At 49.9% G+C, this 69,477-nt stretch overlaps 3 protein-coding genes and 1 pseudogene across 5 annotated transcripts; 2 read left to right on the top strand and 2 right to left on the bottom strand.

Moving 5' to 3' along the window:
• LOC149991224 (uncharacterized) overlaps positions 1 to 3,848 on the bottom strand; it is a 6,463-nt pseudogene extending 2,615 nt beyond the window's left edge.
• An 8,867-nt stretch (positions 3,849 to 12,715) lies between these two features.
• HAUS7 (HAUS augmin like complex subunit 7) lies at positions 12,716 to 38,397 on the top strand. 3 transcript variants are annotated; one of them, XM_090265075.1, is made up of 10 exons: positions 12,718 to 13,059; positions 14,117 to 14,232; positions 18,483 to 18,550; positions 20,806 to 20,867; positions 30,272 to 30,363; positions 30,965 to 31,120; positions 31,219 to 31,309; positions 31,801 to 32,007; positions 33,183 to 33,297; positions 38,188 to 38,397. In XM_090265075.1, the coding sequence occupies exons 1-10, from the start codon at positions 12,961 to 12,963 to the stop codon at positions 38,256 to 38,258; spliced, it is 1,077 nt and encodes a 358-aa protein (XP_090121201.1). In that variant the 5' UTR covers positions 12,718 to 12,960; the 3' UTR covers positions 38,259 to 38,397. The 3 variants fall into 3 exon arrangements, with proteins under 3 accessions (XP_090121203.1, XP_090121201.1, XP_090121200.1); XM_090265074.1 differs by having other exon boundaries at positions 12,719 to 13,059; positions 31,798 to 32,007; XM_090265077.1 differs by lacking the exon at positions 33,183 to 33,297 and having other exon boundaries at positions 12,716 to 13,059; positions 31,798 to 32,007; positions 38,188 to 38,280.
• A 1,896-nt stretch (positions 38,398 to 40,293) lies between these two features.
• On the top strand, positions 40,294 to 41,986 carry TREX2 (three prime repair exonuclease 2). The gene is made up of 2 exons (XM_090265078.1): positions 40,294 to 40,374; positions 40,982 to 41,986. Exon 2 carries the CDS (start codon positions 41,016 to 41,018, stop codon positions 41,724 to 41,726), a length of 711 nt encoding a protein of 236 aa, XP_090121204.1. The 5' UTR covers positions 40,294 to 40,374; positions 40,982 to 41,015; the 3' UTR covers positions 41,727 to 41,986.
• A 16,376-nt stretch (positions 41,987 to 58,362) lies between these two features.
• Positions 58,363 to 62,862, bottom strand: ZFP92 (ZFP92 zinc finger protein). The gene is made up of 4 exons (XM_090265079.1): positions 62,816 to 62,862; positions 62,462 to 62,588; positions 61,318 to 61,422; positions 58,363 to 60,988 (listed from the first exon to the last, which is right to left on the bottom strand). The coding sequence occupies exons 1-4, from the start codon at positions 62,846 to 62,848 to the stop codon at positions 59,685 to 59,687; spliced, it is 1,569 nt and encodes a 522-aa protein (XP_090121205.1). The 5' UTR covers positions 62,849 to 62,862; the 3' UTR covers positions 58,363 to 59,684.
• Positions 62,863 to 69,477: the final 6,615 nt, after the last annotated feature.

The following is a 69,477-nucleotide window of genomic DNA, read 5'->3' as shown; positions in this document are numbered from 1 at the left end:
GGCGAAGGGGAGGTTTTTGGCACTGAAGCCTTGTGAGTTTATAGTCAAACCACCCCCCCCCCATGGGACGCTCTACTAACCAGTGGCAGATGCTCTGGTCATATGACCACAATATTGCTGCTCCTAGCTCACCTGCATGGAGGTTGGCAGGCCAGCTAGGATAGTCTGCAGCCAGTTCTGGTCCAGCCTCAGGTATAGGAAGCTGCACAGGGGCTGGAAGGCCAGGGGAGAGATGTTCCCATCATGCAGCTTGTTCCCTTCCACCTCCAGCATCAGCAGCTGCCTGAGACATGCAGGATGGGTGAACAGAGGGGCACCTGAGCCAGCCATAGAGCTCTGAAGGCCCACAGGGAGCTGCCTGCTGTAGCTCCCTTAGAGGCCAGGGTCACTTCCTCAGGATGATGCTCCCTCCTCTGCCCTACAGCCAGGCTGCCATGGGCAGACCCTCGCCTTGCCTGCAATTTTCCAAGGCCTCCCTGGCTGCCCAGTCATGACTGCTTTGGTCCCTGCTCCCAGGGCCTGCCCACGCCCCAGAAGCTGCTGTGCTTTAGGCCCTGTAGGAGGTTGTAATTGAGTTTGAGCTCCTGCAAGGAGGTGGGCAAGGCTGGCACTGTGGACAGCAAATTTCCATCCACGTTCAGCTGCTTTAACCTTGTAGATTCTGAAAGTGGGTGGGGGAGGAGAAGACGGGGTTAGGTTCTGGAGTGTTGTGTGGGCCAGGGCCAGGCCTTCTGGGTGCAGCTTTGGGCTTATTACATTCAGGGCCCCCCCCCCCTAGTGTGTTGTGTCATGACTTCCTAGTTCCCACTTAGACCAGGTCTGTCTGGGGGTTTCTAGACACACACACCTTTAGTTTCTCTCAGAAGGGCCACTCCCTCATGGAGCCCCAAAATCTGTGCTGCTCTTCATACTCCCAGCTATAGACTGTATCACTCCAAATCATCCAAGCCCAATATGCTGGGTACTCTGGGCCTTATCTTCCAGGCAGGGTGGGGTGAGGAGCAATGGATGCCTGGGGCCATTTTGCACTGGCTCAGACCCTCTGGGAGAATAGGTGGTGGGGCTGCTGCACACCTTAAAGGCATGGGGGTGCAGGCCTTGAGCATCCCGCTTGTTCTTGCTTAGGTCCAGCCACTGCAGGTTGCGCAGCCTCAGGAATGCATTGACCGGGATCTTGGCAACTTCATCATCTGTGCACACACACGTATGGGGCCACCGTAGTCCAGGTCTCCTTGACCGCCTCCCCTCTGCCACTCTGTACCTCCCCTATTCAGGCCGGAGGCAGCAATGACACACTCCGCGAAGGAGCTGACTGACTCTTCTGGCTGCCTCAGGTCAGGGTATCTTCTCACTCCCAACCTGGACCCACGGAAAGGTGAACCATTTCCAGGGCACAGTGGGGCGGTAGCCACAGTGGCCGATGACCCTGGGTGTGTGGCCTTACTCTTGCTGCAGGGATCGATGTGAGGAAGAAGGCCACCCACTGGCCAGGTAGAGTGTGGCCAGGCTAGGGTCAGTCAGAGCAGAGATGTGTTTCATCTTGACATTGCCACAGGCAATGGCCACCTGGGCCAGGGGGCATAGGCTGGCAGAGAGGGCATAGCTTGCTCTGTAGTGCCTGGGTCTGTAAGCCCACAGTCTGTGGTCTCTGAGGTGCTGCTGCCACCGTGACCTTGACTGCGGTCCGTTTTTTGACACCAGCCTCCTGACCAGGTTGGCAGGGGGCTCCTGGAAGACAAGATGCAGCCCTAGCCTAAGTCACACAGCAACAGGGGCCTGCCAAGGGTCAGGGCCTTGCCTGGGTCCCCTAGACTCACCAGCAACTTGGCCTCCTGGGCTAGAACAGCAGGCCACTGGGCCCCCTTCCCTGGGCACCAAGGGCAAAGGCCCAGATGGGGGCTCTGGGGGTGGGCAAGGGGACCTGCCTTGGAGATCTCCCCTCCTACCCCACACATAAGGGTGCTAGGCTTGGGCACATTGAGAGCTGGGGTGGGGTCTCAGTGGCTGGTGATGCTGGTGTCATTGGTGGAGATTTGACCAAGGCTTTGCCTCTTCAGATGCATGTACAACCTGATCACCCTCACAGGATCCATCTGGGGGCTGCCTCTCCTGGCTAGTCTTACCTTTAAGGTGCCTCATGGACTTCAGGCCCCTTCTTCTGACTTCCCAGATTCCTGCCTTCCTGCCCTGGCCTTCCTCAGCAGCCACTGTCCCCTCTTGTGCTCAGGAGGCCCTGCTGATCTGCAGGGATCTGAGTTTGGCAGCCTGGGGCCTCCTTGCCTCAGCCCCCATTGTTGCTGTGGCCTGGGGTGGGGCCTGCTCAGGGCTAGGCCCCTTGTGACTCTGCTATTGCTTCCAGGATGCTTGGGGTGACTCTTTCCTCTGGGCCAGCCTTGGTCTGGCATGGGCCTTCTAGCCTAGGACCAGGGGCTGGGCTGGGTTTCTATGGCCACCCTCCTCAGAGGCGGGCTGTGCCTGTGGCCAGTATAGCTGCCTGTCCTCAGGCTTGTCCTAGTCACCGTTCCAAGGGGTGGGTTGCACTTGATCTGCAGAAGAAGCCAGTTGTGCTGGGGTTGGCCAGGACCCCTTTGTGGCTGACAGGCAGCACCTCCTTCTCCTTAGTGGGAGGTCATCTGCAGGCTGGACACCATCTCTCTTTCCCTTTGTCCAGACCTCACTTCTGCCTTTCTTGTCTCTCTTTAGGAGCTCTCATCCTTCTGTCACAGATCCCCACGGCCACCAAGTATCAGAGATTTCCTGGTCTCCTCCCTACCTTTTCATGACCCCAGAGTAGGGGACCACTAGCACCAGAGTCATCCTGCCTACCTTTCAGAACTGAGGCAGCTTTTTACTGCTGGAGACACTCCAGTCTGTTGGGACAAGGCATAGGTAGGCCCCTGGGGTGGGCCCAGGAGAGCTTCAGTGGCCCTACGCAGAGGGGCTGGGGCTCCTCCTATACCGCTGGGTCCCTGTGGGTGTTTTCTGGGAAGGGGGGTGAGGATAGCCTCTGGAGAACTAAAGGGGTCACCTGGTAGTTTGCTTTCAGAGGTGGGAGCCCCAGTGCCTGCTGGGAGAGGGGGTTGTTGGGGGGCAAGGCAAGCCCAGAGGCCACCTGAAGGGGCCATCAGCCATAGCAAAGGAGGGGCAAATAGCTCCCAGGCCTCCCCTCCACTGCATGGTAGCCCCCCTTAACCAGTACTGACCATAAGCCTCCCTTTCAGGTCTATACCTTGGCCCCTCCTGCCCCACCCCCAAACCTGGGGGTGAGCTGCCAACCAGCGGCATATGAGATCAGGGCCACACTGTAGCCAGTTTCCTGGGGCCCTTGTGCCACCCCACCCCAGCCCTGGGCCCTCCACTTGACTCCCCAACCAGCAAATGCAGATCCATCCTACCAGCCCCAGCTGTAGCAGCCTCTCCTGGAGGGGGAATCTCTTACTTCCCCTGCTCCCACCCTAGGCAATGGGCACCAGACTTCTTAGAGTCTACAACCCCCCTCCTTGCCCTCCAGGGAGGGTTCTCTGAGGCCCATGGGCCCCACTCCAGCACCCAACACGGATACCAGTGGATTGCCTCAGGTGACCAGCTTTTTCTCTCTATGTTCAAGCCCCAGGGGTGTTCCACTAGTGGGGTAGGGTGCTGTCCTCCTGTCAGCCTCTTCCTGCTGGTGCCACCTACTCACAATTGAGAGACCCAGGGAGGATAGGCAACAGCGGCTGCAGGGTGGGCAAGCCCCTGGCGGTTGGTGGGGCTATGGGCTCTCTCAGACTTAGGCTCTGCTTGGCCAAGGCCCCTCCAGGGCAGCACCCCACCCAAAAAGCCAAGACAGGGAGCAGCATGCTCTTCATGGCCACTGTGTACTGGCCATGCTGGTCACCTGGGTTAAGACAATGAATAGCTGAGAGAGGTGGGAGTGGCTGTCAGGGCAGGCTGGGACACACTCACCATGGCACTTGACAGTCCTGCTCCCTGAGGTCTTGGCCCTAGCTGCAGTGCTTGAAGCCTCCCCCACCCACCCTGGCCCTCCTTTAGAAAACCTCCCTCCAAACAAAAACCTCTCCAGACCTTGCTCCCCACTTCCCCCAACATCCCCTGCTACCACCTGAGGAGAAAGAGAGATTGATTTTTTTCCTGGGCTTGAGCACTCATGCTCTTTTTCTGTAAGGCCTGCATTTATTCTCCACTGGCCCAAGCCCAGTGGCCCCCATGAATGGGGCTTCTGTTTCCACACATAGCGGGCCTGTGAGGCTGACCACAGAGCAGGCCGCCCACTCGAGACTGCCAGGCTCTACCTCCATTGCTTGCAAAGGAGAGGGGCTGGGCCTTGCAAGCAGCAAGCCCTAGGGCCTCTTGGGTCCTTGGGAGAGGGGGAAAGTGTCAGGGCTACCTGGGCAATGGTGGCTCTGGCACCTTTGGAAACCTGTGAGCTTCCGCCACAGGTGCCAATGCTGAAGATTCCCAATTCCAGGGAAACTAAAGACATGGGCAGAACTAGGGTGGCAAGTTGGACATGGCCCTTGGGGTCCCAGGGCCACATGGACATGGACCTGCCTCAGGACAGTGCTGGAGTATGCAGCTCAGCTCCTGGTCCTTGTACCAGCTCCCTGCCTAGCTCTGGGCACTGTTCTTCCCTCCAGGCATCCACATCCTCCTCCATCAAATGGAGAGGCTTACATGTTCAGTGACCACCACCCCAACTGTGCTCCCACCTCCGCATTGGAGCGTGTGGGGACCAGGGGCTGCTGGGCTCTTCAGGGACCCCTGGCCTGGGTGGCCTGACAGTGGCCTGTGCAAGGCAATCTCACAGGTAACCCCAGACTTCTTGGCCAAGAATCTCAGATCCCAGTGTAACCACTGTTATCAGGCACTCCTTAGATGCCCCCATGCCTCATGCATGACCTCTGGGTCAGAGGGACACCTGCCAGTCAGGATAGGACAAGGTGGAAAGGAGGCCAGGCCTAAAGGCAGGGGCAAGAAGGTGGAGGGAAAAGCAACAAAAGGGTATCTGACCACAGGCTCTGGGGCAGCCCTCAGCAGGCCCCAGCCCCAAGCCCAACCATGGAAGCCAAGGGTGGAGAGGGGAGAGACAAGAGACTGGGCTCACCACGAGGCTCTTCAAGGCCAGCTTTGAGGAAGCTTTTCCTACAGCTATGTCCAGTGTTGACTTATGTTTGGAAGCGTTTTTTAAAAATGAGTTAATTGTAGGCAAGGCTTAGGTGGAGGAGAGGGGAGGGGAGGGGAGGAGCAGGGCTGGGAAGGGCTGTAAGGAAGAAGCTTCCCATCACCACGTGGGGTTCAAGGTCTCCTTTTGGGGCCATATGGGAGTGTGTGAGACCTGGGAGGGGTTGGCGGATGGTCAGGCTGAGGAGCTCCTGGCAAGTGGGTCTTCAGTGAGCTCCTCAGCATCTGCCCACTTGGGTCTGGGTAGCAGCTTGCAGGGTGCAGCAGGGACACCCCATCCTTTGTCCAGTCCAGGGCTCTGGTTCACAGCCTAAATTTGGGGCCATGCTACACACAGACCAGAGCCAGGGACTGTCTGGGGAGTGAGAGTGAGCAAGCACCTTGGGAGCCAAGGATGAAGCCATTGTCTGCCTGTGTGCCCGTGGGTAACACAGGATGTCCTAAGCTGGCGGTCTGTTGAAGCTGGGGGAAGGGAGCACTTAGGCATGGGAAGCCCGCAATGTGACTCAGAGACTAAGTGAGTTTTGCTCAGGGATCTTGGAAGACTGAGCACTCCCTCCCAACCCTCCTCAACCACCTCCAGTACAAGAGGGGGTTGGGCTCACCCAGGTCAGAGGCTAGGTCTCTTGCCCTCCACTGAGGTGGGAGGGCCCTTGGAGACAACTGTGGTGGGAGTCTGGACTCTGGCCCTCCCCCTGCCTGGGGAAGGATTCTGGAATCCTGTCCCCCAACCCATTCCCCCTGTTCGCTGCTCCCTAGGCACTGACTAAACATCCTGCCATCTGGTTCCCATTAGCTGGACTTGGAGTGAGGGGAAGCCTGTTCCCAGGTTTCTTTGGCACAGTGGCCTGGAGAAGGGAGGGACCCTTGCTCTTACCCACCTAGGCAGGAAGGGGCGCGGCCTGGCCACTCACTTCCTCAGCTCCTGTGGAGTCTTGTCCTAGATGTCCTTCCCCCACTGGGGGCCCAGTGGACACCTGGCCACCTACTCTGTCCAGTCTTGGGGTTCCCAGTCATCATGGGGACCTTGAAGAAACCCCACAGAGCACAGCTAGCCTGAGGGATCTTGGCAGAATCAGAGGGGCCCTCCCACGCCCGCCGCTCCTGCACACAAAGCTCACTCATGGACTTGGGCTGAGGCAGGCAGGGCCCCTGGCCAGCACTACCCTGAGCCTGGTGTCTGGAGCACAGGGTGGGATAGTGTCGGTATTTTCCAGGAACCAGGGATGCAGCCTGGGGTTGCTGGAAAGATTTTTGGGCTCCCAGCCTTCCCTGGACAGACAGGCCTTTTGATGTCTAGAGCAAGCCTCCCCACTCAAGGCCTCAGTCTCCTCATCTCAATGCTGTGGACATGGGATCCTTAGAAAGTTCTAGAATCTGAGAGCTGGAAGGAGCCTAGAGAAGCTGCATTAGCTGATCAAGGTTGCTTCTAGATGCACAATCCCAGAATTCTAAGGGCAAAGAAGAGACTTCTGTCCCTTTTTCTCCTGCCATTCCCTTTCATGTAACCCACTGTCCACACATGTATGCACACCCAGCACAAGTTGGGACTCAGAATGGCATCTCAGAGGATGCCAAAGCGAGGCTCTTCATCTCTCAAGGCTTCTTAGTTGAGACCCCTCCATCCACCAAAGGAGGATGGGAGGGAGGATAAATTCTTCACTCACCGAACGTTTGTGAGCCCCTGCTGCAGGACAGGCACTGTGTGTGGTATAATAGTAAACCATATGGTCAGCTCCCTTGCACTCACAGAGCTGGCAGTCTAGTGGAGACCACAGGGACCCCATCAGAAGTAAATGGGCCGGCCATAGTGATTGGAAGGTGGAACATTTTTGACAGGGGACCAGATGAGCACTGTGAGAAAGTGACATTTGGATGGAGATGTGAGTAAAAGGAGCTCCAGTAAAGAATCTTCCAAAAAGGGAGGGACAGCCAGTGTAAAGGCCTTGAGGTAGGAAAGTTTTTGGCCCACTGTGAGAACCAGCAAGGGACCAGTGTGGGAGCATGCTGAGTGAGGGTGATGTTGGTGAAGGGCAATTAGGGCTAGCTTGACAGTGTGTCTAAGGGTAGCAGGCCAATTTTGCCTTTGACCTTGAAGGAAACAGGAATCCATTATAGACTTCTGACCAAAAACTCACATGATCTGACTTACATTATAAAAATGACCTCTGGGGCTGCAGGGTAGAACACAGACTTGTTAGGGGCACAAGAGCAGAAGATAGGAGCCAGTATGGAGGCAGCTGTACTCTTCAAGGGAGAGATGATCATGGCTGGGCCAGGGTGGAGGCCGCAGGTGGAGGAAGTGGGTAGAGTCAGAATTGTGGGCCGAGTGAGCCTTGGGTAAGAGTTGGGAAGTCCAGCTCCCCACCTGTCAGGTGTGAGGTTAGTGATTAGACAGCTTAGCAGTGACATCGAGAAGATAGTTCCATGAATGAATTTGGAGTTTAGGGCTAAAATCTGGGCTGCTTGTCCTGCCCTTCAATTATCTGTCATTTGACAAGTGCATCAAACCCCGTATTGGGTGCCAGGCCTTCTGCCAGGGCCTAGGGCAGAACAGTGGCTCTGCAGCCAAAGACACCTTTGCGGTGACCCCCAGAGCATGGGAACAGGCCTGATTATGAGCCTTCTACATTGTATGAGTAACACCAAAAGCAGTGTATGCATGCGCTCATGTGCACTTGGATGCTGGGTCTAGCCATGGGGCGCATGTTCACACATCTATGGTATATAAATCAATGTACAGGGGCCCTTTCCCTCTTCAAGCTTTAAGAAGAAAAAAAAAGTCAAACTTTCCATGCCCTCTTCCTGTTGCCAGAAGTTTCTTCCCAAGAGAAAACTCATCTTGTTTTAATGCCATTGAAACTTCAGAGGATCTGGTCCTAATTAAACGACTTTTCTTGCAGATGCTTTGTGAGCACCAAATACATCAGCCGATACAGACTCATGTGTTGTGCTTCCTTGCCTGAGACCTGGTGTTCCTGAGTGAGGAATTGAGAGACAAAAGAACAGACACAGACAGAGAGAGGAGGAGGGAAGGGGTACACAGAACCCCAAATGAGACAATGACAGCTGGAGATGGGATGGCAGGTAGTAAGGAGCACTAGTGGTCAGGGAGAGAGATGTGGGACTCCCTGGGGAGGGTGACAGTGAAAGGTGGAAGGAGAGGGCAGAGTGCAGCAAGGGTGGCTTTGGGGAAAAAAAGGGCCCAGGAAGGGGATGTGGCTGGGTTGAAGGAATAGGGTCATGATGGAGATGGAGGCACATGGGGAATCACTTTGCCAACTCCCTCCCTGTCCGCAATTCTATTTGGCCCCTGCCAATAATGTGAGGCCTGCCTGACTCCCTGTGGAAACCCTCCTTGCCCCTCCAGGTGGGCATTGAGGGGCCTCAGCCAGAAGACAGAGGCTGAGCAAAAATGGGGCTCCTGCTGGGCTGAGGGCAAGGGAGACAGAAGGAGGTTGAGCAACCCCTCTCCCTCCCAGCCCTCCCTAGTGGGCACGTACATGTTCCTGTCCTGGCGCTCGAGTCTCCAGCTCCAGACACATGTGACTCAACCCTGCCGGCCTTGCCAAGCCGTCTAGACCCGAGTGTCTCCCTGCAGAGGGGGCCATCCCGCCTGCCATTTCCTCTCCCGCCTGAGGGAGGCTAAGCCCCGCCTCACACACGTGCTACTCTCCCACTCCTCACTGCACCTCCCAAGGCTGCCTGGACTGCTGCAAACGAGGAGGGAGGGGGCACAAGTTGGGAACCCAAAAGCCCCCATCCCCCACGTCCGCACTCAACCATGTGTGTGGCCTGGAGCAAGAGGACAAATGAAGACGCCAGCCCTGGCTTCTCCCCTCGTCCATATGTGTCCCACCCCTGGCTCCACTGGGGCCAGGAGCTCACTTGTGGGTACACCCCGTGCACACAACCTGGCTCTATCCACACCCCCACAAACACTTTGGACCTCAAGCAAGAGTCACCCTTGCAGGGGAGAGGCCCTAGGAGTGGGCTGGGATTTGATCTGCGTCCTGGGCAGAAGAAATGTGCTCTTGCAGGAGCTTGCATTCTGGGAGTGGGTGGCAGCTAGGAAGTGGGGGTGGGGCTCTAAAGCAGGAAGCCCCGGGCAGGATCAGGTTTCACTGTGTGAGGTCAGCACTGTCTAGGTATCCCGTGGACAGGGAATCACTTGACCCTCTCAAGGGCTGGCTTTCCAGCTGCCCTTGCCTGGGGTTGTCATAGTCCCCACCCCTGCATAGGGACCAGAAGTGATAGCACCTCCATCCTCATGTGCCAATAGACTCAGTGTGGACACAGGCCTAGAACGAGAGCATTCTAGAATTGGCAGTCATCAGTCAGCTCCTAGGTTGAGTCTCATCCATTGAGCGCTAGAAACAGAAAACACTAGACTCCCCCAAATCTACACTCAAGGCAGGCCCACATCTGTCAGGCCCATAGTGGCATATCTGGAATCCTCCAGATTTATACCATTCCAATACCTTGTTCTTGGTCAGGCCAGTCACCAGGGAATTAGGGGTAGGTAAATGACAGCCACCTGCAAGCAAGTCAGCATCATTCTTACCCTGGGAACCCTTTGGCTTATTGCCCATGTCAAAGTTTGGGGTTCCTGCAGCCTTGAGGCTATTCCCCATCTCACATGCAAAGGCCTCTCACTTTCATGTTCATCCCTCATTCCAGAACTGAATTCTTCCCCTGAAATAGCACACACACACACACACACGCGCGCGCGCTTGCCTTTTCTTCAAGAGCCTGCCTTTGGTGCTCACCAGGGGACATGGTGAGAAGTCCTTTGATATCCTTTTCTTACCAGAGAATCTCAGGAGTGAGATAGGTTGGAGGAAGCCTCTGTCCCTCAAAGGCTCCCCCTTTTGTGGGGCAGGAGTTGATGCAGCCTGTGGGACAAGGCCTTCATTCCTGTTGGATACAGCAGATGCCAATGTCTTCTCATCCTTGCTGGAGAGGTAAACCTCTGAACTTCAGATTTGAATGGTGACGTCTGTTAGGGGGCACTTGATTAAGATTTGTCCTGTACCCTGGGGTCTGCTGCTCAAGGCACTTGGAACAGTGGGGTTGAGATGGTCTCTGGGCCTTTCCTCTTGCCTGATGCCCTGCATGGCTGCCACTGGCAGCCTGCTGCTCTAGGGCAGGGAGGCCATTGGGTAAAGCTGCTTGGTTGGCTATACATTTCTGTGCCTGCTGCACAGAGTGAGGTGCTTCATGTGGCTGCTGCCTTGGCCTTCACTGCCGGCGAGTCTATCTGTGGCTCAGTGGGGCCAGTGCCTCTCAACTGGTCTCATTTTCCAACCTGTTTTCCAAGCACTGACATATGGCTGAGGCCCTGCTGGGATCCATGGCTAAGTTTCCCCCATGATCAGGAGGTTGGCTCTTGCTGCATGCAGTGCCTGGATTTTCCCAGGACCCATCAGTCTCCACTGATCCTCCCCACGCCTTTGCACAACTCAACACCCACCCACCTCCAGATAGATGGGTCCTTCAGCCCCATTTTCAGCCCCTGACCTGCATAGGGCTCCCTCAAAGAACCCAGGGGCTCTGGGAAGGAATGCCCCTTATAAGCTGTCCACTCCTTCACTGTCACAACCCATGCCTCTATATTCCTACTTGCCTCCCTGGGCTTACATACCTCCCAAGACAGGGAGCTCCCTCCCTTTTCAGGCAGCAAGCTAGTGTTTAGATAGTGCCCTCTGGGAGAAGTACTTCCTTATATTGAGCTTGGGTCCACATTTCCAGAAGCTTATACTACTCAGCCCTTTCTTCCCACTCTTCTTGAGAGGCCCAGTAGTCTCTGTTCCCATCCCGGTCTCCAGCTTTTCCAGTGGAGGGTGCCTAGAAGATGCTATGATTAGGGGGTGGTGTGAGCAGGGAGTCTATGGCTTGCTGCTGCATCCTCAATCTCCATGGGCTGAGGGCTGGCCAGCAGGTCCTCCATGTAGGAGAATGGACCCCATGATCCCTCAAGATGGTCTTCTCCCCTCAAGGCTCTGCCAGTCCCTCTTCATCTCACCCTGTGCCATAGACAGAGCTGCTGAGTTGGAAAAGGTCTGCTTAGAGTACTGGCTCCATCAGACTGGGTGGAGAAGGGGAATTTTCTTCCAGAATACACAGGGGCTGGTTTCTTCCTGATCCTTAGGAGCAGAGGATATGGGGAGGGTGAGGGAGGCCACCACACTGCCGTGGTTTCTCCCGCCAAATTCCCCAGTCCTAGGAAAGATCCACAGGAAAAACCCACAAAAATTTGAACGTCTGAGCTGGGGTTGTGATTGAAATGAAATTTTTGAAAAAGAAAGAAAAACAAAAGGAGAAATTGGAAAAGAGAAAAAAAGATTAAAAAACAAAAACAAAAACCCGAAGCCCCTATAGTCCTCAGCTTCCGGAAGGAACCAAGGCAGCAAGCACATGGGAGGGGAAGGGTGTCTTAAGATACTTTGCATGTCATTGGGTCCCTGGGCCCCTGGGCCCCTGGGCCAGGGCTGTTTGTTTACCTCAAGTTCTGGGGCTCTGTGTCCTCAGAATAGCTTGGAATTACAAACCATTCAGTAGGGCATCAGGCCGTACCCCAGAAGGCCAGGCTGGAGTCCCTTTCTGTTAGCCCAGATTCCTGCCCACACCTTCCCTCAGACAGAGCTGAGCCCTCTCCTGTCACTCAGCTGAGCCCTCTCCTGTCACTCAGCTGACTGCAGTTGCTTCTTGCCAGGTCTCTAGGTCTCTCTGCCTGTAGACTTGCCCCCTGGCCCCACCCTCCAGGAGATGGCAGGGTGAGGCACAGAGGAGGGACAGACCCTAAAGTTGATGGAGGAAGGCTGGCAGTGGCCGCCTGCTACTGCTTCCCCACTCCCTGGGCACCAGCCTTATTCCAGCTCCTTCCCACCTAATCTGATTATTAGGTCCTGGGGATGTGGGATTTCACTGAGCTGGGGTCTTTGGAAGTCTGGGAGAAGGAATGGCTGACAAATTTCATTCCAGACTCACTGAGTTTGAAGGGCCTGATATATGCAAAGAACTTGTAAGTGGACAGGGCAGAAAGGAGCCACAGAACCTTCCACAAAGGACAAAGACTGGTTGGGGGAGGAGGAGGGGAAGGTAGAAGAGCCCAAAATAATAATAGTGAACTTTTATTTTTACATAGTGCTTTTTATGTTCCAGGCACTGTCCTAGGTATTTCATAGGAATTATTACCTCATTTCATCCTCCTCATAGGCAAGGGCTCTCATTATCCCCATTAGGTGAGGGCAAGGAGGCACAGAGAAGTTAGGTAACCCTCCCCAAATCACACGGCTAGTGACTGGTGGAGTCGGATTCGAACGCAAGAAAATCCCCTTTAATTACAGTTGTGAGAGTGTGAAACAGGAGACACAGCCTCGCGCTGAGAGATCGGACACATGTCCCAATTCGATCCAGTTCCCATAGCTCCCCTTCGTCCTCCCAGGGAGAAACCAACCAAGGAGCGCCCTCTCCTGGATGAGCCTCTCCCTGATGCGTACTTGATTGGGTTGCCAGCCGGGGTGACGAGAGCGAGGTGGGCGACGGAGAGCTCGCCCCGGCTCCGCCCGCTGGTCCGCCCTGCCTGCTCCAAGCCGTTTTCCTCATGGATGTTGCCTAGGAGAGAGAGGATCCCCCGACCCAATAGGAAGAGTCCCGCCTCCGTCCCCACTTCAGCTCAGGCAGGTGGGAGGCAGGAGTGCGGGCTAGCGCGTGATTGGCAGCTGGGCTGGCCTGTGAGCCGAAGGCGTGGGTAGGACGTGGCTCGGAGCGTGAAACATGGCGGGGCTGGGTGCTGGCGGAGGCTACTGCTGCTACGGGGATGAGAGCAACGACTGCGTGTTCAAGGCGGCCGTGGCGGTGTTTGCGAAGCTGAAGGTGCTGCGAACTCTGGGAGCCTCCCGGGGCGGCGGGGCAGAGCAGCGGGCGGGCAGGGCCACTAGCGGAAGTCGGCGGCGCCATGCAAATTGCCCCTATCTCGACTCCCGATTGCGCCCTGTGTCCCGCTGCAGGGACGCCTTGTCGGACGTCCGTATCTGCTCTTTGGGAGGCCCCGGGTTTTTGCTCTTACTATCACCACGGCCAGTGTGTAGTAGTTCTGGCCGGCGCTGCGAGTGTGCTGCACCATAACTTCTCTCGCCCAAAACTTTGCAAGACCTGGCTGGGCGCGCGAAGCAAGTGCAGAGACTCGGAGAGCACAGACCCTTGGTTTCAAGGAGTTCGCGGGGTTCAGGAAAGACAAGCGGGCAGAGTCCGTGCCCCAGCGTAACAGGCCAGTGGTGGCAGTAGTGAGGAAGCGCGCCCCACATGGTTAAGTAGTTGTCCCAGGTTCCGCTCTCCCGCACGCCCCGCCCCCACCCCGCCCCCTACCTCCCTTCCCTCCCGCCCCGCCCCGCCCCTCCCTTCCCCTTCCCTCCCCTCCCCTTTCCCCTTCCCCTCCCCTTCACTCCCCTCCCCTACCTTCTCCCCTTCCCCTTCCAGCCTCTCCCCCTACTCTCCTCTCCCCATCCCTTCTCCCTTCCCTTCCAGGAGCAGTCCATTTGGCCCCCATCCTGCTCCCTGTCCCTTTAGTCCTATAGCCAGGAGCCTGCATTTGGCTTCTGATAATTGAGCTAGAGCTCCTAGTTGCTACTAGGTCAAATTGCAATGAGAGCCCAGAGTGGGGGTATTTTAAGGAGGTGGGGTGGCAGGCTGTCATAGATGGGGCTCAGAATGAGGGAAATTTACCCCTGGGCAAGGTGGAGGGGAGTACACTGAGGGCTGCAGGGCGCACACGGTGGGAGTGAGCAGTGTGCCAGTGGGCAGTTGTAAGTGCCCTCTTAACAGGCCTCGTGTGTGTCTGGTGGCACTAGACGTGTGAAAGAGCACTAAGAGCATGAGTGCAGATGTGCATTGCAGTCCTTCATTGATTCTGGCTTTCCCTTTCTTTGCTTAGGTCCTCAACTGCCCCTTCCTCAACGGTCTTTATATCTCAGAACCAAAGACCATTCAGGAATTGCTGTGTAGTCCCTCGAAGTACCGCTTGGAAATCCTGGAGTGGATGTGTATACGGTAATGGAGTTGTTTCTTCCTCCATCATTTTGGGGGCATACTTGGTGCCGTTCAACCCACCTGGGCAAGATGGGGTTTGTTCTGTTTATAAGTAGCTGTCCTCCAAGAGGGCTCTATACCTTACCCCATATAACTGTGACAGCAGCTGCTGAAGTAAGAAGTGCCAGCTATGGACCATGGTCAAATTTGTGGTAAAAGTACCCCTTAGCATTGCTTTGGGGAGTCTGTTTACCACCTGGTTGAATAGACTCATCTTGGCTACTGAGATTTTTTTTTTTCAGAGCTAGCACGAGCCTGATAAATGATCTACCTTAGTCCTTTTGTTTTCAGACTGGTAAGCTGAGGGTCAGAGTGAAGTTGTAACTGTCTCGGGTTGTAACTGTCTTGGGTGTTGCCACTGGGAGTGACAAGCAGAGCCAAGACTCTAGTCCTTCAGGTCAAGGTGCAGCCTGGTATATGTGCTTGGCACTGTGTAAGGGAAGCAAAACCTGCCCAGATGGCAAGGGGAAAGATCCAGAAAGTCCACAGAATGTCTGTTTCTTGGGAGCAGCAGCCCCTAAGCTGAGCATTGGTCTGAAGGCTCTGGTGGGGAAGACAAGCCCTGTGCTTTTGGTCGTGAGCCCCAGGGCTCTCACTGGAGTACCAGTGCTTGGTCAGTACAGGAGTCTTTCATGAGCCCAGGCCTGCCCCTCTTCACGCTGGCCTGTCTGCCCTTGTAGCTGAGGAAGACACCTGGGCAGGATCCTGGCAGTGGAGTATCAAGGGTCTAGCCTGCGCCCAGTTGGTGTACCTTCTGGGCATATTAGCAGACCTGGCCCTGAGCTGGCTGTCCTAGGGACGGCTGGGAGGAAGGAGGAGGTGTTTTCATGTTTAAGCCTCTCCTGCTGCCCTTTTTCACATTCTACCACAGGCCTTGGCATACCAGCATTCTTATAACATTTTGCTCTGACTGATCTTGTTTTCCCTCCTGGAGATGCCCTTCAGGTCTTTTTGCATGTTGCACATACTCCGATGCAGCCTTCAGAGACCCAGGTCACACATCCTATCTCCTTTTAAAAAGTCTCCAGTCCCAGGGCAAAATGTATTCCTCCTTTCCCTGGATACCCAAAACCTTTGAGCACACTCCTGCCAGAGTCCTCAGCCTGTTGGTTTTGTCTTTGTTCTTTCTGGCTCTCCAAAGCACTGGGAGCTGCTCGAGGGTAGGGTTTCCCCACCAGTCCCAGGCTGCAGCAGTGCTGTACTGACAAGCAGGCCCAAGGATACATGCACACCTGTGCCATTCCAGGCACCTCAGACATGGAAGGGTGCCCTCAGGAGCTGGGGCTTTAGTGGCCACAAAAGGCTCAGGCCCAAATCCCAGTGTTGGACACACCTCTGCAGTCTGAGTGCTGTGGATATTGGCAGGGAGGAGGTGGCATTTGATCTGGGATGGAACAAGTAACGGTAAGTGCTTTTTTTGACAGAACCAGGAAGTCAAGATGTGCGGGAGAGAGCCAGGCAGCAGTGGCCTGAATGGCAGCCCAGGGCATCTCATGTGGAGCCTTACAAGCCACAGGAGGCCTTTGAACTTTGTGCTCTGGGTAGGAAGAGCATGGGACCAGGGAAGTGCCAGACAAATTAGCACTTTGGCAGGGTGACATACGGGTTCCATGGCAGATGGATTTGGAGGGGAGAGGCCAGAGGCAGGGAGACTAATATGGAAGGTGTAGCAACAGTCCTAGGGAAAGATGGCAGGATCCTGGTTCAGAATGGTAGATGGCTCATCTGACAGCCATTGCCAACCCTGGAGGGACCAGCATCTTGGCCAGAATCCTGGGAAAAGAAAGAGTACCAGAGATAGCCTGGGCTAGTGCAGAGGTCTTGAGCTCACTCCCAGGAGGAGGAGGAGGCCGCCAAAGCTATGGCTTGGAGAGGCTCTTGTGGGAGGGAGCCCAGATCTGCCTGGCCAGATGAAAGCTGGGGACTAGGCTGCCCTGCTGGCCAGAGAGGCATGAGAGGGGGGGTGCAGTCTACAGCTGCATTCTTTAAATGTTTTTAGTACTTTTTTAAATACAAGAAACTGAATCCCTTTTATGATCCCAAGCTGGCAAGAGTGTCGTGGTTTTTTTTAAGGGCCTGAAAAGAGGATTGGACAGAGTTCAGTTTTCCCTCAAGTTCATGTTGGCTTTCTTTGCACGTGACTTCACCATCTCAGCCCTCGTCTAGGGCCACCTAGTTCACCACTCTCTCCAAAACCTGGAAGCTGCACCCAGCATTGACTGGGGAGTTCAGTGTGGTGGCTCTTGGTGGCCTATATGCCGAGCTGGCCCTCAGTGCAGGAGGGGAGCAGAGCCACAGGGCCCCTGGGTAGCTGGGTTCAAGGAACATTGGCTTCCTTGGCTACCAAAGAGTTGTACTTGCTTTCAAGGCTTTGAATGCTGTTAGTTTCTGTCCCATTCCCCACTGCTCCAGAAAAACCAACTTTAATGAAAGCCCTTTCTGCGTGAGGTCACGTAGGCTTTTGTGGATTTGTTCTTCAGCGTGTTGAAGTGGTTTTCTGTGGTTCAACCTGATGGATCTCTGAGTGCTCTCCACTGCCTGGTGCCTTGTGAGTTGGGAACATTGCCCGGCAAGCAGGCCCAGGGGCCAGCTTTCTAGCATTTCATATTGTGGGCCTCTTTCTTCTCCTGCCCTTTCTGCCCCTAACCTCTTTGGCAGAATGGGGATGGGGTGGGGTGGGGTTGCCTTGATGAGTCATGAAGACAGGTGGTGAAGCTGAGCAGCTGAGGCTGCTGGGTCCAGCCCCCTCTCTAATTGCATTTCTGCAGTGAGGTGCTGGACTTAGGCCTGGGATGGCTCCACTAGCTCCCAGGACCCCAGCATGGTTAGGGCAAGTGGCATGGGACACAGGTGTTAGGAGACATGGCCCCCGGGAAGGAGCAGTGAGCCCTCTTATGGAACAGCCACTGAGCCTTCTCACCATGCTGAGTTGCAGGTCCCTTGGGACCTCAATGGTGGCATTCCAAAACCACCATCCTGTGGAAAGATCCTCTTGTCTTTATGTAGGGAGGGCCCGCCATGGCAGCCAGTTCCTGGGGCTCCCTGGCAAACAGGCATGGGCCTCAGCAGCTGGAGCTCAGACTGTGCCCCCTAACAGAGGAGACCCAGCGGGAGGCCTGAGCTGTGTGTGACTTGTGATATCTGCTAGGGTACTGCAACCCTTACTGTCTTAGCATACAGTCTGTATCTGGAAAGGGTTCTGCCCATCAGCTCAGCATCTTAAGGCAAGATGCTTATGAGTGGCCACTATTTCATTTATGTGTGGTGCCATCAAGTCCGAGGATTCATGAAGCCAAGGAGGGGCAGTTGAGATTGCTGTCTCCCCACTAAGGAGGCTGGGGCTATGACCCCAGAACCCATAACACTGGGAACTCCCAAATGGCTTAAAGCTGTGACCTGGAGTAGCTTAACTCCCCACTGATTTTTGCTTTTGAAAAAATAGAAAATGTTCCTCTGCTAAAACAGCTAAGTGTGGACATTTACTGATGGCAGATTATTCCGTGGCAAGAGGCCACAGTCACTTGTTTGTTAATGCTCACTGGCCACCATTTCTTTGCTGCCTGCTATGTTAGGCCCCAGAAATACTGGATGGAAAGCCAGCTGCTGGCCTTGGCGAGCCTGAAGTCTGGGGGGCGAGAGCCCAGTGAAGGATAGTGCTTAGACCCTGCTGTGATGGAGGGATGCCAAGGTGGCTTCCCGGGGGCAGGTGGTGACATCAACCATGGGCTTCGAGGGATGAGATTTGCTGACTTGGTGTACTCCGGCAGGGAGGCTGAGAAGAGCAGACACTGTGAAGAGAGGAGCAGGGGAGTGACCTGCAAGAATATCCGGAACTGGAAGTGCTGTCCTGCGACATCCTCCAAACAAACCTATGCCATGATAAAGAAAAAGCTGGTCCCTTGTTTCCTTCTGAGAATTTTGTTTTGTCCTCTTGGGCAGTCATTTTATTTTATTTTTTTATTGTGAGAATTTTAACTTTATTTTTCAAATTCATATATCTGAGGTAAACTTTCAGAAATATTTATAATTAACTGATAATTTATGGAGTTGAAATTCACATCACATAAAATTATCCAATTTAAAGTGAACAACATCTCAATGGCTTTTAGCACATGCACAAGAAATTCACTTTTTAGATTTCGGATAAGGAGGGGCTAGGAGGTGCCTTTGTAGCCTGATCAGCCCTGACTGGTTTTGCTCTTTCCCTGCAGGGCCTGTCCCTCCTGGTCAGACAGATTCAGCTTGCTGAAGAGGGCCTCAGCTGAGGTGAAGATCCAAGGTGGGTCTGTGTTAGGGGAGTTTGGAGTTGAGTGGTGGATTCTGGGCTATTCTGGCCTCCTTAGTGAATTGAGAATTTCCCATTGGAATGCTGTTTTCTTCTGGGTGGTGCACACCCTGTGGCTATTGCTAGAACCTTCTAGAACCAGGTTCCCTCCCCCTACGGACGTGAGTAGGAGAGCTACTGTCGTAGGGGCTTGTGAATAAGAACAAGAGCTTGTCTCCTTGCCATCTCATCCCATGGAGTGCTGTGGGCATAGACAGTGGTCCTTGCGGATGCCTGTGGTGGTTCTGTCCCTGTGTTACTGGTGTGTGGGTATGCACACTACACCTGGTGTTTCAGGAGCACACCAGGCTGCTCTCCATGAGAGCTTGTCTTATAACTGCTTCTTTTCAATTCTTTCTTGGCAGAAACTGTCTTTAACCCAGTAATGGACAGTGTTAGGTAAAGGGGAACAAATGGCAGTCCTTAAGATGGTGGCTAACTCTTCACCTTCATAATGGTATCTCCAAAAGTTGAAATTTCCATGGGCCTGCATTTGGCCCAACCACCCCAGGATGGAGTAAACTGGACCCTGGAGTCCTGATCCATTCCACAACTGGCACTGCCAAACTAATTATCTGAGGACAATTATCCCTGAGGCCCAGATAGGCCAGAAGAATGGGGCTTTGTGTGTTGGAGCCTGCAGGGCTGGCCTGTGGGCTGGCCTTCTACTGAGTGCTATGTCCGATACTTCCAGTACTTTCCTACTGATAGGACCATGTCCAAGCCGGGTAAGCCTGGCCATCAGACAGCACCTGAATTCTTTAGCACACATGCATACACAGATGCTGATCCTGGCCCTCAGCCCAGCCACAGCCTTGACCTTGCCATCCCAGCCTCAGTTTCCTCTTCGGTAAAGTGCGGGTGATAACCTCAGCCTTGCCCATCTTGTGGGAGTGTGCTGACTGTCAAAGCAGGTGGTAGGCAAGAGTGCTTGTCAAGGAGTGTAAGTGGGAGAAACTGGGACAAAAGGGATTAGAATCATGAATTCATCTGACAGGTATTTATGGAGTGCCTACTATGCACCCTTCACTGTTTAGGTGCTGGCAGTATGGCCAGACCTTGTGGGTCATGTAAGGACATTGGTTTTTACTCCCAGGAAGGTTGCAGCCTGACTTTGGGTTTCTCAGGGTCCCTTGGGCCACTGGGCTGAGAATAGGGGGCCTGGGCAGACGCAGGGAGACCATTGAGAGGGTTTTGCAGTAAACCAGGCTAGAAATGGGTGTGAGAGTGGGAGAGGGGTGCTGTCCAGATCCTGGATTTATAGTGAAAGGCAGGTCAGCCAGACTCCCTGGGGTTTGGATGTGGGCTAAGCAAGAGGAGGACACAAAGATTTGGGGTTAAGGGCTGTGGGCGGAACAGATGTCCTTGTGGGTATAGCCGGCATTTGTACAACGTTCCAGGATTACTAATGCTTTCATATAGAGGCACTGCTTGCTTCTTGTGTCAAACCTTGCAAAGCAGATGGCAGGGTTCTGCCTGTTCTGCCACTGAGGCACTTGAGGGTAGGAGATGGGCTTTGCCTGTGAGGGTAAGGACATTGCCACAGAGCTAGGTGAGGGTGTGGAGCTGGCATTGGCCCCAGACTTTCTGGTTCCAAGTGTCAGCCTTTCTCTGTATACCAGATGGTTCCTCAGAAAATACCCAGGGCACTCTGGACTCAGTTTTCCAATCTGTAAAATGAAGCTAAGGCTCACCTCCTAGGGTTGGTGGCAAGAGCAAAGGAGATGATGACATGAAAAAGTATGTAGGAAATTGACAAATGAGAGCGACAGTTCCTTTTGCTTTGGCCTGGGGAGGTCTCTGAAAAGGCAGCACACAGCGTGTTTGGAAGGTTCTCTGACCTTTGTCAGCTCCCCAGGAAGCTGCTGTCTTCTCTTAGAAGCCCGAGTTCCCTATATGGAAGAGCATTGGATGTGACCCCTTTATTTTAGGTGAGGAAACATGCCCAGAGAGGGACAGTGACTAGATGCAGACCACACAGCAAGAGGTAGTCTTGACACCTATGTGTGTGGTCCACCTGCTTCCTTATACACCTGGGTCTTTCAGGCCTGGCCCAGCCTTGTGGGCTCTGGACCTGTCGACACTGGAGCAGGAACACTCTTACCAGAGAACTACTGGGAACCCTGCATGTTTGTGGACCCCCTGTGTGTGCAACGTCCTCTCCTATTTGGGTGGGTGTCTGTAGTAATAGGATTCTTGTGTTCTGACAGAGATGATGAAACTAGGCCATGAGCTGATGCTGTGTGGGCTGGATGACCACGAGCTCCTGAAGGTAAGAGACGGCCCTCTCTGTCCCCACTCCTCCCCAGCCCTGCTCCCTAGCTCCCTCCCTCCCAGGGCAGGAATCCATAGGATTCCCTTGAGTAGAGCCTAGCCATCGCTGAGGAGGCCGAGGTGGATCTCAGGTTTATGATGACCAAAGTGGGGGACTGACGGTATACATCTTGTACTCGGTTGATGACTTCATACACACTGGCACTGTGGTAAGTACTATATAAGCCCCCCCCCCAAAAAAAAAACAAAACGAAATTATCTTCTGGAGGGTGAGCCACTCGTGGTACAGGCTTCCCCTGTTATGTGAGTGTTCTAGGAACCCATCCGTATCAGTGTACAGCTGGCATTGTTGTGAGAGGCTGCATTCAGCCTCAGTGAATTTTTTTGAGGACTCCTTTAATGTGTTTGCCCATTTCATGATGGGTGAGTTACGAGCACACCTGCCCACACCCTGCTGAGTGTTCAACAGTTTTTGACCAAAGACAGCATGACTCCCATGCCCCACATTCCCTGTTCACTCAGTGTCTCATCCCTGAGTGACTTTTTTTTGTTGCTGCCTTGAATGAAAAAAGTCCTCAAAGGGAAACATTGATGAGTTCAAAAACTGTTTTGAGCAGTGGAGGAAAATGTCTCTATAGGTGTATTGCATCAAATGGAGGGTACTTTGAAGGGAACTGAAGTTTAAACGTAAGAATAAATACACAATTTTTTATAACTAAATTCTGGCTTTTGGGGGGTACCCCCTCATACATGCCAGTAATTGTCTCGCCTACCCATGGCAGTAGTACTTGTCTTAGTCCCATTTCACAGGGGAGGTGACAACTCACCTGAGGTCACCCAGTGACAGAGCCTGGCCTCAAACCAAGGCCTGTGGATCCTGAGCCCATACCTTTCCCCCATGTGCTGCCTGCTTCAGAGGTGGCCCTAATCCACACCCTCCTGCACAGTCCTGATTTGAAGAAACCCTACCCTCTAATCTTAATACTTTAAAAATTTTTTGAAATAATTGTTTCCAAATTTTGACTATTATAAATAATGTTGCTATGAATGTTCTTGTATATGATTTTGACTGTAGACATGTTTTCAGTTCTCTAGAGTATATAGCTCGGAGTTACTTGGTCATATAGTATCATACATTGAACTTTTTGAGGAACAGCCAAACTATTTTACAGAGTGGCTGAATCATTTTTACATTTCCACCAGCAATGTGTGAGGGTTCCAGTTTTTCCACATCCTCTCTGACACTTAACTATTGTCCATTTTTTTGATTCTGGCTGTCCCGGTAGGTGTGAAGTGTTATCTCATTGTGGTTTTAATTTGCATTTCCCTGATGACTAATGATGTTGAGCATCTTCAGGTACTTATTGCTGCTTATAGATATTTTTTGAAGAAATGTCTTTGTTCAGTTCTTTTGCCCACTTTTTAATTGGGTTATTTGTCTTCTTATTGTTGAGTTATAAGAATTCTTTATATATACTGGATACAAGTCACATCAGATGTTTGAATTATAGATATTTTCTCCCATTCCGTGGATTGTCTTTTTACTTTCTTGGTGTGTCCTTTGGAGCACAAAAGTTTTTAGTTTTGATATAGTCCAGTTTATTTACTTTATCTTTTGTTGCTTGTGCTTTTGGCATCATATTTAAGCATCCATTGCCAAATCCGAAGCCATGAAGATTTACACATGTTTTCTCCTAAGAGTTTTATAGTTTTAGCTTTTATATTTAGGTCTTGAGTTAGTTTTATGTATGGTGTAAGGTATGCATCCAACTTCATTCTTTTGCGTGTGGCTATTCATGTGTCCCAGTACCATTTATTGAAAAGATCATGTTTTTCCTAATTGAATTGTCTTGGCATCCTTGTTGAAAATCACTTTAGCTGTAAATATGATGGCTTATTTCTGGATTCTCCGTTCTAATCAATTGATCTATATGTCTCTCTTTATTCCAGTACCACACTGTCTTGATTATTGTAGCTTGTAGCAAGTTATAACATATGAATCCTCCAACTTTGCTCTTTTTAAAGATTGTTTTAGCTATTAGGGGTCAGTTAAATTTCCATATGAATTTTAGAATCAGCTTGTCAGTTTTCACAAAAAAGCCAACTGGGATTTTGATGGAGATTGTGTTGACTGGAGATCACTTTGGGGAGTATTGTCATCGACTATATTGTCTTCCTATCCATGAACTGTCTTTCCATTTATTTAAGTTTTCTGTCATTTCTTTCAAAGATGTTTTGTAGCTTTCAGTGTACATGTCTTATACTTCTTTTGTTAAATTAATCCCTAACTATTTTATTCTTTATGATGCTATTGTAGATGAAGTTTTCTTAATTTCATTTTTGTATTGTTTATTGCTAATGTGTGGAAATACAATAGATTTTTATACATTGCTCTGGTATTCTGCCACCTTTCTAAACTTACTTAGTAGTTTTAATAATTTTTAGTGGATCACTTAGGATTTTCTATATACAAGATCATGTCATCTGCAAATAGAGATAATTTTACATCTGCCTTCCCAGTTTGGATGCTTTTTATTTCTTTTTCTTACCTAATTGCTCTCTAGCACATCCAGTACCATGTTGAATAGAAGTGGCAAAAGTTGACATCTTTGTCTTGTTCCTGATTTTAAGGGGAAGTACTTGATCATCACCACTGAAGATGATGCTAACTGGGCTTTTTATTGATGTCCTCCTTCATCAGATTGAGGATGTTCCCTTCTATTCCTACATTGTTAAGTTTTTATCATGAAAGGGTGTTGAATTGTATAAATGCTTTCTCTGCGTCTACTGAGATGATCATGGGGTTTGTCCTTTATTTTATTCTTCACTCATTTGTGATCTTTCAAGTATGTTTCTGGTATCATCTTACTTCTGCCTGAAGAACTGCCTTTAGCAGTTCTTTTGCAAGTGTTCTGCTAGGTCTCTGACCTCTTAGATTTTACCTATTTGATCATGTCTAGTTTCCCTTCATTGCCCCTGGCTGGTTTGGCTCAGTGGATTGAGCGTTGGCCTGCGAGCTAAGTGTCGCTGGTTCGATCTTCCAGTCAGGGCACATCAGAGAAGGAAAACTCTGACTCCAAAAAACCTCCGCTGCCTTGCGGCATACCTCTTCAGGGGAAAGGCTAAGGGAGTAAACCCCGACAGAAAATCCGGAGCCGGAGTCCCTAAGGCGGTTTGACGTTGTAGTCAACACCGGCAACTCCTGCGGCGCACCTGAAGCCAAGCTGTATTGACTCCGTCTTTCCCTTGGACCCTTCAGCTGCGAAGAGAGGGGGGGTCTGCTGCATGGGCAACAGCAGACCCTCCATATCACCCTGCCCAGGCTCTGTAGCTTCAGCTTCACTGGAGAGGACACTCCAGCGTCATCGCAAGATGTCGATTCAACACGGGAGGAGACAGATACCGTGTCACTACCGAGTCGGACTGCACAGCCATTCTCGGCGGTGCAGATAGACTCTTAAGAAGCTACACCATCGTCTCTCGAGACGGACGGCTGCCGCCGCCGACGAGTTTCCCTTCATTCTTGATGGCTATTTTTTCGCTGGATATAGAATTTGGGATTGACAGTTCTTCTTTTTCCACAGGATCTAATGACAGATCTGCAGTCATTTGAATCATTTTCCCCTTGTGGGTCATGCATTGTTTTTCTCCTGCTACTTTAACATTTTTTTTCTTTGTTATTTGATTATGTGTTTGTGGGAAGATTTCTTTGGGTCTGTCCCATTTCCATTTGTTTAGCTTCACAAATCTGTAAGTTTGTATCTTTTGCCAAACATAGGAAGTTTTATCTGTTATCTCTCTGTTGCTCATATTGGATAGTTTCTGTTTATGTTTTCAAGTTCACTGACTCCTCTGTCCCCTCCTTTTTGCTGTTGAGTCCATCAGTGAGTTTTTAATTTCAGTTTTTCTATTTTTCTGTTCTAAAGTTTCCATGTGTTGTTTTTTTAAAAAAAAACTATTTTGTTTCCTTGCTGATGCTTTCTATTTTAACTTTTGTTTCAAGAGTGGTCATGATTAGCTATTCAGCATTTTTATGATGACTGCTTTGAATTTGTCATGTTATTCCAGGATCTGTGTCATTTTGTCATTGATGTCTTTTATCATGAAAGTTGAGACTCTTGTGGTTTTCTTCATGTGCCCAGTAATTTTAGATTGTGTCCTGGACATTTTGACTCTTAATTTTATTCTGGGTCTTGTTAAATTTTATGGAGAATGTTTGTGTTTTGGAAGGCACCTAGCCTTGTTAGTTTTAAGCTGCATGTTCTGCCTGATTCTCTGGCCTGTGGTACCAGTGTCAGCTCAGTTTCCATAGACCTTTGTGCCATTTGGATCTGTTGTACATGTGCACCACCTGGTGGTTGGCCTGGGACCTGGGCGTTGGTTTCTTCTCTGGCTTAGGGTCAGATCCTCCCTTGCACAGGGTGGGGGGATGAAGTGAGCCCAGGTGTTCATGAACAGATTCATGGGATCACTTTCCTGAGCTCTTCCTTCCCTATCATCTCTTTGATACTATCTGATTCCTGGGGGAAGGGGTTCTCCTTTTCTGTCCCCTATCCATAAATCACTTACTTCCGTGACTGTACCATAGCAGCAGAAGGACTGAGAGCAAGAAGGGGTAATAGAATTTGGCACCATATCTCCACCAAATGGAGAGGAAGATTCCCTGCCCTCAGAGTGTTGCTCCTGCTGTTTTCTGTTGTCAGACACTTTGGTTGCTGCTACCACACCCACCATGATATTGCCTGGGGTATGAGAGAACAGAGAAGGAGAGAAAAAAGGCCAGGGATTTCTCCCACTCTTTGAGTATTAGGAATTCTCTTTTCTGGAACTCTCTCTGTACCACCATGCTCTCTTCTGGGTTTGGGCTGCGCCGAGTTCAGGTCCGGGGAGAGCAGAGGAGAGAACACAGTAAATTGTCACCAGTCTTAATGGTAGCTTGGTGTCTGTGCCTCCCCTGCAACTCCTTCTGACGTTTACCTTTCTGAGGCTGCTGACACCTGCCAGATGCAGTCTGTCCTGCTCTGAGAAGTGGGTGTTTCATGGGAGAGGAATATGGCATATGTTCCCTCCATCTTACCCAGACTGGAACCCTTATCTTAGTTTTTATTTTAAAAATTATCTTTATTGTGGTAAAATGCACATAGCATAAAATTTATTATTTTAACCATTTAAAAAATATTTCCCAGCGGGCCCTGATGGAGTTCTACTGTTTAAAAAAAACTTTTTTTTTTCCATTTTGGTAAAAATACAAATAACATAAAATTTATCATCTGAACCATTTTAAGCATACAGTCAGTGGTATTAAGTATATTCACAGTGTTATGTGATCATCATCACCTTTTATCTTCAGAACCTTTTTCATCTTCCAAAACTGAAACTCTGTACCCAATTTTAAAGCCATTTTAAAACAGACAATTCAGTAGCATTTAGTACATTCCTAATGTTGTGAAACTATCACCTCCATCTAGTTCTAGAATATTTTCTCCTTCCTAAGAGGAGATCCGTGCCCATTAAGCAACCTCTCCCCATTTCCCAAAGACCCTGGTACCCACTGCTCTGCTGTCTCTGTTTCATATAAATGGAGTCGTATAATACATGGCTTTTTGTGCCTGGCTTCTTCACTTAGCACATTAGTTTTAAGGGTCATCCATCCTGGAGCATGGATTAATACTCCATTCTGTTTTATGGAATAAAAAATAAAAGAAAAAGAATAATTTATGTTGGTACTAGTGAGTGCTGGGAGCTGGGGCACAAGAGAAAGGAGATGCAGATATAAGATGCTTGAGCTCCTAATGTGTTTTAACTTAAAAACTGCGTGTGTGTATGTATGCATATGCACGCATTTCCTTGCTTTATCCCCTGAAAAGGCCAACAACAATGATGCCCCAGTTATAACATAGGCCTGGAGCAGGAAATGTACCAGTTGGGTCAGGGACACCTTCCACAGGACTCAGGAGTCCGCTAGCACAGAAGCCTCACTGGGCAGAGAGAGGACATTGTGGAGATGATGAATGCATTACAAGGACAATCACTACAGTAGACTGGGACCCTATACATATATTTAAATCCACGAGTTCATAACAATATTTTTTAAAAGTCATCATTTCATTACTCCTCAGCCTTTTGGCTATGACCAAGTGTAAAAAGCCATCATTTTGATATCAAAAGCACAAGCAACAAAAGAAAGAAAATAGATCAATTGGACCTTATTAAAATGAAACACTAGTGCTTCAAACCACACCATCAAAAGAGTGAAGGGTATCCACAGAGTTAGAGAGAATTTTTATCAATCACATATCTGATGAGGGTCTAGTATCCAGAATCTATAAAGAACTGTGACAGCTCATTAATAAAAAGACAAGTTACCCTAGTCAAAAAGGGGCAGAGGATCTGAATGGACGTTTCTCCAGAGAAGATACACTAATGATCAGTAAGTGCTTGAAAGCATGCTTACCATCATTAGTTGTCAGGGACATGCAAATTAAAACCTCAATGAGATCCCACTTCATGCACACTAGGATGGCTTTAGTGAAAAAAAGGAAAATAACAAGCACTGGTGAGGATGCGGAGGAGTTGGACCCCTCATACACTGCTGGTGGGGATGTAAAATGGTGCAGCCACTGTGGAAAACAGACTGGCAGTTCCTCAGAAGGATAAACCTTGAGTTACCACATGACCCAGCAATTCTACTTCTAGCTGTATATCCAAGAGAACTGAAAACTTAATGTTCACACAAAAACTTGCACATGAGTAGGAAGTATTCTTAAGAGCCCACAGTAGAAAGAACCCAACTTTTTATTAACTGGTGAATAGATAAACTAATTGGCAATAATAAAGAACAAGCTACCAATATGTACTACAATGTGAATGAAACTTGAGCACATTCTGCTGAGTGAGAGAAGCTCACATAGTGTATGATCCCATTCATATGAAGTGTCCAGAAGAGGCACATGTGTAGAGAAAGAAAGGGGATCAGTGGGTGCCAGGGGCTGGGGTGAGGGGTATGGAAAGTAACTGCCAGTGGGGATGAGGTTTCTTGTGGGGGTGATGGAAGTATTCTGGACTTATATAGTGGTGATGGCTGCACAGTTCTGTGATTATCCTAACAACCACTGAACTGTGCATTTAAAAAGGGTAAATTCATGATGCGTGCATTATATCTCAATAAAAAATAGCAGTGCTGCTGAAGTAGGAGAGCATATCTGTGAAAGGAGTGCTCAGGCTCAAGAACAGTGAGAGAACAGCCCTGAGGTGGCATGTCCTTGGCCTGTTCCAGAAACAGCCAACAGGCCATTTTGGCTGGAGTGGAGTTGGGGACTGGGCCATGGGGCACATGGTAGGCTTGGGGAGTCCTTAGGGTGCTCTTTTCAATATGGTGGTGGCCACTAGAGAGTCTGTTCAGTAGCACAGAGACAGCTGTGGCCGGGGTATGAAGGCAGTGGCTGGGCCTCTGAGAGACCTGATGGTAGGCTGCAGCTATGCCCAGGCACTCAGGCACTGGCTTGGGTAGCTGCTGAAGCAGGAGCAGTGAGGGAAGTGGCTGGATTAGGCTGAGGCCACCAGATTTGCTGATGGAGGGACTAGGGCAGGGCCCAGGAGAGGGAGTCAGGCCTGTGGGCACCAGGAGATCTGGGGCCTTGTGGATTTGCTTTGCAAACCTTTCAGTGTCCTTGTCCTTGCTGGAGAGCGGAGGGGAGACAGATGTGATGAGGCTTCTACCTGATGCTGCTCCTGTGTCATTAGAGACCATGGATGGACTTCAGTAAGATGGCTGCAGTCCATCCTGGGGACCCTTGGGTCTTTGAGGGGCTGGGCCTGATAACCCACAGAGGACCTCTGTGGTCCAGGCCTGTGGCCAGGGCAGCACACAGGGAAACACAGGCCAGGGCCACCCTGTCGGGTAAGTGCCACAGTACTACCCCACCCCAGGCTGGCAGAGCCCTGAGCACAGGCACCTACCCTTGGGCATCAGGAGAGACTGTGGGGAGCTGGATCTGTGCTGAGGAGGGGATGGCATGGCAGGCAGCTTTGTGAGGTCCTGAGTGACAGTTGCTCTTATGTTTCTGTCTGGGCTCTCCCCTCTCTAGATGGGGTTCTCCCCACTTCCTACTCTCATGTGCCCTTCAAGTATGTCACTTTGGCTCAGTGTCATGTGGGCAGATTGGGAGAATGAGTCAACAGAAGGTAGTGATGAGGCCTGAACAGCCAGTGGCAGGCTGAGGATGTGGAGATGGAGATGCCAGAAGCTTCTAGAGATACCGGTCCTGTAGACATGGCCACACAGCTGGGAGCCGTCCTTGAGGGGAGTGCCAGGCACCTACAGCCATGAGGCCAGCACCCATGGACAGGGAGTCGAGCTGCTATATAGCAGAGTACATCCCTGTCCCTAGGTTTACTTCTTACCCAGGGCCGCCTGGCCTGAAATACCACCAGGAGCCTGTTGGCCCTTTCACTTCAGCTTGTGCCTTCCATACCCACTTTAAGTGCAAATGCTTTTTGGGGGACTTTTATAGTAAATAAGTAGCTAGTGAGGCTGGCTGAGTGAATTGTTCTGATGCATTCCTCAGAATAGCGGGTGTGTAGGGCAGGGCATTGAGGAGCTAAAGAACAATGGCAGGCCCAGTTTTCTTTCTGGCATACTTGCTTACATAGGTCTCTCTGCAGCAGGCCAGGCCTCTCCGGTTGTAAGTGGGTCCTGGGGATTGGGCTGTGAGCTTTTTCCTTTTTTCTGGAAGGAGGAAGGAGTTGGACTTCTGAAGCCTTGCGCTCCTGGCTGGGCAGCTGCCTGCTGGGAATCCCAGCTACCTTCAGGGCAGGGGACTAACTCAGCTCCTGCTTGGGGACCCTGGCTATAAGGCCAGCCACATGCCACCTGTCGGGCACAAGTCCTTGTTCTCTCTCTGAGGAGGAGTGAGGTTGGCGTAGGCCACTTCCACAGCCCCATCTTGTGGTGCCAGTCAGCTTTGGTCGTTCGTGGCTGGGGTGGGCGGTGTGCCGAGGAGGACAGGCCTCCTCCTGGTGATGTTCCTGGGGAACAGGCTACCATCGGGTTCCTGTGGGCTGTGTTCTGCCTTCAACAGGCCCTCCTGCACCCTGCATGCCCACCCCAGAAGCTGCACCGTTGGATGTGTGATGAGCACACACTCCCATATGTTTACACAGCACTTATCACTTCCAGAGTGGTCCCAGGCATCATTGCAGCCCAGGGCTGGGCTGGAACAGGGAGTGCTCAATGATAACAGCCCCTGAGGCTAAGGTGCCTGAGCCAGTCCAAGATGTCGCATGGGGACCAGGGAGCAGGTGGCCCAGGCTTTTCCTTTCCACTAGCTTCTCAGGGTAGAGTGTGAGACAGGGGCACCCAGCATGCCTTGCCGTTGAGTGCATGTGGTGTTTCCTGCCTAGGGCCAGGCCTGTGCCCAGAAGCAGCTGCACTTCATGGACCAGCTGCTGGACGTGGTCCGGAGCCTGACCATTGGATGCTCCAGCTTCACCCGGTAAAGTCTCGGAACAAGCACTCTACAGAATGGCCAGCAGGTGTCAGTGGTTCTCCAACTGGAGCTTGTGAGCCAGGGAGCCTGGCACATCTCTAGCTGGGGTTGTTTTTTTTTTTTAAATATTTTATTTATTTATTTTTAGAGAGAAGGGAAGGAAGGGAGAAGGAGAGGGAGAGAAACATCATGTGTGGTTGCCTCTCGCGTGCCCCCAACCGGGGACCTGGCCCACAACCCAGTCATGTGCCCTGACTGGGAATCAAACCAGCAACCTTTTGGTTCACAGTTTGGCGCTCAATCTGCTGAGCCACACCAGCCAGGGCTCTAGCTAGGGTTTCACTCCCCACCCTGGTCCAGCTTTCAGGCTGTCAGGGTGAACGGGATGGGCCTACTGAGGAGAGGGAGTGCTTGGGCTGTCCCTACTGGTGGGTGGGCTCTCAGAGACATGGGACTCAACTCCAGCTACCAAAGCAGGCGAGGACTGGAGGAGACCCCTCCTCTTGGCCTTTTGGGTTTCCCATGTGAGATCTCAGCAAGGCTACAAGCACAATCCCTGGATGCTGTGCTGTGGCCTGTGACGGTGGCCCTGGGGCTGTCTTTGCAGTGTGCAGGAGCAATTTGAGAACACCATGGAGAAGAATGAGGACCTGCTAGAGGAAATCTACTCCAGCTCCCAGCTGCAGATACTCCTGAACCCTGAGTGTGACCTAAAGCTCCTGAATATGCAGCCTCCTGACAAGCAGGGCGATGACGGGTGGAGGTATGGGCCCTGCATGGTTCTGTGACCTGGGACAGACTCTTACATGTGTGACCTGAGATGGAACAGAGCTGGGAGTGTCCCCCCTTCTCTCCCTGCAGAGTCAACTCCTCTGTGGATGAGGAGAAGGTGGCAGAGCTGGCCAGGCAGCTGCAGGAGAACATGGCCAACCTACAGGCACTGAAGATGGAGGTGAGGGTGCTGGCTCCCGGGCCCTCGGGCACCCCATCTTCACACTGAGCATGTGATGAGGCTTAAGTGAGGTGGCATGTGTGCAGAGCCTGATGGGCTCTAGAATATAGTGGGTGCTCAACCCACATGAAGAGGAGAGACAGACAAGCTCCAGGCAGGAGTTGGGAGGTTTCCTGTAGAATGGAAAGGATTGGTCAGATGGTCTGCATGCCAGGCCCTGAGCTCCAGGCTTTCATGTGCTGTCTTGCATGAGACCCTGATGCCCCACACTGGCCACTGGCAGGGCTGAGGCCAGAAGTCAGTCAGCTTTGCTCAATACCAGGTTGCTCTTTTCTGCCTCTGGTCTTAATGTCTCCTGGTTTTTGGAAGCCTGGGATGGCCAGCAGACCCTGCCCACTGATGGGTGGAAGGGACATGGTGCCCCATGGGCATGCAGGACAGCATCAAGGGACCTTCTCTCTTTGGCTTTACGGTGCTTTGTGCAACAGAAGCAAGGGGCTGCTATAAGCAGAGTCGACATCAGCACCCTGGACCAGAAGCTGCGTCTGGTCATCTCTGACTTCTTCCAGCTCATCATAGCTTTCCTCCAAGTCTACGATGACGAGCTGGGTGGGTGCTGTCCACGCCCAGGCCCCTACCTGCACCCGTGCGGCCCCATTGTCCAGGCTGTGTACCAGACTCTGACTTCATGTAGTCAAGTAAGAATCACCCTCTCCTCTCCCACTGTAGCCCCCAGCGAGGGACCCAAGGACTGGGACTGAGGGCTGGGAGGGACTTCTTGGCCCAGGCTCCCTGTGAGCAGGTGGCACAGCCGGTCTCCAGGCTCCAGCCCTCAGCCTGGGACCTTTGGTGGGTTGGGGCAGGAACTTCTCCTGGTGCCATAGAGAGAATGAGGGGTAATGTGTGTGCCCCCTGGAGAGCCCCACTGCACTTCAGGGGTGTTGTTAACTGAGCCAAGGCTCTGGACCTGGAAGAGGTTTGTACATTGCCTTCGCTGTGTCCTAATTGCCTATGGCACTCTTACTTTTTCCCTGGGATTTTTATTGGGAGCATTGTTGCATAGCATTCCAACTTCTTTAAAAGCATAATCTTAGTGGCTGCACAGTACAGTATTTTGTTCCAGCTTCTGTCCTTATATTGGTCTCATTTTGTGTTCATGACATGCCAAACTGTATCATGTCCTGTTTGTTCTTGTGTATCACCAAGAACTATGCCAGACAGACAGATGCTTGCCTGTTTGTGCCCTTGATTCAGCCCAGAGGGGAACAGTGGTCTCACACTGCTGAGCCGACTGTGAATGTTTACACATTTTGTTGTTTCACATTTCAGACCCCCAGAGCCAAACTAAATGCAGGCTTTGGCTGTGATTATGAGGACAGTAGCCATGCACAGAACTTGGACATTCGCTTAGGGCTTGTGCAACACTTGTCTTGGCTATTTAATGGAAAGGCCCCTAGACTTCCAGACCTCTGGTCAGCCTGTCCTTTGTGACTTTGCCAACACGGCAAGATAGGATACAGTCCTCTCCCATCAGAAAGGCCCTTTTATTTGGGGATGTTGATTCCCCACCATTGGACATTTCCCACTGTGCCACTGGCTTTGCTTGGCTACCAATGTGGGATGGGGCACACGATGGTGTGGTGTCCCCACTGGGCCAGGATGAAGGAAGTTAGGTTGAAGAACTCTGATTGATGACTCTTCAGGTAGCTGAGAGTCCTGCCATCACCCATGGGTGTCTGTGGGGGTGAATGCCACATGCTTAAGGACCTAGGGAGGATCACACGCTCACTGTGAACCTGAGTGGGAATCAAGAGGTGTCTTTTATAGGTCAGACCACCAGCACTTAATGCCCACACACCTCCCTCCCTCCCAGTTGTTGAAAGCAGTGGTGAAGATCGCTGACGTCTCGGCAAGTGTTGTACAGATGACGAAGCAGCAACACGCTGAGCAGATCTGTTGGAGCAGCAACAGCTCTGTGATAAGTCTAGGTATGTGGTCACCACTCTATGCAGCTGTGGTTGCCTACTCAGCAGTCATGGACAGGACTGTCCTGGTGCACCTTGGCTTAGCTCCTAGCTTATGCCAGGGTTCCTTCTGTGCTCAACGAGCATCTGGGGAACATTGTGGGACTGGCCCCTTCTTTCTTTTTTCTCTAATGCATAAGGTTTTTCTGCCCTTGAAAGAATGCTTTTGACAGATTATAAAATCAGGACATTTATTGTAGAAATTTGGGATAACCCAAAGACATGCAGGGGCGAAATGAAAACAGTCCGTGACCTGCTGGCCCAGGAATGGTTGGTGTTAATATTTTGGGCTATTTTGCTCTGTTGTTTTTCCTGTCATCATTTTTTATTTCTTTGTATATGTTAAGTGTGATAACAACACATGTGCACTTTTATATTATGATGTTCTTTCCCTTGAACCTCATTATAGGCATTTCCCTGTATTCTCAAAGTAGCATCTTTAATTGTCAAACACTATTCCATTCAGCCATTTGCTATAATTTGCTTACCATTTGCTGTTACTGAGCCTGTAGGTCATTTTCAGGTTTTTAGTAGTATTCATAATGCTGTTGCAGGATTTATAGTAGTGTAAGGTGAAAACAAGGTGAAGTTTTGCCATTGGGTAACACTCAGGTAGATAATGAATTATGTATATGGTGAAATAGTGTTCGCTGCTTCAAAAGTTGGTGATGGCACCGTGAGGAAATGCATATTATAAAATATTGAAGGAAAAATGCGGGGTAAAGAGGAAATACACAGTATGACCTCGCCTTTCTAAAGGGAAACAATATAGAAGAAACCCTCACAGGAAATGGGCCAGAATGTGGACATTGGTTTTCTCCCTGTTGGAATCAGAGGCGGTTTAGTTTAATTTCTGTTTCTTTATTCTGCTCTGTAGTCTTTATATATTCCCCAATGAACACATATTACTTAGGTAATTCCTCCCACTGTCAATCTTTAAAAAAGGATACAGTGAACATGTTTATATATGAAGTGCATCCTCACTTAGATTATGCCTTTAGAATGGGGTTCCCCAGGTTTGCAAGGCCAAGTGATGTCCATCTTTCTGTATCCTTATCAGTGTTGGATTTGATCCTTCTGACATTTCAGCTACTGGATAGGGGCAAAAAAATAGCTTAATTTAGTTTCAATTAAACTTTTTTCCCTACGTTTTTAAAAAAAATTTTGGAAATATATTGAGGAAACTTTTTCTTTGATAAGAAATATAGCCTTTAGGGAGGAGTCTCAACTCATAGAGATAGAAACATGAAATGGTTGGATATTTTCCCTGTGCAAACCCCCTTTACTCCAATTCAAATGATTTTAAAGCGAATACTTGTGTAACCATGACCCAGGTTGAGAAATAGAACATGCCGAGTGTCCAGGAAATTCTTCACGTGTCTCTTGCTGCCTACAGCTAACTGCTATCCTGACTTGGTGGTAACTATCTCTGTTGCTCTTCTGAAGTTCCTTCCTTGCCTTCTCTGTTATTGTTCTCAAGATTCTCTTGGTGTTTGGCTTTTGACAGTTTGATTAGAATATGTCTTGGTGTGGATTGCTTTGAGTTTATCCCATTTGGAATGTTTTGAACTTGGCTGTTTTGAACTTGGCTTCATGTTTTTTATTAACATGCAGCCAGACAGTTGATGATTCCTTTGTCTCCTTCACTTCCTCTTTGCTCCAAGCCTCAGGGCCAGCCTGTGGTGATCACTCCGGGCCCTCTCAGGTCTCTCCTGGGCATCTGCGCAGCCTCGGGCATTCACACGGCCTTCAGGATTTCCTTGTGGGCATGTCATTCCCCACCCTCTCCTCTTACTTCCTGCTTTAGTTTGCCCCCGACTCTTATCCACCACCTCAGGCAGCAGCTACTAAATCATTTGCTATAACAGCCTTCCACTCAGTGTTCCCCCAAGGAGTGGCTTTATGTAGCATGCTCTCTGGGCCCTCCCTTTGGAGGGCTGTCTCTCTAGCTATCCCTCTCCTTGGGCAGCTGGCCTTTTCACCGCTCTTGGCTTTGGCACACACACCTGCCATATGTATACCGGACGCTCAGGAGTTTCTCTTCTTTCTGACTGAACTGCAACAGAATCCTCCATTTTCAAATATATCATAACGTTTATCCTAATCACCACTGTCACTATGACTCTCACCCACAGTGTATGTAATTGCTGTTGACAAAATGCTTACAGTCCACGCTATCATTAATATAATAATGATCATTAGTGTTCTGGACTGTGTGCCATCTCACCTGCAGTCTCAGGACTGGTGGCAAGTTTTACCTTCTAGATAAGCACCTTTTTCATCTTAAGATGTGTGAACCCTGCCCTCCCCACACTTTCTCCTCTGTGCTTTGTTGGGTGGTGCTGCCTTCCACTTGGAGAGCTCAGTTCTTGTCAGTGCAGTTTCCTGATTTTGTCTGAAAGGAGTTCTTGGGCTGTAGACCCATCAGAGGAATGGCCTGTATATTTTCCCTGTTCCCACCAGAAGAATTGAGGGCATTGGTCTCCATGACTTCCTCAGGCCCTCCCACTATGGAAGGTCTGTGTGTCTATGCTACTTCCGTCCCAGTATAAGAAGCTGGGCCACTGATCTAACCAGTAGGCAGGTTATGTTGGTTGCTCGTCCCAACATCATTCACTAGTCACCATCTCAATTGGATGGACCCAAGGCCCCATTTGATTTCCCAGGCCTCCAGAGACCCAAGTGTCATGAAAATATCAATGCCTTTTAAAAACAAAGCAACTCTCAGTGCTGGGAGTGAGGGAGGGGAGTTGACAGTTCTAACAGGGAAAGACGGTCATAAGTTTCCAGAAGCTAGAAAGTGGATGGGGGCAATTTGATGGATGCAGGGGGTGGAGAAAGCCACAGCCAAGAGGACAGCCTGAGCAGCAGTGGGGGAGTGTATTTACCTGGTGGAGCCACGGACTATGTGGCTGGCAGCCCTGGGGAGGGGGCAGTGGCAAGTAGGCTGGAAGCAGGGGGCAAAAGCAAAGCAGGTCTTTATAGGTTGGTGCTCCCAGTGAGACACTAGCCTGCTTTTTTTGATAAAGAAAATGACTGAAATGAATGGCAAACCCAGACTCCTAATATGGCTAGCAGCAGCCCAGGAGAAGCCCACCTATTTATGGCCCCTGAGGGTCCGTGGCATGAGGGCTGACCCTTGCCTGCTTCTGCTGCCCTGTCCCAACAGAGCTCCTTTGGTGGGAGGGCAGGCCCTGGAGGTGGGTGACTCCACCAGAAACAGTGCGGCCAGCACCATGAAAGAGGGCAAAAAGGCCTGGAAAAGCAGGACTAATGTATCATTCAGAGAAATGGACTTTCTAACAAACTTGACTTAACATAGCACAGCAGGTCCTTGAATAATGTTCTTTTGCTATAATGTTGATGAGATGCTATTTTACTCATTAGCCTATGGTAAAATGGGTTTCATTAATACATTGTTTTATCTAGAGTCACAGAACCTATTGACAACATGAAGTGAGGATTTACTGTATCATGTCCAAAGGAAAACCAACATGGAGAAAAACAAGCAAATACTCCTAGAAGTTAAAAAGGCTTGCCAAAGTGTTGAAAGGTCAATGGAAAGAGTAGAAAACAAAATGAGACAACAAATCTGTAAGAACAGAAAGAAAACAGACAGATCAGGAAAACAGAGACAAAGATGAGCAATGCATAGGCCTGATCCAGGTGGCTAACAGGCTCCCCAGAGAAAAAGAGGAAGGAAAATGGAGGATGGAGATACCAGTGAAGCAACAGCTGGATAGAGCTGAGGGGGTGAGTCTCCAGTTTGTAAGCCCAGAGCAGATGGACCCAAAAAGACACGTCCCCAGGCCCACCCAGCCTTTTGAAGTCTGGAGTAACAGGGATGTAAGCTGGGGCTCAGAGTTTCCAGAGAGAAAGCCTGCAGCCTCCAGAGGCTGATGCTTTGCACATTCAGAGGGCGCAGGGCTTCTGGCCTAGGATTCAAGACCTAGTCAACCAAGCTCTGCCAAGAGATGGCCAGGTAGGAGACGAGAACTGATTTAGTGGGGGGCAGCCCCGGGAGAGCAGTGGGCTAGAGGGCTTAGAGGTTGGGAAAACCTAAGGATACCATGAAGACAGGTAATACCCAAAGGGACTCGGGAGAAGCCATCTGTGGAGAAATTCGATTGCAACAGGAAGGGTGATAATCTGATTCCAATGAGAGCATTGATGTTAAGTGGGGAGAGTCCTCAGGATCACTCTTAGGTGGGCCAGGCTTGGTCCCAGCTCTGCTAGGAGTCTGCCTGCTCCAGCATCTCTCTGAGGTAGCTCACTGAGGCACACCCCTTGATTCCTGAGCTTCAGAGTCACACTTGGGGTGGGCGGGACCAAATGCCAGTAACTGCCTTGCCATGTGGATGGGCAAGGAAGCAGAGAAGCAAGTTAGTGGAGGAAGGAATAGGTGTCTATTTAAGTTAAGGCACCACGGCCAAGGAAACTCCTGTACCCAGGGTGGGGGAGAGGAGTGACACAAAGTCCTCACATTCCATACTCAGTGGTCATCTGAAGCTGGTACCTCTAGAGGCAGGTGTGTGCTGTGTTCCCTACCCTTGAAAGCAAAGCAGCAGGTTACAACTAAGGCCCATGTCATTTGATCTGTGATTAAATCACAACAACCCCCACCTCCCCCCCTGAGGGGTAGGCAGGGGCCTTCCATCTGTGTGTGGCGCTCACTACCCCAACACGTGGTGGTCTCCAGTCTCCAGCCCCCTCGACATCTCCTGGTTGAGCAGTTTCTGGTTCACTGTGGGAGTCAGGCCCCCTGGCTGCAAGCCCCTTGAGAACCAAGTGCAGGGGAGCAGGATGGGAGGCACTGGACTCACTTTGTGGTTTGTGTTTTTCTTTGCTCTGCAGCCACCAGAATGGAAGAACTAACCCTGAAATACAAGCTCCTCAATGGCATGCTGCAAAAAGGCCAGAAGTAGTCTGGGAGCAGCAAGCTGTGTTCTGAAGCCAGGCGGTGGGCAAGGACGGATCCATTTGGCAGGAGAAGCATTTATAGCCCTCAAGTTTTCCAGGCACAGCCTTCAGATGCCTGGGCCATCAGCTGCTTGGGAAGAGGGAGGGGGGTGGGGAGGAGGGGCAGAGGTGGGGCAAGGTGTTGTGAGCTGGAGAAAAAGGAAACCTCAGGTTGAAGAACTTGCCTCTAGTCTGGTTTTTGCTTCTACGGCTCCGCACGATGGCCTCCTTTCTTCTGTTGTCTGGCCTGAGCTAAATGGCCCATGGCATCTGCTGCCCAGTCCTCCCTTCTTCACATCCTGGCTGTCCTGAGTCCTGGGCCACACCTAACATGAGCCTTCTGCTGTCCTGGGGGGGCTTGGGCCCTGTCCCTCTTGTGCCCTGTCTGCTCCAGGCACTAGCACCTCCTGTTGCTTTGCATTTTCTCCTGCCACTGTCCAGTTAAGCTTGGTACTGCCAAGTACTGGAAGTTTTTACCTTGCTGTGGCACCTGGCTGCCTGTGATCAGATCCTGCCCCATGCCCTGCTGCAGCCACTCCCATGACCACTCTCAAGGTCCCATGTGAGGCCTCCTGACAATCCCTCAGCCCCGTCCCTTGCACCCACTACATCTGGGATCTAGCAGGCAGGGTCCAAGTTGGCTCTTCCCTCCCCAGAGCTCTTGGTACCAGCCAGGGGAATTCTTGCTGGTGACCTGACTGGTTGTCCAGGAAGCTGCTCTCTGGGCTTCTCAGGGTGACCCAGTATCTTCCTGAGAAGTGCCTGTCACAGCCACCTCCCTCCCTCCTAGCACAGGAACAGGTAAACCTGGTGGGGACCCTGCCTCCTCAGCCCAGTGTCAGGCCTAAGGGGGCTTCCCTCTAAACACTTGGCTTGCTGGGGAGGCCCATCCTGGCTGCCAGTCTTAGTTGCACCCCATCTCTGCCCTGCTCCCTGCAGTTGTACCGTCAATTCCCCGAGTCTCCTGTGGGTGCTGCAAATGAGGCTGCCAGGAGATGGGTGCCAGGCTTTCTCCTGGAGCCCCTGGCCCTGGTTCCCTTCCTGGGGCATCCCCCAGACAGCTATGGTAGGAAGTGAGAAGACAGGCCCATGGTCACCACTGCCCAGATGTGCCAGCAACTTTACAGGCCAAGTGCTAGCACATCTTTCTCCAGAATGAGGTCCTCAGGTAAAGCTACCTGCTTCCTGGACCAGGAATGGCCCTGCTTCCCTCCTGTCTTGACTGTCCTTTGCCCTTGACTGAACCTAGTGGGCTGGGAAGGCCTTGGAGCCCAGGATCTGAGGGGCTGGGCTTCACCCCAGCTGCCATGGTTCTGAGGCTGTGGGTGCCACGGAGACAGTCCCCTATCCACTCCCCTCACATTGCTTATTCTTCAGAGGGGAAGGATCGGTTCAGCCGAAGCCCACGTACCTCCCTTCTTCTTAACCTGGAAGCCTCTGCAATCTGCTAAAGGCTCCTTAGATAATATGTGTCATTGTACCCATGAGCTGCCCTCATTCACTGGGGTGATATTGATGCCCCATCCTTAGAATACATCCTTCCCCTTCATGGCCGAGCATGGTGTATGCAGGTGCTTCCTTCCCACTCCAAGGTCACTTTATCTTTACAAGAGGCAACCTGGTCCCCTGTGAAGGAAAGGGACTGTACCCTGGAGAAGGGGTATCTTGCCTTTGTGAGAGGTGCTCCAGTATGGGGCTGGGCGTGTAACCCAGGTTGGCTGGGCCTACCTGCTGCCGCCTGGCCAGCTCAGACTTGGAGATTGGGCTGGGTGGAAGGCAGGGGCTTCCTCCTTGTGCCTGACAACGAGTCCTCAGCCCATGGTCTATCGGTTAGTCGAGATTCTGGGAGCCTTCTTTCCAATCTGTAAACATGGGGCGTGTGTCCCAGTGGCTGTGAGCAAGTGAAGGGGGTGTTCAGCCAGCCACACAGGTCCTGCGGCCTCAGGCCTCCTTGTTGCCCAACAGGCGGCTGGGGGCGGGCCAGGGCTGCTGATTAAAGGCCACTGATTAAAAGCCGCCTGGAGCAGCCTGTGCAGAGACAAGTGCCCAGCAGCCCAGGAAGCCAGCCAGCGTCTGCCCCAGGTAAGTCAGCATGGCTGGGTTGGTGAGGACAGCCACTGAGAGCCCAGAAGCAGGTAGAAGCAAGGTTGAGGCCAATACCTGAGCACCAGGGAGGCTGAAGATGACTGTGGGGCTTTCTCAAGTGCCTGCTTCCTGGCAGCTGACCCTAGGGGTGCAGACCTGGGCTGTTATGCCTGAGGCTCCTGGCCAGTGACTTAGTGAAGATACCATCCTGGGCTGTACCTCCTGTGTCCCTGATGGCATGGACCTGAAGGCAAAAGGCAGAGGGGTCTAGGCATATCAGGCCTTTCTTTCGCTGTTTACTAGGTGGTAGTGGGGATGGCCAAGGAGGGATTGGGGGCCAGAATGGAGAGGTGATGAGACCCTAGGAAAGCCTCACCCTGGACAGAAGCAACAGACTATGGTCGCTATTCCTTGCTCTGCAGGCACCTTAGTAGTCTCTCCGAAGGTGGGCTTTAGAAATTGCTCCTAGAGCCTGAAGTCCCTTCAGGTGGGGTGGGGGTGGCAGCAAGTGGACTCAGAAGGATTGGAGCTTTGGACACTAGGACACCTGCGGGTGGCTGGCCCCGTCTCTGGCCCTCAGGTTTTGTGCCTCTTGCTCTGGCAGCTTTAGGTGTCACTGTCCCTGTGTGAACGTCACCATGTCTGAGGTCCCCCGGGCTCAGACCTTTGTCTTCCTGGACCTGGAAGCTACTGGGCTCCCCAATGTGGACCCTGAGATTGCCGAGATCTCCCTGTATGCCGTCCACCGCTCCTCACTGGAGAACCTGGAGCACAATGAGGCTGGCACCCCTGTGCTGCCCCGGGTCCTAGACAAGCTCACGCTGTGCATGTGCCCAGAGCGCCCCTTCACCTCTAAGGCCAGTGAAATCACCGGCCTGAGTAGTGAGGGCCTGGCACAGTGCCAAAAGGCTGGTTTCGATGAGGCCGTGGTGCGGACACTGCAGGCCTTCCTGAGCCGCCAGGAGGGCCCCATCTGCCTTGTGGCCCACAACGGCTTTGATTACGACTTCCCCCTGCTGTGCACAGAGCTGCAGCGCCTAGGTGCCCACCTGCCCTGGGATACCACCTGCCTGGATACACTGCCAGCACTGCGGGGCCTGGACCATGCGCACAGCCATGGCACCCGGGCCCAGGGCTGCAAGGGATACAGCCTGGGAAGCCTCTTTCGCCGCTACTTCCAGGCAGAGCCTAGTGCAGCCCACTCAGCTGAGGGCGATGTGCACACTCTACTTATGGTCTTTCTGCACCGTGCTGCTGAGCTGCTTGCCTGGGCTGACAAGCAAGCCCGCAGCTGGGCTCACATCAAGCCCATGTACATGCCGCCTGATGGCCCAAGCCCGAAGGTCTGAGTACCAGGGGCTCGGTGACTGCCGCCCAAGGGGACAAGGCCCACCTCCTGCGTCACAAGCTGTGCCAGCCTTCACCATTCAGCTGGATTCTGAGGTCTGGAGTAGTAACCGGACCAGTCCTTCGCTGCCTCGCCCCTATCCTCTTAGCTGGGCACTTGCCTGGTCTACCCAGCCTCACAGCCTCACCCCTGGCCTGCTGAAGTTTGCTGCTTTGGGCTCCCACCCTTCACCCTGTCTCACAATAAACATTGCCAACTGTTTACCCGCTGTCTTTCTGGTTATACACCCCAATGCCTTGCCCAGAGGGACAGGCACGGATCCACTCAGGGCAGCCCCCCTGTGGCCTGGGGTGGGGGAGTGGCTGGGAAAGACATCAGTGCTCACAGGCCTCCTCCCTGGCTGTCTCCTATCTTTGTCCCAATTATCACCCCCTCCCTGCACTGTCACCTTAGAGACCCAAGAAATGAGTGAATAGGGACTTAGGGGCATCTGCTGTGGCCCTGAATCTGTGCCGCCCTGAATCTGTGCCTTGGGGGGAGATGGAAGGACCTGCTGCCTCAGCCCCCAAGGAGCTCCCACTTTCTCAGCCCCCAAGGAGCTCCCACTTTCTCAGCCCAGGGAGCTGAGCCCACAGATGCACAGCCCAGCTCCAGCGCTTGCTCCTGCAGGACCCTGAACCAGCTCCTTCTTCCAGAGCCTCTGTGGCTGCTCTGCAACAAGATGAAATTATATGATCGGTTGGCAGAGCAACACAGTGCCTGGCGCAATTGGGCTATTAGAGAGTAAGGGAGGTGTCCCCAGCTGCACGCAGGCACATACATGTAAAGGCCCCACTAGAGTGTGCAGGGTGAGGGATATGATGGGGATCCAGGCTGTGCCCAGAGGCAAGGTGGGCTGCACAGTTGACCCCAGACATGAAGAAGAGGTGGGGTAGCTGGTGCAGTGAGGGCAACAGTGAGGAAGGGGTTTGTCCTGGGCTCATGTCCCTCATGGCATGGCCTGAGGAGGGCCAGGGGGCTGCTCTGTGGGGAGGGCAGCTTCTCAGCAGCTGCTTTGGCTGTGCTTTTTGGAGAGTTAGCTAACCTGCTTCTGGGGGCCCACCTGTGTCACCAAACAATGGGGCAAGGCAGGGGAGGGATGTCTGAGAGACAGGGAGAGCAGGTGAGAAGGGGTGGGTTGTGGCCACGCCCGAGAATGACTCGCAGGAGCAAAGCCTTGAGCCTTGATCCAGCTGGGCCCGTTTGGGGAATCCTAAGTAGGTCAAAATGACTAGAGCCACTACAATGTGCAAGGTGGCACAATTGTGAGGCCAGATCACAGGCAGTGGCCATGTCAGGTCACCCTCATTCCCTAGGCCAGAGGGTCTGAAATGACCCTGATGGCAATGGGGAGCCATAGTGGGTTATAAGCAGAGGAGGGGCAGGATCTGGTTTCTGTTTTTACACTTCTTAGGCTGCTATGTGGAAAAGGGACTAGAGCAGACCTGGAGAGGGAGGAAGACAACTAAGGAAGGAAGGAGTAAAAGGGGTTGGGGCCTGGCCAAAGACAGAATGGAAGGGGTGGGGAGGGAGCAAGATAAGGGAGAGGCCGGCAGGGGCTTGTTTGGGAGTGTGGTCTGTGCACTGCTGAGCTTCCTGAGGAGGGTTAGTTGGCTCCCTGCCCCAGGAGAGCACCCACCTGGGAGGGTGTCACAAGGCCGGGACAGGGTGCGGCCTCAGGTCAGGAGCCTGCACCAGGCAGTAGCTGAAATATTTGGGGCACCATGAGAGTATATGCAGCCCAGGCTTCTCAGATTCCCTGGTACCCAGGCAGAGCTGAGTCCCCTTTATCAGGCTGGCCAGGCTCCAGGCCACTGACTCACTGAGTGGGTGATGCCAAGAGGGTCCCTTCTCACTTGGCAGGCAAGGCAGAAAGGGCTGGATTCCAGGCCCTGGTGAGCAGGTCAACACCCCAATTTGTGGTCATTGCTACCACCCCAGACTGGTGTCCGATTTTGTGCACTCTCATCTTTTGCAGGCCTAGGTGCATCTCCCTCATCACTCTGGGTTCTCCTGACCTCACGGTGGCCTGGCCTTGGGTGCCCTCTCTGAGCCCATACTCGAGGTGTCCAGACTAAGCTTCATGCCTTCTGTGCTGCACAGACAGGCTGGGGCATGCCCTACTGCTGCCTGAAAGCAGTGATGTGCTGATAAATGGGTGACAGCAGCTTTCCAGGAAAGTAAATGTAAACCTCTCTTTCTCTATCTCTAGCTCTCTCTGTCTGTCTCTAGGTAGGTAGATAGATATGTATATATGATATATACACACAAACAGATATGTTTATTATACATTTTACTGATATAAAGGATGTAAGCACACAATTTACAAATAATGAAATTTCCAACCCTGACTGGTGTGGCTCAGCGGGTTGGGTGTCATCCCACAAACTGAAAGGTCGCTGGTTTAATTCCCAGTCGGAGCACATGCCTGGGTTGTGGACCAGGTTCTGAGCTGGGAGTGTGCAAGCAACTAATGGATGTTTCTCTTGCACGTTGAGTTTTCTCTCCCTCTCTTTCTCCCTCCCTTCCCCACTCTCTAAAAATAAATAAAATCTTTAAAAAATAATAAAATCTCCAATATATACAAAATATGTAATCACATATACAATACACTATGAATTTCATATGGCCAGTTGATTCTCACAAAACCCCTTCAATGACTTTTTTTTTTTTTTTGCCAAACTCTAGTATCTGTACTAGACCCATGATTGCAACTGTTGAATGACTGTGGTTCCCACATCAATGTTGGTTGACATTTTTTTTTGTCTTAATGAGTAAGACAAAAGTGAAACAACAAAGATGCATGTCAGAACTTCACATGTTCACTGGTGACATGAGTGACTCCTTTGCTGAATTGTATAATACTTTTTGATATTGAAAAAGTCTTCTCCTCTCTCTCTCTCTCTCTCTCTCTCTCTCTCTCTCTCTCTCTCTCTCTCTCTCTCATTCTTTTTTGCTATTCACAATGGAATGACTATAGACTCAAGTACATAATCAACCAAACAATAATAGATCAAGCTTTGGTTTACAGTGTATGCTGATTCCCATGGTATGAATCCTTCCACCAGGCCAATTTCAGGCTGCACATGTAGCACACTGTAACATAGAGTCCCACCAAATGGACATGATAGCTAACAATAAAATGTGGTGAAATAAGACATGAGTTTTGAGTATCTCTTTTGTTTTAAATATAATTTAACTGGAAGTTTATAATTTAATTTTTAATAATGGTGGTGTTTAACTCAAACCTCAAAATTCCTGAATATTTAACATCTATTAGCATGGCAAAAATACAAAAAAAAAAAAAAAAAAAAAAAAAAAAAGCCCTGACCATATGAAGTGGCGGTGAAGATGTGAGGGAACTGGAACTCTCAAACACTGCTAGGGGGATTGTAAGATTAGGCATTGTAACCGAAAGCAGGTCAGGCTGCCTGCTGCTATGAAAGCCAATACTCAAGAGGCAGGTGCTGATGTTAAGGAAAGTGGTGTTTGTTTTTTTAAATTATATTTTATTGATTATGCTATTACAGTTGTCCCAATTTTTTCCCTTTTTCACTCCACTCAGCACCCCCCACTCCCTCAGGCATCCCCACACAATTGCTCATATGAATGGGTTATGCATGTAAGTTCTTTGGCTATTCCATTTTTTATACTGTACTTCATATCCCCATAGCTATTCTGTAACTACCTATTTGTACTTCTTTTTTATTTATCTTTTAACCCATGTGTGCTTCTTTTATTAGGAAATTGGTTTATTTTTAGGTGCTGGCCACCTGGAAGATGGGGGACTCATGTCTCAAAACCCATCTCCACATTTCAGTGGAGGCAGAAGTTTTGATAAGGAGTGAGAGGGGAACAGAATAAAGAGATCAAGGGAGAGGGTTACAAAGTTCTCTACGTGCAGACAAGCACAGTCCATTCTGATAAGGCCAGTTGATGGTCCAGTGTGCGTCACCCTGGTTTAGTCATCCTGGCTTCACATCATTCTGGATGCACAGCTGAAGGTCAGCAAATCTCCCCCAGCTGGGATGCCTTGAGGTCAGTTTGTATCTTTTGAAGTTAATTCCTAGGATTCTTTCACAAACATGCTGTTTATAAGCTACATGTTAGTCAGAGTCAGTATTTACAGAAACAATGTCAAAGGAATGGTGGGGTGGGTTATAATTCCCCACTGTTATAATTTTCCACTGTTACATCTCCTTTCTCATTTATGCATTTCATCGGTCTTTTCAAAGAAAAAACACAAGGAGTTGATTTCTCCTTTTCTTCTGTTTTCTGTTTCATTAACTTCAGCTTTTATCTTTATTAATTTCATTTATTTATTTTTTTGTTTTAGTTTTTGTTCTTTTTTCCTAATTTCTTAAGAGGAAGTCTAACCTCTGTCATCTTCCATGTTGAATAACTAAGGTGCTCAAAGCCTGCAATCTCCCCTTGAATGACATTTTCCTGTGTTCCATAGTTTTGCTAGTTTACATTCCTCTTTGCTTTGTATTAGGAAGGGTTTCTAATTTTTCTTTTCACCTCCTCACCAATATAATGCTTGCACATAGTATAGTTTACCTGAGCCATTAAGACTTTGTGGTCATCTTTTATTATGTATTTCTAATTGTATTGGATAATGATATGAGGATGTGTTGCCTAAGGTTGTTTGGGGGCTGTATTACTTTTCTAGGGGACACAATTTTATAACATTACATTAAAATAGTCCATTATAATTGCATCTTACTGAGATCTTCCTGCATGTCCAGTATTTTTCTCTATGCAGTTAATTGCTGTGTGTTCATGTTTACGGCTTTATGACTGAACTAGGTAGGGGTCTCCTGAGAAACAGAATCAGTAGGATGCATATATAAGGAATTGACTCACATGCTTGTGGGTGCTGGCAAGTCCAAAATCTGCAAGATGGGCCAGCAGGCTGAAAACTTAGGGAATGGTTGCATTAAAAATAAAAAATAAAAAATTTCTTCTTTGTTGAATTTATTGGTGTGACATTGGTTAATAAAATTATATAGGTTTCAGGGGTACACTTCAATAATACATCATCTGTATACTATATTGTGTGTTCACCACCCCAAGGCAAGTCTTCCATCACCATTTATCCCCCTATACCTTCTACCTGCCCCCACCTCCCTTTCCCTCTGGTAATCACTGCACAAGAGTTGTATTTTTGAGTCCAAAGTCCATCTGGAGGCAGAATTCCTTCTGATATCAGTCTTTTTCGTATGAGGCCTTTAGTGGATTGGGTGCAGCCACCACATATGGAGGGTGATCTGCTTTACTGAAAGTCTACTGATTTTGGTGTTAAGCTCATCTACAAAATCCCTTCAAAGCAACATCTAGACTGATATCTGACCAAAAACTGTGTACCCTAGCTTAGCCAAGCCAAGGTGATGCCGACATGAACCAGCACAACTGTCATGTTGTCTTCGTCCTCTAGGCTTTATCTTATTGCTTAACATCCATGAATCCTGGATCCTTGCCCCAGGTCCCAGATCCACAGCCTCCCACTGAAGCCCCCTCCTCCTTAGACCTTACCCATCCAGAGAGAGTCCTCTCCACAAATGTGGAAAGGAAAGCAAACAGCTTTGCTGTTAAATAACCATTCAACTGAACTGTCGCCATGCGCATATCAGGCAGTTGGTGAAGGAGATCGATCACAAAGCCAGAAGGAAACTCCAGACTTTATCTAACCAGGCAGAGGCTTCTCCAGATAGCCCATCCTAGCCTTGGCTGGGTGGCTCAGTAGTTGGGGCATTGTCGCCATACATCAAAATGTTGCAGGTTTGATCCCTGGTCCGGGCACATACAGAAGGCAACCAATCGATGTACCTTTGTTTCTCTCTCTGCCTCTCTCTCTAAAATCAATAGGTACATCCTCAGGTGAGGATTAAAAGAAAAAGAAAGCTCATTCTGGTAATCATGATGGCCATCTGGGCATGCTCTCTGTGTCAGGGAGGTGATGGAGCCTGGAGCAGAGCAGGGCACTACCCTCCTTGAAGTTTTCATTTGAAAGAGGTGCTTCCAAGCCCTTAAGAAGATCCTTCCTGGGCTATAAGGCTGGCAGGAAGCTTGTCACTCTCCACTGTGAGCTCCCTTGTGGGCCCAGAGGGCTGAGCTGGGGCTAAAGGCTGCTATGTCCCGGGCCCTCTTGTCTGCGTAGTGAATGCCCTGGGGGACAGTCAGGCAGCTCTCTGCTAGATGGAAGCCTCAGCTCCCTGTTCCAGTGTCCCAGGAGGATTGTGTCTTCTCTAGCAGGCTTCCTGCCATCTTCCCACCTCTCCTCACTGCCGTCAACCTGTACAAAACCTGCTGATAACTCTTCCTGTGCTTGGTGTCTTTAGAAGGGTTTAGCTTGGTGCTGTCACCTTACCTGGTAAGCAGACACCATTCACATGGGCTGTTCTATGGGATGAATGGAGAAGCCAGAGCCCCGAGGGGCAGGGACCAGATGAGAAAGGGAATTCGGGAAGTCCAGGGATGAAGTGTGAGCAGCCAGAGGACCAGTCTTACAGAATGATGGTGGATCATGATGGCTGGGAAGGACCATCCAATGGGTCAGGAAGAAGGGGAGTGTGAGGAGGCAGGAAAGCTGGACTTTTTAGCAGGTTCTCCTGCTGACAGCTAGAAACCTCTCTGCTTTCTGACCTCAACCCTGGCAACCTGGGTATGTGGAACATTTTGCCCAACTGCCAGGCACATTTTTTCCAGGCTGAAAACCTGGAAATCCTGCTACTGTAGAAAGAGGAGGAAGAGCAAGGAATCACTGACCTTTCCTTCACATGTGCCTACTCTGGCCCAGGCCCCACAGGGGTCGAAAGTGGGTATTCAGCAATTGGGAGGGGGAGCCTCCACTCTTAGTGATGTGCATGGACTTTGCTGTGGGAGAGCCTGGGTTCTGGGCCCTGCCTCTCCACCTTTCCTTGTTTGCCATCTCTGTGATAAGCAAAAGTTACCCAACAGGCCTGAATTTCCTCATCTGTAAAATGGAGATAGGACAATATTGCCAGAAGGTTGGATCACATGCGGGACCCAGCACATAGCAGATGAACAGAGAATGCCAGTTATGATTATAGCTGCAGTTATTTTGAGCCCTGTATTAACAAGATGCTTGGCTTGTACTCTTCTTGTCGCGGCCTCTAAGCCCCACATGGCTGCCTCTGCCCCACTACCCTCATCCCTCCTCTCAGCTCCCTGAGCTCCAGCCACATGACCTCAAACACACCAAGTATGTTCTTGTTTCTACTGGGTTGAATGGGGGCCTCCCAAAAGATCTGTCCACGTCTTAATCCCTGGACCCCGTGAATGTGACCTTATTTAGAAAAAGTGTCCCTGCAGATATAATTACATTAAAGATCTTGAGATGGGTCCCAAATCCAATGAGTAGTGTTCTTATAAGAGACAGATGAGGAGAAGACACAGAGACAGAGCAGAAGGCCACATGAAGACATAGGCAGAGAGCAGAGGAGTGTGGCCACAAGCCATGGGATGCCTGGAACCACCAGAAGCTGAAGGGAACGTGGCCCTACTGACACCTTGATTTTGGACTTCCAGCCTCTAAAACAGTGAAAGACTAAGTATGTGTTGTTTTATGGCACCCAGTTTGTCGTATTTTTTTATGGCAGACCCAGGAAACCAATACACTGCTTTAGGACCTTTGCACTGTCTGTTTCCTCCTCCTGGACTGCTCTTTTCCAGACATCCACCTCAGTCAGGTCTCTGCCCAAGTGTCCCTCCTCTGAGAGAATCTCTCTCTGACCACCCCTTCACCCTATCCACTGCTCTTCGCTGTATTTTTACTCCCCGCCTGTAGCACTCCTGTCACCAGAAAGAATGCTGGCTCTGGGAAGGCAGGGATGTTATCTTTCTTAACACTGGGCCCTGCACCCAGCCCAGGGCCAGCCCAGACTACTGCCGCAGGGGGGATTTGTTCATGGAAAGGATGAAGAGTCTTTTCATCTTTATCACAAGGAAGAAGACGGAGGCACATGACATCTGACCAAAGGAAGCGCTACTGGCACTGCTCCCAGGTCCCACCCCCCCAGGTCGCTGGAGAGTGACCAGCTGAGAACCTAGACTGGGGTCAAGGCTTTTGAAGTCCCCAAAGCAGGATTTAACAGCATTTTTCGTTTGTAAAATCCTTTTCAGAAAATTAAATCTACTTTGATGAGATTTTGTCTTTGGATACAATAAATGTAAGGAATCATCCCCAAATGGGCAAAGTTGGGAAAATGGGAAAGCCATCTGGATTCCCTCTAGTCTGAGGGGATTCTAGTTGGCAGGAGTGGAAAGAGCTGTGGTGCTCAGGTTCCATGAATCTGAGCAAGAATCTGTCACTTTCTAGGGGGGAGGCCTCAAATAACTCCTCTCCATTTCTGAGCCTCAGTTTCTTCACTTGTACACAGGGGTCAGGATAGTATGAAAGTGAGCACGCAGAGTGCCGACATGTGAGGAGGGAGTCCTAGCAAGGTTCACCTTCTTCTCTCTTGCTGGCACATTGCTTCTGAGTCTGAGGTTTTAGGCATAAAGAGCTGAGGTCCACGAGTAGACAGCAAAGTGTCAGTATAGTTGGGCTCCTTCCAGAAACTCTAGGGGAGAATTCTTCCTCACATCTTCTAGCTTCTGGTGGCCCCAGATATTCCTTGGTTTGTGATCCCATCCCTCTAATCTCTGCCTCCATCTTCACACAGTCTTTTTATTCCTGTCTTCTCTTAATAAGGACACCAGTTATATCGAGGTCCTCTCTTATAAGGACCCCAGCTTACTCCAGAGTGACCTCATCTTAAGTATTTACATTTGCAAAGGTGTTATTTACAACATTGTGAGATGAGGTCACAAGGTATTAAGGATTAGAACTTCAACATATCTTTTTTTGGGGTGTGTGTGTGCAAAATTCAACCCATAAGACTACCTAATACCCATTCCACCCTTATTTGGGGATAAGACTTCAATTTTGTTCAGTGCATCAGTGGGCTTAGCCTCAGGTGACAGGTCATGACAATCCGGTTGCCTGCTTTCCCAGCCTTTCTTCCGAGTAAGGGTGGCCACGTGATCCAGCTCTGGCTGAGATCTAAGTGGAAGTCTGCTGGGCAAGCTTCTGGGATTTTGTTGCTTTCTTGATAAAAGGGGACAGACGCAGTTATCCTTGCCTCTTGCTTCTTTTGTCTTTGAATGCATATGTGATGGCTGGAGCTTTGGCAGCCATTTTGTGATCAAGAGGCAAAGCTAAACTAATTAGAGAAATGCCAGTGCTCTGCTGCTGAACCAGTGTCAGCAAGCTACCTCCAGATTCCTTATGAGAAAAAAATTAAATATCTAATTATTCAATCCACCATAGTCTGGTTTCCTATTACTTGTGGCCACTTTCCTAACTAATACTCTGTGTTTGCTTGTTCCTCCATCCTACTCTCATAATCTGAGGAGATAACTGAAGTATCTTTCATGTCAGTGTGCAAGCACTGAAAAGCTACCCTCCTTCTCCTCAGCCTTGCTTTCCTTTTTCCTCCTTTGTCCTTCTCTCCCCACCACTTCTCTGCCTACTTGGCTCACTCTCCCTCTACCTCCTTTCACTGTGTTCCCACTTAAGTAGCCAGAATATGGAAGGAAACTATATTATATATTATGTGGGGAATATTCTGGAAAAAAACACAAAATTTTAATTTGAGTTCTACTTATTTCAATTTGATTTGTTTTTCTATTAGAAATCTTTGCTAGAAAAAAGTTTAAAAAATCTTGGAACAATGATAAGTTTTCAGAACAATGAATATAGAACACACAGCTCTGTTTTACATTATGGTTAAGGCCATTATCAGAGCTAAACAAAGTAATCATAGCAACAAATATATGCTCCTGATTGTGAATGTATGCAAGACATATGTCTTACTTACCCTCACATTCCAGCACACAGTTAAATGTGCAGTGTATCTCTGGGGAATAGGACTGCAGGGAAACTAAGGATGATTGAAGCAATAAGATCAAAATCAATAACTGCATGTAGGGATAAAATCCAACAACACAGTGCAAGACCTGAACTCTGAAACTACAAGCCATCATGGAAATGAATTAGAGAAGGCCCCTGAATGAAGACCTTTGCTATGCTCACAAATCAAAAGGCTCAATATTGTTCAGATGTCAGTCCTCCCCAAAACAATTTATAGGTTCAACACAATTCCAATCAAAATCCCAGGAGACTCTTTTCCCCATAGAAATGACAAGGTATTCTAAAACTCACGTGGAAATGTGACAAACTTTGGATAGACAAAAGAATTTTAAGAAAGAACCATGTCAGAACACCCAAAGTACCTGATTTCAAGACTGATTACAAGCCAAAGGAAACAAGAGATTATAACATTGGCATAAAGATAGACAAATTGATGGAGCACCATTAAAAAGTTCGTAAGTGATCTCATAAACAGCTAATTGATTTTCAACAAAGGTGCCAAGGCAATCCAATTGGGGAAAAGATCACCTTTTCAATAGATACTGCTGGGAAAACTAGATGTTCATATAGAAAGAAATTAATTGGGAATTCACCTCACACCATATGCAAGAATTAACTCAGAATTGATCATAGACCTAAATGTTAGAGCTAAAACTATACAACTTCTATAAACAGAGGATTCAATCTTAGTGATTAGAGTTTTGCAAAAATTTCTTAACTATGACACAAAAAGCACAGACTATAAAATTTAAAAATTCATAAATTGGACTTCATCAAGATAAAACAGCTTCTTAAAAAAAGACTGTCATGAAAGTTTAAAGGCAAGCAACAGTTTGAAAGAAAAAAAATCTTTGCAAAACACATATTTGACATAGGACTTGTATCTAGAACTCTTGTAAGTTAACAATAAGACAAACAAACCAATTGAAAAAATGGGCAAAAGATTTGAATAGACACTTCATCAAAGAAAATATCTGAATGGCAACAGGGACATCAAAAGGTACTCAACATCACTCATATTAGGGAAATGCAAATCAAGAGCACATTGAGACTTCCGGCCAAGATGGAGGCTTAGACGGACACGCTAGGTCTCCCTCCACAACTAGAGAGGAATACAACTACTTCAAAACAAAGGATAACTAGAAATTCCAGAAAATAAAACTACACGGAAGCCCAACATATGAAGTTATAAACCAGCGGTGCCATTTGGGCAGGTAAGAGTTAAAGAGGGCAGAGCTGTTTGCGGTCGCACCTGGAGCGGCGGGGTGGCGAGGAATCCCGGCTGCGCAAGCCCCTGGCGGTGCGCGACCCCGGCGAGGAATCCCGGCTGCGGGAAGCCCCTGGCGGTGCGCGACTCCGGCGCTGGGGAGAGCGGCCGCCGCATCGCCTTGAACAGTGAGGCCCAGGGGGGCGGGAGGACAGATCCCGGTCTCCTAGCTGAATAACTGTGTGAATCCATCTTGGACCCCCGCCCCCAAAGAAAGCACCACAGGGCTGCGAAATAGGTCGCAGACAGGCGCCAGTCGCTGAATTGTGACGCGTACACAGGCACTGCCCCTTACAGCCGGCCCAAGAAAACAAAATGCATCTGTCAAAATGAGGCAGACAACTATAGAAATCCCGGTAGCACAGCTCACCAGGCAACAGATAGAGAACCTGACAGATGAACAGATAAGAAACCTGTCAGAGGCTCAGTTCTGGGCCATTGTTATCAGGTGGCTTACAGAATTCACAAAAGAGCAGGAAAAAGATAAGAAAGAAGCGAAAAACATTCATAACGAAAGGAACAAAACCACATACGAGACAGATGGTGAGGAAAAAAAATCCAGAGTTCATTTCAACAAACTGGAATATGGAGAAGGAACAAGCAGTCAACCAATGCAGAGAGAGGAAATGGGAAGCAACAATGAGAGGATCAGAAACCTCTGGGACAGCTATAAAAGGCCCAACATAAGAATCATTGGTTTGCCAGAGAGCGAGGAAGATGAACTAGAACTTGAAAAATTGAGTGAAAATATAATAAAGGAGAACTTCCCAGACGTGGGGAAGGGAATAGACTTGCAGGTCCAGGAAGCAAGGAGAGTTCCCAAGAGACTGGACCCAGGGAGAACCACTCCAAGACACATTATAATCAAAATGTCAAAAATTAAAGATAAAGAGAGAATCTTAAAAGCAGCAAGAGAGAAGAAAAGAATTATGTACAAAGGGGTCCCAATTAGACTATCAGCTGACTTCTCAAGGGAGACCCTACAGGCAAGAAGGGACTGGCAAGAAATATTCAAAGTAATGAAAATCCAAAACCTACAACCACGAATACTCTATCCAGCGAAATTGTCATTTAGAATAGAAGGACAGAGAAAGAGTTTCCAGGAAAAAATAAAACTGAAAGAGTTCATTAGATCCAAACCACTGTTATATGAGATGTTAAAGGGACTGGTTTAAAAAACAGAAGCTAGGGAGATGAAACAAAGGCAAACTAAACAGGCAACGAGAGTGGAAAAGGAACTGTGGGTACGGGAAGCATATTGGGGGGAGGTCAACAGGGAGGGGGAGTGGGGAGAGGGAGGGAGATGATATAGGAATTGGGGATCATGGTAGGAGGGAATGGAATAGACGGAGAGAGGTTGGGAGGAACTGTATGCACAACTAATGGACATAATCTAAAAGGGGGGGACAACTGGAGGGAGGGGGGCCACTGGGTGGAGGGGAGCAGAGGGAAGGGAAATTGGCACAAATGTAATATTTTAATCAATAAAACACATAAAAAAAAAAAAGAGCACATTGAGATCATACTTCACACCCACCAGGATGGCTAGAATCGAAAAGATGGACAATAACAAGTGTTGGGAGGACACGGAGAAGTTGGAATCCTCATACACTGCTGGTGGAATGTAAAATGGTGCAAGTGCTTTGGAAAACAGTTTTGTAGTTCCTCAAAGTTAAACAGGATTCTCATATGACTCAGCAATTCCATACCCAAGAGAACTGAAAACATGTCCACACAGACACTGCTACACAATTATTCATAGCAACTTTATTAGTCATGGCCCAAACTCGGAAACAACCCAATACTGTGGTCCATGCATACAATGGAATAATACTCAGCAATAAAATGTTAGGATTGATATATATATACAACAACCTGGATGAACTTCAGAATCATTATGTTGAGTGAAAGAGGCCAGACACTAAAGTGCATACAGCAGGATTCCACTTACATAGAATTGTAAAATTCAAACTAATGGCAGAAAGCAGAGCAGTGGGGTAGAGGGCAGGGAGGAACAAAAAGGAGGGAGCACTGGGGAGACAAAGTAACATTTGGGGGTAATGGATGTATATATGTTCACTGTCTACATTGTGGTGATGGTTTCATGACTGTGTCCACATCAAAACTCATCCAAGTGTACACATTAAAGATGTGCAGTTTCTCGTATGCCAATTATACCTCTATAAAGATGTCAAAGAAAAATTAAAAATCAGCAATCTCCAAACCCTGGAGGGCTGCTATGTTTTGAGGTCATAGACATATTAGTGCTAGTGTGAGAGGAAACCAGTTATAAATACTATGGCAAGTGGGGACTCCCGAGAATGTCAGTTGAGGCTGCTTTTATCAAAGCATCATAGGTGGTGGACTGCTGCCGTCCGTATGCACATGTTGACATTGAATGGGTGTCCAAACCATCTAGATGTACAGTGTGTATACTTGGTGGTTGTCAATGTATAACTTCACACACTCTAGTAATTGTTTTACATTAACTTCCCTGCCTCGATCTTAGAATACCTCTGTAGTATTTTTAAAAATTGCTTCTTATCAAGAACTAGCTAGAGTCCAAACTTCCTCCTGTGGCATCCCAGGCTCTCTGCATTCTGGTTTTAATGACCTTTTGCCTCCAACTGTCCTACAGCAAGCCCTTGTAGGGTTCCCTAACACACCATGGGCTCTCCCTTCTTTCCTGCACCCTGCTGCTGGAAGTCCCTTGACCTCTACTTCCTGTCTTGAGAGCTCATCTAGTACTTATTCCTATTCCAGCCTCAAGACACCACTTGTCATGCTTTGCTACTTAACAAGGTGTAGACTTAGCACCCCCAGCCGAAAGTCTGCTGTGTCCCCTTGGCTGAGCAAAGGAGTGAAGATTTAGGGCCCTGGCTCATCCTAAATGCTTCATGGGAGTTGGCTCTGAAACCAGCATCTTGCTGCACCCATGCTGCCATAACACCAACAAGAACACACTCTGGAGTGAGAGTAAACCATTCAGTAAACATTTAGGAGCTAAGCATGCTGACTGTCAATGGCAATGAATCCTCCGAGAGCCCCTTTCTCAGGCCTGCTTTCTCCTCCCTTGGGGGCAAGTCTGGGATTCTAGCCACTTGCTTCCAGGGAGCACAGCCCTTGTCTGTTTCTTTTATTGAAGGCATCTGGCAGCTTTGCCAAGCAGAGAAACTGTTTCAGGCAGTCTAAGCAAAGGTTCTAATATACCAACCATGCTTGAAAAGAGCTAATGCCCAGGCTTACTTAGAGTCTTAGACACAGATGCTGCCATCATCCCAGCACTCAAACAAGGCCACACAATGGCAAATGAGGCTGTGCCAACCATAATTGCCAATGGACAGGATCCAGTGACTCAATGACCATCAAACACAAAGGACAGAGGGAAGGAGCAAGGACCCCAAGCATGGTTGGGGGAGGAGGTAGGTAGAAAGAGACTGAGGCACCACTAGGTGGCAAGGCCAGGAGGAGGGGCTTCCAGGCCTACAGGGCAAAGGAGTGTCCATGTTGAAGTCCTTCCTGAGAGGCCAAGAAGCAAACAAAGGGAGGTTGAAGGTGGAGTTTCCCTCTCTACAGGGCCACATGAGGCCAGACAGCATACGCACACTAATGAGTGTGGTTGCTGCCATGTTGCCTGAAGAATGGCAACAGAACTGTGTTTCTCAGGGGACGGATGTGGTGCTTGGCCCTTCCTGGTCTCAGAGTCATGGTGTTCGACCAGCCTCAGGTGGCTGCCCTTGATCCCTATGCAGCTGGCTCTCAAGGGTTTCTGCCCTGTTTCTGCAGGGGGCTGAGGGATGCCCAGACACAGCAGCTTGGCTTTCCCCCGTACTTCCATGCTTATTGTTTCCCCTAACACCTTTAAACCTGGCTGGTATTTGGTTACTTTAAACCATCTGATGGTTACCAGTTACATGGAGATATTGCCACAGCATTTAAACAACTCTTGAAAAGTTCCCAAAGTTTCAAAGGTCAAATTGTCCACTGACTCTGATGCGCCATGAGCAGACCCAGTGTCTTGTTATTGTAAATGTCACTTATCTGAGTAAGCATTAGGACACTGTAAAACAAGAGTGAAAGTGCTTGGCACCTTTCCAGGAAAATCCACTTTTTGCTTAAAACCCCTGTACATTAACCCCTGCCCCCTGAACCTAGTCATCTTTGTCTGTGGGTCCCAAGGTGAAAAAAGGAGCTCACATTAAAAATTAAGTTAGCTTATAAAATAACTAAGAGTTTCTAAAATCTAAAAAAATAAAATAAAAATAAAGTTATCTCATCCAGTAAAACCAATGGGGGTGGGGAGATCCAACTCTTCTTTATTAAAAACTGGTAACTGACTGGCCTGTAAACACAAAATTGTTCACTCCTCCCAATTCCCATCATGTGGCAGTTGCTGCCCCAATCCTGGTCAGGCCATGGCTGAACAAGACTGGAGTCCAATCACATGGCCTCCTGCCACTGTCCTCTGCTCTCCATGGGGATTGGTTTCCTGAATCCATGCCACATCTAGCAAAGATTGTCTGTGCCTTAGGAAACACACATTTCCCAATGACCTCTCCATTGAGTACAGACACTGTTCCCAATACTTCTTTTTTTACTAGAAAACCCAAAGTTGCAGAGACTTTCAACTGCCTCAAGGTAAGGCTGAAGCTGACTACAGTCTAAAATCTGAGTTCAATGTGCTAAGGGGGCAATATTCATTTCACAAGCATTTACTAAGTATCAAGCACTGGGCTTGGCAACTAGGGCACAAAGAAAAATGTGACATGCAGAGCAGAAGGCAATCAAAGAACAAGGGGGTATGGACCCAGTGAAGGAGGCTAAGAGATAAGAGCAAGTTACGAGAACTTCCCATAAATCAAAGGTATGGAAAATCCTTTTAACATATCTGTATAAAACATCTATGTCTACATCTACACCTACACTTATATTTCTCACTTCTGGAGTCATCCTAGCACTTGGAGCTCCAAGCAGCACGTTCGGAAAGAATCCTGTACTTTCAGCTCTTTCCACACTCTCCTGATGGGTCTTTGACTCACCCCAGTCTTACAGAGAAGGCAAGCTTGCTTCTTGGAGGCCCAGCGGGAGGCCTGCACCACACCCACCACCTGCCTGCTCTCAGGTGCTCTGTATGACAGACCAGAGCCCCTGGGAGTAAAGAGGGCTGGAAGGAGGTGGCAAGCCAACCAGGAAGCTAGGTTGAGAGTACTAAGGGGCATAATTCCTGGGCCCAGCTCTGGGGACATCACAGGTGGAACAGGACAGAGCCTGCCAGAAGCTGCCTCCTGGCCAGTGTGAGCTTTCTCCTTGAGAACCTAGCCTGCAGTACAGTGCCATTTGAAGGGTCTTCCCTGTTCTCACAGGGAAAAGGGGGAGGAAGGAGAAGAGTAGCCAGGTTTGCCACCACACTAATTGTGTGTTAGCCCTCAGGGGGTCCCTATCTCCTGTCTGGGTACTTCTCAGAGGGTTGGCAGAGGCGATTCTTATTTCAGGAGTGATTCCCTGACACACTCATATGGCAAAAATCTCAATCTTCAACTTACATTATCCTGAACACAAAAACATTCAAAGCAACTGAACCTCCAATATTTTAAATGTCATGCGAAGGCAGATCCAATGAGAGAACCACTATTGGGCACCCTCTGTGCAAATTTCTAACCCGTCTTGCTTTCTTCCTGATGGGCACAAACCACAACGGGTGGCTGTTTGGGTGGGCGTGGGGAGCAGCTAAGTTTGAGGCTTTAGGCACTGAGAGTGGGGAGGAAGGACGGAGAAGCCAAGGTGGCCTTTGCTGGTAGGGGGTGGGGTGGGCAGAAGGTAGCAGGTGGGGCAAGCCTGAGGATTTGGTGGGCAAGGGAGAGACCAAAGGTAGCAGGGCAGCAGGTGGCAAATGTTGCCATACTGCAATGTCTTGCCTGGAGCTTGCTGGTCCGAGGGACCACAGCAAAAGGGCTCCTCTTTCGGGGAGCAGAAGGTGAGAGTCCCTGGGCCTCATGCTCTTCACAGGCTCCTGGCCAGCCATCCCCTAGAACCCCTCAAGCTCTGAGCTCCAAGAAGATGGGCCTGGGTGCTGCTTCTCTGAGAAGCAGTAGCTGGGGACACACATGGATGGCTGCAGTTTTCAGGCACAAAGACAAATGACCTAGAAAAAGAATGGGTCACTGCTCAGTATGACAGCAGGGTGTCCTGTGCCTTCCCACAGAGCAGAGGTTGACAACGCAGGCACGAGCAATCCAGTCCACAAGAACATTTGCCTAAGTTCATTTTCAGACCATTTCTTAATTTTGAGGAGATGTCACAGTCAAGCCACAGCCTACTTGTTGAGCTCACAAGTTTGAGTTTCCTCAAGTCCCTTCCATTTATAAGCTTTTAAAGGATTAAAGTGCTTTTAGTATCTTCTACCTGAAAACACTAACAAATCTTGGGGCAAAGCGAATGACCCCATGAAAGAAAATAGACCATCTTTCCCTGACTCAAGGTGCCTGTGCCCTTGGGGTGGCCCTACTCACAGGTTTCCTTCTGCTCACAGCACGAAGTCCTGATGGGTGTGCAAGAGCCCTTTGAGCAGTTCACATATCATCTCCACATGTGTGCACACACATGGTAGCCTGTCACTAGCCCAGGGCAGAGGCTACAGTGGGGTCCCTGCCTCAACTGCATCATCAATGACAGAATGGAGGGGAGAAGGATGCTCAGCCCTCTCACGGACAACCCTGTCAGATGGCATTGTTGGCAGCCTTGCATTCAGAATCTAGTCCCTGTTTCTCATCTTCAGGGTGGGGCTCTTCAGTGGGACATTTGAGGGCCAAGGAGGCTGGCTCTTTTTCACAGTTGCTCTCCTCCAAATCCTTCTTTCCATGGCGAGTTTTCTGATGGTGATGGAGCTTCCATTTCCTCTTAAAGGCCTTGTTACATTTGCCACATTCTCCACATGTGCAGGGCCTTTCACCACTTTTGCTACAGGTCTTCCCACACTTGTGCACCTGCCGGTGCTCCATGAGAAGTAAGCTGCTCCGGAATACCTTGCCGCAGTCTTGACACTCGTAGGGCCTCTCTTCACTGTGAACTGCCTGGTGCTTGAAGAGGTTGGATCTTCTGCTGAAGGTCTTCCCACACTCACTGCATTCATAGGGCTTCTCACCGCTGTGCACCCGGCGGTGCTGACTGAGGCCTGAACGCCCCCGGAAGGCCTTCCCACATTCCTTGCACTCAAATGGCTTCTCCTTGCTGTGGATTCGTTGGTGGTGAATTAGCTGGGAGATGCCCTTGAAGGCTTTTGGACACTGGCTGCACGTGTAGGGCTTCTCACCACTGTGGGTGCGCTGGTGCTCAATGAGGTTGGAGCTCCTACTGAAGGCCTTTCCACACTCACTGCACTCGTAGGGCCGTTCACCGCTGTGGATGCGCTGGTGTTCTAGCAGGGCAAAGCTGCGTCGGAAGAGTTTCCCACACTCCTGGCACTTGTAGGGCTTCTCACCACTGTGGATAATTTGGTGCTTGATGAGGTTGGAGCTGCGTGTGAAGGTCTTCCCACACTCATCGCACACATAGGGCTTCTCACCACTGTGGATGCGCTGGTGTTCTAGCAGGGCAAAACTGCGCCGGAAGAGTTTCCCACACTCAGAGCACTCATAGGGCTTCTCACCACTGTGGATTATGCGGTGCTTGATGAGGTTGGAACTCCTGCTGAAGGATTTCCCACACTGCTGACACAGGTACCGCTTCTCTGCACCTTTTGAACACTGTTGCCTGGAGACCAAATCCTGCCTAATGCTGCGGTTACTTTTAAGCACAATTTCTCTTTCCTCACTCAAGGAGCTGCCTTGGCCCTTCTCCCTGTGATGGTCACCTCTGTTGGAACCTGACTTTGGAGAACGAGCATGTTTCTGTCTCTGCTCAAGTGTTTCCTCCGGCAGCCTAGCTACCTGACCCTTGCTTCCACCCTGAAGATTAGCTCCTGCAAATTCTTTTGGACAATGTTTCTCCTTGGTACTCAATGTCTGGCTCTTGATCCATTTACCTGTAAAGACAGAGAGCACCAACCAATGTTGTTCCCTCTGTGGATCTCTATTTCAGGTTTGTTCTTCAGCCTAACCCTCATGCCAAGGTTGAGAACAGATGAGTCAGGAGATGATCATGGGCAGGTACACAGGAGAGCAAGAAGGGAGGAAATGATTTGAGACAGCAGGAGGTGCTCCCTTCAAAAGGTGCCTCTATGGGGAGAACTCCTTGGGCCATTTAAATCAGCCACAAAAGAGAATTTTCTACCCAAAGTGGCCCTGCCACCCTCTGTTGGCCTCTGCCTTTTGAAAACGGCTCAGTCAAGCTGGCTGAGCATCTTGTACTCACCTGCCTGTATCCCTGTGGCAGTCCTTGTCCTGTTAACGCCAGCTGCCCATGGCTTTTCATCTTGCTCCAACAGGGACACCAGGTGAGGCTTGGAGGATGAAAGTCCTGTCCATGGAAATAAAGTGGATCAGTAACTCCTGAACTCAGCTTAGCCTCAGTGTCTTCAGGAACAGAGAATAAAGAACTCTCCAGAAAGTGCTACTGGGACGGTCCAGAGAAAGGGCAGAGTCCCTCTAAGAAAGCAAAGAGCTCTAAGTATAAAGGGGCCAGGCAAGTATAGGGGATCTTAAGTAGCTGGTGATTTGGGCCAAAAGGATAAAGATGTTGTTGTATTATTTGGACTGTGGAAAGGACAGCAGGCTTGTAGGGGGGCTCTGTGTGTGTGTACACCCTGAGACACAGATAAGGGGTTAGGCTGTAGGGAGTATCAGGAAGCAAACAGGGTCAAGGGACTGCCTGCACCCCTAAAGCTGAAGCTCCTGGGGTCATCATCAGATAGAGCAGATGTCTCAGTTCCTTATGCCAAACTCAGCTGAGAATTCTTGAACTTCCCTGGGAACCCCAGATCTTCTTGGTGAGGGTCAGAAAGAACCCAGGGAAGAAACTAGTCTCCCTCCATGGGGGTAAATCACAGAGGTGAAATCTGTTAAGTCTAAAAAGAACATTGGGGCAAGAGGATTCACTGCAACGCCAAAGGCAGTGGGATAGAGCAGGGAGCCTATACTGGCTCTTACTCTGGCTTCTGCATGCCTTGTCCCAGGCCCTCTGTGGCTTAATGCTGCTATACTCTCTAACATGAAACAAATGTGAAATGCAACTTGGTAAAAATGACTTATGTCTCAAATAGTGCATAGGGTAGTTTGCACCTATCTTTTGGGTAGAAGAGGTTTAGTTAACCTGTGAGTTCATATACAAAATAAGTTTGATGGGGGGAGGGGCACACATTTACCTAAAACATTTATAGGTCCAAACCATTGAACTAAAAACTACCCTGTTGAGACAAAACCTGAGCTGCAATGGATTATGGATCTGATGGGAAAATGCATTTATTCTTGGTCTCACAGTAATAATAAACAAGGAAACTCAGAAATAAACTGAGTTCAGAGACGGAGTAGGGGGCACTGACTATATGTGGGGTCCTTACCCAGTGACACCAAATGGCGGTAGTTCTCCAGCATCACTTGCTTGTAGAGGATCCTTTGCTTGATATCCAGAAGCTTCCATTCTGTCTTGGTGAAGTACACGGACACATCCTCAAAAGACACTGGCACCTAAAACAAGCCATTCCTGTGGCTGCAGGGAAATTCACCCTCGTGGGTCCCAGGATGAGGTGGCAGCAACTAAAGATGGGGCAAGAGGGCTACTGAAGAGCTCAGGAGCTGGGCGAGGCTCAGAGTTACAAGAATTGTGAGGCTGGGACACGAGGAGGTGGCAGATAAAGACTGTAAAGGGGAGATGTTGAGGTGTGGGGTCACCACAGTTGGGGAGTCCCACTCACCTTGGGTCTGGCCATCAGGAGAATAGCTGCCATGGCAGGAGCACTGAGAAGCTAAGGGAAGTGGAAAGAGCCAGGTGTGAGATGAGGCCCACCCACTCCGGTGCAGCCTCATCCAAATCAGCTCTTATTCACAGCTACTGGGACACAATTCAACTCACAACACTTTCCCCAAACTGAGCTTCTGTTCCCCTCCTCACCCATGTAGTTGACCATCAGACACAGATTTAATCCTTCTTCATACTAGGCTCAGCTAACCAGGCTTTCAAGGGAGTGTTTTTCTTTTTTCCTTCCTTTTTCTCATTTCCTTATTTTCTTGGACTTCTTCTCATGTGGGCAGTACCCCTGACCCAAACTTTGCAGCCATCCTGGAAACTCCACTGCTAACCTCTTTTTATCTCAGGTCAGGGTTCTTACAGAAAAACTCCAAACATACCACCTCTACTGATCAGGCTGGTGAGCTGCACAATGAAGGTACCCACAATAACTGGGGGGAGGGGTGCTCTCTGAAGAGGCAATATTCAGGTTAAGAGCTGAGTGTTGCGTGAGCAAGGAGAGTTGCAGGCCAAGGGTGCAGCCCACATCCAGCCCTCAGATAGGCTTGAGTGCGGCGTTCATGGTGCTGAAAATGTGGGGGGGGGGGGGAGTTTGCAGAAGATGAGACCATGTAGGCCCCTTGGGGACAAGAGGGAGCTGGGGCTCACACTAAGGGCAGGAAGAGTGTGTAACAGACAAAGTATATGTTATCAGATTTCTCCACATCAGTTTTTTTTGTTGTTGTTGCTTGTTTGTTTTTTAGGATTTTACACCAGATTTATTGAAAGAAGAGGAGGAAGGGGGTTGGAGGGAAGAGAAAACTCCCAGACTGACTTGAGGGCCCATAAAAGCAAGGGAAGGGAGAAGGGGGAAGGAGAAGGAATGGAGATTCCAGTCATCCATGAGGGCTCATAGCAATCGCCTCTCTCCACATCAGTTTTTAATGCCAGAAGACAGTGGGGAAGAAGAAAGTTTGTTCTAAGGATGACTGGAGACCAAAAGGTGGAAGTCCTAGGCAGAGCAGCAGAGGAGCAAGGCTGTGGATGGTGGGCACGTGGGCCTGGAGTGTTTCTTATGCTGCTGTGGATAATGAAGAAATTTATATTAATCAGAGAGAAAGAATCCCTTAAGGCCAAGTGGATGTTAAAACCATTAGGTGAAAGACCGAGGAAGAAAAGACATCCATGTGATGTCAAAATATCTTCCTGGGCTGCTACTGGTCACAAGAGAGAAAGCTAATCTAACAGTGGTAGCACAGAGGTGAGACTTACCTTCAGGGATGCTGCAGGAAGTGCTCAGGTGGCCCAGGAAGGCTCTTGCCAAAGCTTGACCTGATTCTAATGCAGCCTTGGGATCCAACTTGCAGTTTACAGAGGATCTCTGGGACAGAAAGGAACAGTTAAAGACACCACAGGAAGTGACCAGCCTGACCCAGAAGATGAGCTGTTCCTGGGTCTCCTTTGCAAATCAGTTTCATGGGAAAAAGAGGAGGCTAGGGAGGATGACTATTCTAGATGAAAAGAGATTAAGGGGTCAACAGCTAAGTGCAATGGAGTTCTTGATGACATGCTGGCAGGAACAAAAGAGGAGTTGAAGGCATTGGCGGGTACTGAGGGTTGACTGTGGAACGGCTCTCAGAGGACAGTGGGGACTACTACTGCTTATGTGTTGGATTGATAATGGCCCTGGGTTATGGAAGAAAATGTCCTTGTCAAGAGATGCTCATTGAAGCATTTGGAGGAAAAATGGCGTGCAAACTTAATTTAAAATGTTTGCTCAAAACAAAGGAGAGAGGGAGAGAGGGAGGGATAGAGGGAGAGAAAGAGAGAGAGGGAAACAAACAAATAAAATGAGCTGGAGACCAGTGCCAACCCTGGGAGGTAGGTGCCTGGGCTTCATTAGACTAGTTTCTTTGTCTGTTTGCTAGATGGGGTTCAAAATTAAAAGGGAAAATAATTTGATGGTTCTTCAACAAGTAAACATAGTCATCATATGGCCCAGGAATTCCACTCCTGGATACATACTCAAAAGAACCGAAAACAGGTGTTCAAATAAAATCTTGTACGTGAATGTTCCTAGCAGCATGATTCACCAGAGTGAACAGGTAGAAACAACCTAATGTCCATTGACTGACAAATGGATAAACAAAACATGATCCATACACACAATGAAAAGTTATTTGGTCATGAAGAAGAATGAAATACTAATACATGCTACAATGTGGATGAACCTTGGAGACATTATGCTCAGTGAAAAAGTCACACACACACACAAAAGGCCAAAGATGGTATGATTTCATTTATATGATGTAATATAATATTTCATAAGAGCTGTCTTGATCTAGTTTGGAAGTTATGACTAAAAACCTTTTCTCTGCCCTTCTTGGGCAGTTTGCTAAACTCCCACCTCACTTACCTCCCTCACCAGGACCCCTCTCTCTGGGGCCACTAACCATGCCCCCAGCCCCCTTATTGGGCTCCCACACATAGGAGCCAGCACTAGACAACTAGAGGTAGCCTGTAGCCCAGAGGGACCCTGAGGAAACTAGTATGCTACTCTAGGTGCACATCCCCTTCCATGGCAGACTCTTGTCCTTTGCTGCTGTAAGTAAGAAAGAATCCTGCCTTTCATCTCTGAGTAGCAGTGTCCTCTGACCTGCCGTCAAAAAAGTCTTATCTCACCCTCACCCATGTGACTCAGTTGGTCGAGCGTCATCCTGCAAAATGAAAGGTCACTGGTTCAATTCCAGGTCAGGGCACATGCCTGGGTTTTGGGTCTGGTTCCTGGTCAGGGTACATACGTAAGGCAGCCAACTGATGTTTTTCACATCGATGTTTCTCTCCCTCTCCTTCCCTTCCCCTCTCTCTTAAAAAAAATCATATCTCATGAAACATATGACATGTTCAGAACAGGAAAACCCAGAGAGTCAGAGAGCAGAAGGGTGGATGCCAGTGTTGGAGGGGGGCATGGTGTGTGTGACTGCTTCACGGCTATTGGGTTTCTTGCATGGTTGATGAGAATGTTCTGGAACTAGATAGCGATCATGGTTGCACAACGTTGTGAATACACTGAATTGTTCACTTTAAAATGGTTCACTTTATTTTATATCAATCTCATCTCAACCAAAAGGGGGGGGGCAAGAGGTGTCACTGTCAAGTAATCATTCTGATATCCACACATCACATGTTTCATTCTGACACACCGTCAGTCACTTGGGGACCTGACAAGCTAAAGGTGCAGGGCAGAGACCAGTAATAATACCCAGGGTTTTCAGACTAACATCACATTGTTTTGAAAAGCAGCACAAGTTTCTTTTCTCCTTTCCATGGCTATACTGCCAGGTCATGATCCATCTTGGAAAACACAGAAAAGTCTAAAGAAAAAGGTATTGTCTCTGGTCCCCCAACTCCAAGACATACTGGGGTTCCAAGCCTCAAGTAGAGAAGCAGCTGTTGAGCTGTGATCACCTGAGAGAAACAGCATGCACAGGCTCACCCGTAGATGGAGACGAACACTTAAGTTCAACACCACAAGGTGCATTGCGGGTGTCAGCCATGATGAGTGGTCATACACAACAGCTGTCTATGCTTGAGACCTTGTCCCTCAAAGTCAGCATACTTTCAAATCCCGGAAAGAAAGATGTGACAAGCCCTGTTCTCACAGACTATTAACTCCAAGTAACCCCCCAGGTGGGACTGTGATGACACTCCCTAGCACATACATAAGGAACAATTTAGAAAGAGCCTATGGAGCTGAAGAACAGCTTCTCCTAAGAGACCGTGATGTTGGGCCACCAGAGCATAGGAGAAATGGAAGGATAATCCTAGGCCCCAAAGCTCAGTTTTCCCTGAAAATAGGCACCGGGCATGCAGGTGAGGGCCCATCAGACAGCAATGCTCCAGGCCAGAAGCTGGTAAGGCCCTGTCAGCTTCCTCCTGGACTGGTTTGCCCCTAGGAAGAAGGAAGACTCCCACCCCTTTGCTGACCCTGGCAGAGGGGAAGCTGAGAATGAGAAGCCACTTGCTCACCACCCTGAGGGAGGAGAGGAGAGGAGGGGGTACAGCAGTGCTGCCAACTGAAGCGAAGCTGCCCTAGAGCAGGAGAGGGGGCCAGTGGCCTGATGCCTTCCGAGGACCACGAGATGGGGCTATTTCCCCAGAAAAAGAAAACAGAAAACAAACAAACAACTGGAAAGGCAGTCAGCAGTCCCACTTGTCCTGGATCAGGAACTGGGACTTTTTCATCCACAAGGAAGGACACCCATGACCACTGAGCCTGGTATTCTCTCTTCCTGGTGGAACTTCCTCTGGGGGTCTAGTGATTCAAAACCCCAACTGTCTTCTCTTGGGCCCAGCAGCCTTCCCTGAAGCACACATCACCTGTCACCCACCTGGTGGAAAGCTGGAGAATGCAGGGCCTGGGGAGACCAGCCTCAGCCCAGAGCCCAGGTCTGGCCTGAGAGCTGCCACAAGTCAGTCCAGGGTCTTCTTCATGTGACCTGGCCCAGCAAAGCCCTCTGAGGAGCAACCCTGCAACTGGTGTTTCCAGGCCCTGTCCTCAGGGAATAGAAGCTAACCTGTACTTAAAGAGAGCCACCTCCTAGTGGGGTTCTGTCCTTCCCTGCTCAGAGCCCTCCCTGAAGTGTCTATCTCACTCAGAGTAAACCAACATGGCCTTTTCTTACCTTTCCCTCCCCTCCTACCACACCCTTGCTCTCTCTGCTCCAGCCACACTGGTCTCTGAACTCTTCCTTTTGCGCACTAGACCATTCCTGCCTCAGGGACTTTGCACTGTCTGTCCCCTCTACCCAATAGGTGCTCTCACCTCCTTCAAGTTTTTCAGAAATGTCACCTTCAACCCCACTACTTTAACTTGCAATCCCACACCCCACCTCCCTTCCCCTGCTCCATTTTCCAATGACACTTCCCACTGTTTAACATACTTTATAATTCTTTAATTTAAAATGTTTACCATTTATTTTCTGTACCTTGCCACTAGAACTGGACCCATTGAGCCGGGAGTTCAGCAGATTCAGTCCCTGATATATTCCAAATGCCTGCAGCAGCCTTTCCCACGGTGGGAGCTCAGCAGGTATTTGTGAGAACTGGCCTTGCTGGGCAGCCTCTCGCATGATTCCCGCACAGTCTGGGCGCAGCTCAGTGCAGTTTCTCTCTTGCCCTTGTGGGCCTTACATCCTGCCCTCAGCAGCTTTCCCATGCATTGCTCCTCACCTTCAATACACCACCACCAAAGGGCACAACTGCTCCCCCCACCCCCCACCCCCGTACCTGCTGACAGTTTGCTGGGCGCCCCAGGCAGGAGTGCTGTGACCGTGGTCACTGCCAGCCTGCCTGGCGCTCCCACATGAAGAAGTATACAGACCAAACTTACCAGGCGGTTGCGCGACGGGATGCGCTCTTGCTGGCCCAGTGGCAAACTGCAGTCAGTGGACAAATATTGGGAAACCTGATCTGCCTTTCCCAGGCGCTCAGGAAAGGGGTAGCCCCTAGGGCCATCCGCCAGCAACCTGAGCTCGCCGCCTCCTAGGGTGTCCCGACGGTCACAGCCGATGCAGCTCCCGTGCTCTTTCGCCACCTGCGGAGACAGAGTCCCGCCCCTCACCCCACAGCAGGCCTGAGGCCAAGGCCGCTTCCTCCTAGAAGCCCTCCGGGGCAGCCCTCAGGAGGCCAGGGGGTGGGGGGGCGGCTCTCGGCGTCGTCCCCCGTCACTGTTCGGGAGGTACGTTCTGCACAGCAGTCCCTCCGTCTGTGTCAGTCCGTCAAGCACCAACGTTAGGGCAGGGAGCAGGCTGGGCGGGGGTGCTGGCGGCGTGGGAAGGGGGCCATGGAGCATGCGCAGCGCAGCGCAGCAGGAGGGCGGCCCTGCCTGAGCCCGCCCCAGCGTGCCCCGCGGGGGTTCTGTTCTGGCTCCTCACGCACCCCGGAGCACTTCTGCTCCCAGTCTGGCTGCTTCTAGGGCTCTGGTCTCAGTGGTCAGTCCCCTGCAGCCCCCCAGGGAGACGGGGAGGGGCAACATTAGGCTTTATGTCCATCTAACTGTCAGTCCTTCAACCTGGGGTCTATGGCATCCCTGTAGGGCAGCTCGCAGCAAATGGCCAGGAACCCAGTAAGGAACCAGGCCACTTGAGCAAGGAGGACAGAGATGAGAAAGTGAGGGACAGTGAAGGGGGATGGGGGAGGGGTGTGTACAGACAGATGGAGGGGGAAGAGGGTAAGAGGGGAAGTGAAGAGCTGCTGGGTGCATTTGTCTTTCCCGAAGGTCCACCCATGTAATCAGTAAGCTGATCTGCAGGTAAGCATTGGGGTCTTTATTTTCCCACAAGTCAGCATCCATGTGGCAGAAACAGGATTATAATCCAGGGCTGACTGGGGACTCGTGCTCTGTTGACAATGATGAGTTCCTCAAAAACCTGGGAACATGAAAAAGGCTATCAAAGAAAAGCAACAAGGAAAGCCATGCACCCTGCATGTTCCACTCCTCCCCCAGGCCCAGACCACTGGGAACTGAGCAGGAGCAGGGCACCTCTCTGCCTCTGGGCACTACTTCTTTCAGAACCAGGAGAACCTGGGCTTCAAGGAGAAGCCCTCAGCATGCCGACTCCTGGCTTA

The sequence above is a fragment of the Furipterus horrens genome, unplaced genomic scaffold, assembly GCF_987537825.1.
Source record: "Furipterus horrens unplaced genomic scaffold, mFurHor1.1.pri manual_scaffold_17, whole genome shotgun sequence".
NCBI lineage: Eukaryota > Metazoa > Chordata > Mammalia > Chiroptera > Furipteridae > Furipterus > Furipterus horrens.
The sequence above is the reverse complement of the archived record's forward strand: the minus strand, read 5'-3'. Positions and strand labels throughout refer to the sequence as shown.

Excerpts from the sequence above, each read along its gene's own strand:
- HAUS7 (XM_090265074.1), top strand. The coding sequence starts at position 12,961 with ATGGCGGGGCTGGGTGCTGGCGGAGGCTACTGCTGCTACGGGGATGAG. Across the intron at positions 13,060-14,116 it reads CGGTGTTTGCGAAGCTGAAG|GTCCTCAACTGCCCCTTCCT; the intron begins GTGCTGCGAACT and ends TTCTTTGCTTAG. Across the intron at positions 31,121-31,218 it reads CAGGGCGATGACGGGTGGAG|AGTCAACTCCTCTGTGGATG; the intron begins GTATGGGCCCTG and ends CTCTCCCTGCAG.
- TREX2 (XM_090265078.1), top strand. The coding sequence starts at position 41,016 with ATGTCTGAGGTCCCCCGGGCTCAGACCTTTGTCTTCCTGGACCTGGAA.
- ZFP92 (XM_090265079.1), bottom strand. The coding sequence starts at position 62,848 with ATGGCAGCTATTCTCCTGATGGCCAGACCCAAG. Across the intron at positions 62,589-62,815 it reads TCCTGATGGCCAGACCCAAG|GTGCCAGTGTCTTTTGAGGA; the intron begins GTGAGTGGGACT and ends GGCTTGTTTTAG. Across the intron at positions 60,989-61,317 it reads TGCCACAGGGATACAGGCAG|GTAAATGGATCAAGAGCCAG; the intron begins GTGAGTACAAGA and ends CTGTCTTTACAG.